Source organism: Ursus maritimus, unplaced genomic scaffold (assembly GCF_017311325.1).
Source record: "Ursus maritimus isolate PB19 unplaced genomic scaffold, ASM1731132v1 scaffold_32, whole genome shotgun sequence".
In the NCBI taxonomy this organism is placed as follows: domain Eukaryota; kingdom Metazoa; phylum Chordata; class Mammalia; order Carnivora; family Ursidae; genus Ursus; species Ursus maritimus.
The window spans coordinates 11,271,267-11,334,283 of NW_024425786.1; the positions used below are offsets into that span (position 1 = coordinate 11,271,267).

Below are 63,017 nucleotides of genomic sequence, written 5' to 3' on the forward strand. Positions count from 1 at the left end.
GGGGTCCCCTGGGAACCAGCAGTGAAGAGAACCCACCGAGCCCCTACCCCCTGGGGCTGGCGCTCTAGGAGAGAAGACCGTCAGCACACCACGACGGACTAGGTGTCTACCCAGCGGTCCCCCATGTCCCTTCATGGCCAGGATGCGTGTGTAATCCACGGCGTTGTTGTCATGCTTCCTGACCCTGTATCACATCGTTAGCCTCTGTCTGCCTGTATGGCATGGACCATGGGGCGGAAGCAGGGGTCCCCCCAGTGTCCTCAAAACCTAATATTTTGATTTGGACAATGACCTGATGACATTTTCCGTGGCAACAAAATGGCTGTAGGGTGAGGGGCGCCTTCGTGAGGTCATGTCGCAGGTCCAGCTGAGAGGAGGGGAAGTGAAAGCTGAATGCAGAACCAGTGAGGTTCCCAGGCGTTGAAAGACTGAAAGAGGCTTTGAAAAGCTCCCTTCTTCTTCCTGCCAGTGCCACACACGCCACTGAAGCGGAGCCCGGAGAAAACAGGGCCCGCCTCCATCCCAGGGGAGAAGCGTGGCGTGGAGTCCTGTGTGCTGCATGTTCTTTCAGGCCGTTGGTTGGCTTCTCGGCCTCTGGTGTTTGCCCAGCGACCTCCTAGCAGAGACTCCTGCTGTTTTCGTCCCCACTTGGAAAGGAGTGCTCTGCCCCCGTGAGAGGTCCGGCCCGTGCCGTGCTCCTTGGGGCTGGGACACTCCTCCTCCAGGAAGGAGAAACACGTAACTGCTCTTGGAAACCATATTCCATCAAATTACCCAGAAGATCTGTGCCCAACTAGGCCTGTCCCCTTCTGCTATCACTGTTCCAACACCCCAAAGAAAGCACAAAAAAATGAAATCCATGGATAATTCAAGTACCTGCTTTTTTTAGCTCTCCCCCCACCCCCCGCATATCTTTCTGCAGAGCTGCCAAAAAAGCAGAGAGCTTGCCGACTTTCCAGCAAAGGGGCTAATGAGTAGCGATTTGGGCGGTGGGAAAGAAAGCCATTATAATTGGGTGTATTCAGTAGCAAATAAATGGTTAAGAAGCATTGATTTCACTCATCTTGCTTGAGAAGCAATGCAGGCTCGTGGTGAACAAACAGCACACCCTGCACGGTGACGGTGCGGATGGGGCCAGCCAGCCCTAGGATGGCGCCCAGCCTGGGCACGCGCCTTTCCCGGGCAGGGGAACTGACAGATGGACGGTGTTTTTCATGCCTGCCAAGAAACCAGGCTGATCACTTCTGAGCTGCAGGGTCTCTGGTTCCTACCTAGCAGTGATCTCTGGTTCCGTAATCTACCGTAATTGTCATTGGGAATGCGGTATTTTTCAGGCTGAGGTGGGGTGGGATCTCAGGTTAGGGATTTTAAAATTAGGAGAGTTAAGTCATGGGGTGCCTGGGTGGCTCTGATCTGTTGGTTAAACATCTCCATCTCAGCTCAGGTCTTGATCTCAGGGTCATGAGTTCAAGCCCTTTAAAAATAATAATCATAAAATAAAATAAAATCAGGAGAGTAAGTCAGAAACGTTGCAGTTGCCTGGGATTGTGGGAGCAGTGGACACCTAGCGGGCCAAAGCTTGTGTCGACACGCTCCTGTTGTCTAGGAAGGAGGCAGCAAGGATGTGCCTGACGTTGTCCCCAAACTGTAGCTCCCCTTCTGCAGAGCCCTGGAAATGGCCCAAGGCCCTCCTCAGTAAGACGTGCGGCTGAGCACTTCCCAGATGGCTACAGTAGGTACCCCTGACTGTTGCTTTACCCTCAGGGGGGATGGAAGCAGAAGGGGCCCCAGGAACAGCCACTTCCATGGTGCCTGAGCACACCGGGCCACGACGGCGCGGTAAGGACCACCGCACAAAGCCAGGACGGGCAGGGAGTGTCTTCACGTCCCCGGCCCCGATCTCCCTGCCAGCAAAGTAAGGATCAGGTCGTTTTTCTGCTCTTCGGCACATTCAGTAGTCAGACTTTCTTCTTTCTTTTTTTAATTTTAATTTTTTAATTTTAATTTTGATTTTTTAAAAAGATTTTATTTATTTGACAGAGAGAGAGAGAGAGCGCGCGCAAGCGAGCGCAAGCAGGGGAAGTGGCAGGCAGAGGGGGAAGCAGGCTCCCCGCTGAGCCGGGCTCCATGCCAGGACCCTGGGATCATGACCTGATCCAAAGGCAGTTGCTTACCTGACTGAGCCCCCCAGGCGCCCCCCTTTCTTTCTCTTTTTTTTTTAGTCAAACTTGCATTCACTGATAGCCTCACTCTGACACCCCCACCATGGGGGAGACCCCAGGAAACTCTGCTTTGTAACCAGGTGATTTCTGGGGGTCCTTCTGCTCTTAGATTCTGAAACTCTTCCACCTGGTCGGTCCCAACCTTGTCTTAGATTCCAGTGGGGCTTCTCTGCAGAGATGCTGTTGGCCCGGGCCTTCTCTTCCTGGGATCGGACATTATTCTTCTTAAGAAGTTTTGCTAAGACTTAAAAGGCTCCAGCTGGCCTGCCTTGTGTGTGTGTTTACTTGTTTCTTTGGAGGGTCTGCATGATGAGCCCTGGCCTTCTCAAATCCAAGGGTCTGTGTCTGAAGCCAGTGCAGAATGTTCGTGCAAGATCTCAGCGGGGACCTGTTTGGGCGGCCTGCCTGAGGGGGTCTGGGTAGTTCTAACCACACCAGCTCTTCTCCAGTGGTCTCTGCTATGGATAAACTATCGTGGGGTCCCCCCTCCAGGGGAGTTCAGGCAACAAGGTTAAGGGACATCCCAGCCCCAAAGGTAGGTGATAAATGGTAGCACATGGCTTGACCTCTGCCTCTCCTCTGAGTTGCTGCCTTGGAAAGAAGAGCGAACGTCCGTGAGGCCCGCAGGGCCAGTTCGACCCTAAGGCCTCACACTGTAAATAGAATTCCAAAGGCCAGGCAGGCGCACACACACACACACACACACACACACACACACACACACACACCCGCGCCCCGGTCTTCCACAAGGCCCGTCCCTCCCTCCGAGCGCACCTGCAGCAGCAGCAGGCGGAGAGGCAGCTTAGGGAGTCAATGGCCCTGCGGGGTCCTGCAGCTCAGGGTGGCTCTGAGTTTGAGTGGAGCTCCTGCATCCAGGGCCAGCGTGGATTTCATTTCTAAGACAGGGGAGTTGAGGACAGGTGGCAGTCTACTCTTCGTTCCATGGGGTTTTCCTGCCTTTGGATTTCCACCTCCCGGACCTGGAATGCGAGGCTGTTCTGAACATTCTGTGGTCTAAATATACCTGGTCTCCATGGAGCCCATAGGGCGGCTGCTGTTGCCCGGGGAGCAGAGGAGAGCCAGTTCCTCCCGCTGATAGGTCTGCAGGCTCTGTGCGCTAAGCAGGGAGGGAGCCCAGCAGCGGTGAGGCAGCTCAGCGCCCCGGGCTGTGCCGCCCTGTGGACCCCCTTGCCAATTGTTGGCGCAGGCATTTAACACAGGGGTGGGGACCCTCCCCAGACCCTCCCGCTGCCCCGCCCAGGACAGCCTGTGAGCAGGTAGCAGTCAGAGTCCAGACCTCCCCTCTGCTGGGCCGCATCACGGCGCCCTTGGGGCCGACTGACCAGGGAGAGAGAAGGAAGGGTCCCTGCAACCGTCTTTATTTTCCTTTGGCCACATATCATCTTTCATAGCCACCTTGGAGTTGACCTATTAGGGACCAGTTCTGGAAGGATTTCTCAGTACCAACCACAGAACTAGAAATTGTCTCTTGGTTATGGGTCTATAAGGGAGAGGGAAGACAAAGAGGGCCGGCTGCAGCTTGGAGCAGAGAGTGGGACTGACCCTAATTAAAATGTCCCGAGTCAGGCATTTCTTGGCTTGCTGGAGTGTGCCACCCACATTTCCCGGCAACCACGGGGTCTGGCGCGGCCTCGTGACGGCCAGCCTTCCCAGGGTGCTTGGCCTGCCTGCCTGCCGTCCTCCTGGCTTGGAGAGGGTGGGTGTGGACTGAGCCCAGCACTCCCCTGCGCTGGTGCCTGAGTGCACCCCAAGAATCAGGAAAGGCGAGCAGCTTAGCCGACCCGGGGTGTGGTCTGGGAACGTGCCTGACTTAAAGTACTTTAGGGAGACCGTGGCTTAAAAAAAAATCTACTTTATGAAATAAGTCAAGCAGAGAAAGACAATTATCATATGGTTTCACTCATCTATGGAACGTAAGAAGTAGGAAGATCAGTAGGAGAAGGAAGGGAAGAAGGAAGGGGGGGTAAACAGAACGGGGAATGAACCATGAGAGACTGTGGACTCTGGGAAACAAACTGAGGGCTTCGGGGGGAGGGGGAATGGGATAGGCCGGTGATGGGTAGTAAGGAGGGCACGTATTGCATGGTGCCCTGGGTGTTATACGCAACTAATGAATCATGGAACTCTACATCAAAAACTAGGGATGTACTTACTGTATGGTGACTAACATGACATAATAAAAAATTATTATTAAAAAATTACTTTAAATCTTAATCCCTCTCTTCATTCTTAGCTGACCTTGCTTATTTTTGTTTTGTTTTTTTCTTTAATTTGAATTTTAGTTAATTTTCACTTTAGTTAACATACAGTGCAATATTGGTTTCAGGAGTGGAATCAGGATTCACGACTTAATACAACGCACAGGGCTCGTCACGGCCAGTGGCCTCCTTAATGCCCTTCAACCGTCTAGCTCCTCCCCCACCCTCCTCCCTCCAGCCACCCTCAGTTTGTTCTCTATCGTTAGGACCTTGCTTATTTTGAAATGTCCTTCTGATGGGAACGGTTCATCCTACCGCCTTGGAGCACACCTGCCCACCTGCGTCTGGGCTCCCATCCCTGCCACCCTCCCCTGGGGCAGTGGCTGCCATCCTGTCTTTCCTGTTCGAGGGCTCAACTCCTTCACTCCACTCCCATTTTCTTGCCGCTCTTGACAAAACTGGCCAAAGGAGTTTTCTGTATTAATGTCTCCTCTCCTTCCCTCCCTTCTCGTCCCCTTCCTCTTCTTCTTTCTTCCAAATAGTAGTAGGCAGTAAGACGTACTGAAGTCCCACGCACAGCTCTTTATATCAGGGACTGCTTTGTGTCAACTGTACCCGTCTGTTATTTTTGAAGCAGGCCCCAGACATCCATAAAATTTTCAGTAAACATTGCTCAAAGGTGAGGATTCTCTTCTCACGTAACCTAATGCCACTATCACACCTTAAAATTTGTTTTAGTTTATTTATTTTAGAGAGAGTGTACACGTGCAAGCAGTGGAAGGAGCAGAGAGGGAAGGAGGAAGGGGGCACGAATCCCAAGCACAATGCGCCCTGAGCGCAGGGCTCCATCTCACGACCCTGAGGTCATGACCCTAGCCGAAACCAAGAGTCAGACGCTCAACCTACGGAGCCGCCAGGTGCCCCACTCACACTTCCTTTACCGGGGTTCCCAGCACCGTCCTTTTCATGGGACTATGACCCCGATGAAGGGATCATTCCTGGGGCACCTGGCTGGATCAGTTGGAGGAGGACGTGCTCTTGATCTCGGGGTTATGAGTTCGAGCCCCACATTGGGTGTGGAGATTACCTAAGAATTAAGAAAAAAAGGAAGGGATCATTCCCTCCCTTTGGAAACTTTCTTCACTTGGCTTTTGGAGCGCACACAGCCCAGATTTTCTACCCGCCTCTTTGGCTGTACCTTCTCAGTCTGAAGGAGTAATCCTCAGCCCAGGCTGGGCATTGGAATCACCTGGAGAGCGTTTTTTAAAATGCTGGTCCATGGGCTCCATGTCCAGCGTTTCTGCTTTAACTGATCTGGGAAGGCACCGGGGCCTGATTATTTTCCTCCCGTTCCCATGTGGTTCTGTTGTGCAGACGCGGTGAGGACCCCCGGTCTCGCATTGGCGTGCCCCGGCTCAGTACTCAGCAGGACTCAGGCGCCGTGCCTCCTGCTCCTGGGTGACCTCGGCCAGTTCCACAGCTTTAAATACCTCTCCCTGAGCTCCAGACCCATTTATACAACCGTCTCCATGACATCTCCACTTAGACGTCTGAGAAGTGTTTTGAACTTACTGTGTCCAGAGCAGAATTCCACCTGACCTGGAAATGGCAACCCATGCAGTTGCTCAGACCGAAAACCTTAGAATCACCTGGCACCTTCCTTGCTCTCATACCCCACATCTAATCCATAAATAAATCCCTGGGGCACCACCTTCACATGAGATCTTGAACCTGACCCTTTCCCACTTCCACTACTACAGCCAGCTCCAAGCCTCCAGCATCCATCCGCACCGGTGATAGCCTCCCAGCCAGTCTCCCTGCCTCTACCGTGGCTTCTCACAGTCTGTGTATACACGACACAGAAGCTAGAGCAGCCTCATAACGTATATATTGAACTGTGGTAAGTCCCTGTTCTCAACCTCCCAATAGCTTCCCATCAAACTGGTAATGAAGTATGAAGTCCTTCTTATGGCTTGCATGACACACACGATGTGGCCCTTGGCTGCCCTCTGACCTCATCTCATACCACTCACATCATCGCTTCCTGAGCTCCAGTCACACCTGTCTCCTTACTGCTGCCCCTGCCTCAGGACCTTTGCACCTACTGTCCCTCTAATGAGAATAACTCTTCCCCCAGATACCTCAACAGTCATTTCCCCAGCGAGATCTTCTCAGACCCCATATTTATAACAGATTCCCTGTACCCTGCGTCTCCTTTTTTTATAACATTTTTACTCCTGAACGTGATATTATGTATATGTACACAGTTATCTCCATCTGCCACCAGAACGTAAGTTTTACAAGGGCAAGAACTTCTGTATAAGATTAGTATCTGATATACACAGAGCAGGTACTCAGTAGATATTTGTTGAAATATATGAATCTACAAGACTTGAGCCTCCCCTCTGGCCACTGCTGACCTGAGCTTTGGGCAAGAGACACCTCTCAACCCAACCTGGCACAGGTGTGTGCTCCATCTCTACTGAAGGCTCTAGACCAAAGGTCAACAAACTTTTTTCGTAAAGGGCCAGATAATATTTTAGGTTCCATGGGCCGTACATTCTCTCTTGCATCTACTCGGGGCTGCCATCGTAGCACAAAAGCAGCTGTAAGTGTGCCGGGCTGGCTCAGTTGGAAGACCATGTGACTCTTAATCTCTCAGGGACGCGAGTTCAAGCCCTACGTTGGGTGTGGAGATTACTTAAAAAAAAAAAAAGGTGGTTGTAGATAATACAGAAACACATGATGTGGCTGTGTTCCAATAAAACTTTATTTACAAAAATAGGAGGCAGACCCACTGGCTATAGTTTGCTGGCCCCTCGTCTGACATTTTCCACCTTTTCCCCAAATCTACATAGACAGAAAGGGAATAGCCAAAACTACTTGGGAATCTGGTCAGCAGGGTGAGTTTCTTCCCAGAAGTGGGAAAAATCTCCTGGAGCAACTGCAGCTTGTGTTAGCCAGACAGTACACTTCCTCACCACCGGGAGGATGCCAGTGTGGAGCAAAAGGAGGGCGAGAGTCAGAGGCAAGCTTTCTTCTTAAAAAAAAGTGGCACTGGCGTTTCTCCTTGGTCCATCTTCCAAGCAGAAGAGTTACCGCAGAAGGTGCTGAGCTCATTTCCACCCCATGGTGAAAAAAGTTTAGTTCTGTGGCTTGTAAAAGAGAGACCGTACTTCTGAGTCCTCGTGCAGCGCATTAGATCAGAGCGTAACATTTTATATACATTATTCATCCAGGGATCTTGAGCCCCGATGGAAAGACGTGGATTGAGAGTCTGGCTCTGCCACTTACTAGCTCTGTGACCTACTTTATGCAATCGCCGTGGTGATTAAATTAAACAGTGCTTGTAAAGTGTATCATCGTCACGTTGATAAAAACAGTGTAAATAGTAGCTGAACCCTTACAGCATCCCACAGGGAGGATACCGTGACCAAGCCCATTTCACAGATGCGAATGCTGAGTGTAGAGAGGTGAAATCACTTGCCAGCGTCACACGGTGAATGAGGAGCAGAGGCCACGTTCAAATCCAAGTTGTCTGACCCCAGAATCCGTACTCGTATCCACTGGGTGCTTCCTGGTGCCTGTAATAAGCACTCTGTAAGTGTGCTCAACACAGCTGGCGTTAGCCCCGCAGCAGGTGTCGCGGTAACTGAAGAGTCGTCCGCAATACAGGCTGGTAACTGTGCTTCCAGGCTCACGCATGTTCGTTACCCTCATTCCCTGCATTCTGTTGCCCCAGAGCCCTTGTTTATGTGATGGTTGCTTCCTTCCCATCCCCAGTCCTTTCGGAGCCTGCTGATCTTACTGGCGGTGAGTTGCTACTGGCCGTGGCCTCTCCACAGTGAAGGGAGAATACCTCTGCTGTTTACCTTTATGTCACGCTTTGCTGACCCAGCTCCCCAAGTACGAGCTCAAGCCGTGGACGCAAGTCCTAAAGTCCTTCCATCATTGGTTCATAGACATTCCCTTTCTTCTTCCTCCTCCCCTCAGGAGTCATGCGGGGCTGCAGCACTGATTCAAGAACACCTTGTCCCCTGAGATAATAGAAAATCTTTATCAGCCTGCTGTAAAAAGTTGTTTCAAGAGTAGGCTTTGGAACCCCCACTAGCGAACCAGTGGACAGAATGGTAGTTCTCGAGAGCAGAGTACTTTGTTCTGTCTCATTTGCACCTGTTGTTAGGGTTAGCCAAGTGCTGTGTTATTGGTTTGACTAAGAATATGGGTTCGGGGCGCCTGGGTGACTCAGTCGGTTAAGCATCAGACTCTTGATTTTGGCTTAGGTCATGATCTCGGGGTCGTGGGATCGAGCCCTGATTCAGGCTCTGTGCTCAGCGGGGAGTCTGCTTGGGATTCTCTCTCCCTCCTTTCCTCTCCCCATTCATGGTCTCTCTCACTCACTCTCTCTCAAATAAATAAATAAATAAATAAATAAATAAATAAATAAATCTTTGTGTTTTTTTTTTAAGATTTTTATTTATTTATTTAAGAGACAGCAGGAGCCAGGCAGGGGGCACCGGGAGAGGGAGAAGCAGGCTCCCCACTGAGCAGGGAGCCTAATGTGGGATTCGATCCCTGGAACCTGAGATTATTCTTAAGAAGCTTGGCTACTGTTTATTGAGTGCTTGCTGCCTACCAGGATGTATGGTAAGCCTCTTGCACGCTTTATATCATTCCCTCCCCCAAACTAGCACCATCCAATAGGACTCTCACGGGGAGGGCAGTGTTCTATATCTGCACTGTCCAGTGCAGTAGCCACTCACCACATGGGGCTACTGAACGTCTGAAGGGTGGCTGGTGCCACGGAAGAACTGAACTGTTATTTGTGTCTAATTTTAATCAGTTTAAATGTAACTAGCCCCATGAAGCTGGTGGCTGCTATACCGGACAGCTCAGCTCTCTCCCATTTTATAGATGAGAAAAAATGAAAGTTCAGATGGTTGAGCAGTTTGCCAAAGGTACTCCGCTCCACCGTGGCAGAGCCGCGCTTTGGACCCCTTCTTTCTGCCCACAGCAGAGTGGGCTCTCCACCACCATGTTGCACTCTCTTTCTGTTGTACTTTCTGCAGCAGCGGTTTCCTGGTTGGCAGACTGTTCCCTAAATCATAATATACGTGCATTATGCAACCCACCTTGCAGTCCCTGTGCGAGACCTACCTATAGAAAGCTGTGAAACGTGCCAAACGATAGAAAAGAAGACCTGCATAAATGGGGAAAATTCCACGTCCCTGAATGGGAACACTTAGTGTTGCAAAGATACTGTTTCTCACCGCCAGATCATCTTTGGACTCAGTACAATTCTACTCCAAACTCGATTCTAAAAAGATTGTGCCAGAATAGTCAAAACAAGAATAGTTGGGGGATGGGGTGGATTTGTTCTGCCCCTATCAAAATGATGAATAAAGTGAAAATAAGTAAAAATCAGAGACTGGCCCAGGAGTGGGCAATGGGCTGGTTAAAATAATCTAGAAAGATGGCATATGAAATCACAAATCAGTATGGGATGGGGGCGCCTGGGTGGCTCAGTCGTTAAGTGTCTACCTTCGGCTCAGGGCGTTATCCCGGCATTATGGGATCGAGCCCCACGTCAGGCTTCTCCACTAGGAGCCTGCTTCTTCCTCTCCCACTCCCCCTGCTTGTGCTCCCTCTCTTGCTGGCTGTCTCTATCTCTGTCGAATAAATAAATAAAATCTTTTTTAAAAAATCAGTATGGGACTGTTAATAAAGGTGGAAATGAGTTCTCCATCCAGAAAGTAATAAGGCTCAATCCTTACCTCATGCCACATATAAAGTAAAGGTCTAAACGCAAAAAAGGAAACCAAAAAACCTGAGAAGCCGTAGAGGGATAGAAGTACTTTTATAATATTAGACTGGGGAAAACGGGAAACCGTGAAGAGCAAGGTTGACAGCTTTGACTACCTAAAAGATAGAAGTTTCTCAATAGGATAAAAAACACCATAAGCAAAATTTAAAGGTCAGTTGACACAGGGCAAGAATAGTAATTCAAAGCAGCGCACAGGATTAAATCCTCCACCAACAAAGAGCTATGCCAGACCATCAGCAAGAAGGCGAGCAGACGGAAGATGGAGCAGGTTGAAGAGACAGTTCACAGGAAAAGAAATAGAAATGGTAGGAATGGCTAATATGAATGTTCAGCTGGGGGCGCCTGGGTGGCTCCGTCGGTTAAGCATCTGCCTTCGGCTCAGGTCATGATCCCAGGGTCCTGGGATCAAGACCCGTATTGGCCTCCCGGCTCAGCAGAGAATCTGCTTCTCCCTCTACCCCTCCCCCTGATCTCTATCTCTTTCTCTCTCTAATAAATAAAATATTTAAAAAAAAGAATGTTCAGCTGCACTAATGGTGAGAGAAATCCAATTTAGAACCATCAGGTACCGGGGTGCCTGGCTGGCTGTGTCGGAGGAGCACGCGACTCTTGGTCTCGGGGTTGTAAGTTCCCAGCCCCACGTTAAGCATAGAGAGTACTTAAAATAAAATCTTTAAAAAAACAACCAAAAAACCCCAAACAATTAGGTCCTGTTTTTTCACCAGTTGGACTGCCAAGAATTAGACTAATTATATCCAGGGTTCACCGGCACCGTGAGAGTGCAAATCGATCCAGCATTTTAAAAGGTCTGCAGGTCCGTTGTAAGCACTCACTGCGCAGAAATACCCACACAGGGATCCACAGACGTTCGCTGCAGGATAGTGTGGCATCAGAGAAGTGGAGACAGCAGCCATTAGCTAACAATGTCCTATTTTAGCATGCAGTGCGGCCCCGAAAAAATGCAGCCGCTCTGTATGTAATGGTACGGAAATAGCTGCTGCGTATGTTGTTAAGAAAAAGCACGTTTGGGAACCATGAGTATAGCATGACCCGGTTTCACTTTAAAAAAATTTTTTTTTAAGTCTGCGTATGCAGGAAGTGTGTTGGGAGGACACACATGCAGGAAGCGTGTTGGGAGGACACACACGAGCAGTTGACAGTGGGAAACGGGGCCAGGAGGTCTTTGTACTTTATACACACTTCATCTTGCTTGAGTTTTTATGGCGAGCAAATGTTGTGAAGGTCTCTTGACCCGAGAAAGGAGTCCGAGTCCCACTCTGGCTCCCCCGCACTGAGCTGACCCTCCAGTGAAGAACCAGCCTGCACTGGCTTTAGCCTCCTGCTCTGTGTAAACGAAACAAACACAATCGGAAAGCTTTTCCGTGTCTCTCCAGTGTTGTGGTAGGTGCGGCTCCTCTTATAATCAAGAAAATGAGTAAACGTCCGTTTTGCTTTCTTACGTAAGGGAGTTCACCAGATCTCGAGAGATCCTGCCAGCTCTATCATCTAAGACTGTCTGATCTCAGAAGAAGAAGAGGCCGGACTCCCGTGTGGTGGTTCTCAGTCCTGAAGCGAGCAGGACAACCTCCAGCCATCGCGGGGAGGGAGCTGGGCGGTTCGCATAGGCTCGTTGCTTTCTCCCGGGCCTGTTTTGCCCGCCTCTCCTCTCGGGAGGGCAACCCCGAGGGACTGGGGTCTATCCCCGGCCAGCAGGGCTGCTGGGCTTACCCTGGGCCACAGGGAAGAGAGGCTATTTTTGTTGTGGGCGCTGAATGGTTGGCCTCTGGCCAGGAGCGCGTGCTCGTTGGTATGGTTGATGTAGCTTGCTGCTGTCGTCTCTACCACTGCGGCCAGAAAACACTGGAGAACACGTTTGGCCCGTGCCAAGAGCTTAAACCTGAGATGAGTGTTCTTGTGTGTCCGTCCCCCGTCTGGCTGTTCGAAGGGCAACAGCAGACCGGAGTATGGCTAAAACGAAGTTGGAAAGACTTGTCTCCTAGGGCTTTACTTGGAAAGGGCCCCTGCTTTCTTAGCCTTAACGAATCAGAGAGAGCCACCCTCACCTTCTTCAGCCTTTGCTCAGTGCTGTGGTTCATCTTGCCTGCTGCCCCCTTCCTTTTATCCGTCCAGCCTGGAAATAAGCGTCCTTCTTGGTGTAGGGCTGGACATGAGCCTGGCGTGGACCCTGACCCATACCCAACCTTGTCCGTTACCCCCGGGCAAATCCAGGGTCCCACATCAGTCTCTGGGGCCAGCGCCCCAGTCCCTCAGCCCTTAGTTTGTGCAGAGGGGCCGCTCCGAGTAGGGCGTGCTGGACAACGCCGGAGTAAGGGGCGTTTATACAGATAATGCCTCATGTAGTGCCCCTGGTAGGGCTAGCGCCACAGCCCTGGCTCGAAGCCCAGTACCACCTGAGACCTACACACGGACGGTTGGTCCCTCCCAGCATCAGGATGTCATTGTGCAGAGCACGGGCTGGGTGCTCTCGGGGCCTGGGCTCTGAGCATGCAGCTTTGCCCTCTGGAGCGTTCAGGGTAAGCCGCTGGTGGTCACCATGGATAGATCATTTGACTGGTCTTTCTCTTATTTATTTATTTATTTTTAATAATCTCTACATCCAGCGTGGGGCTCGAGATCAAGCGTCGCACGCTGCACGGATGGAGCCAGCCAGGCGCCCCTTGACTGGTTGTCTCAGCTCTCTGCTCTCGCCCTCCTCTTTATCTGTTTCTCATTTCAGGCGCATTTCTTTTCCTTTCAGTTGCAGAGCTACTTTGCTGCGTGTGAAGACGAGACCCCCGCCATCCGGAACCATGACAAGGTCCTGCAACGTCTGTGTGAGCACCTGGACCACGCCCTGCTGTACGGGTAAGCCGAGGTGGTCCCTGGAGAAGACCCTAGGCTGCCACCCGGCACGGCCTGGGCCGCGAGGAGCCTGCTGAGAGCAGTCCCTCCCCTTGTCTGCCTGTTCTTTCTGCTTTCTCTTGGCAGAGAGAGATTTGCCTCCCTCGGGTAGACCGCAGGCTGTCCGCAGCCGTCCCCGTGAATCGCCTCTGAGCAGGCGTGAACGGCTGGGGAAAGCATCAGCCGGCAGTGAGCCGCTGGCGTGAAGGTGCAGTGGTTGCCTGTGGGCCCCGCAGGGAGCCCATCGCCTTCTGCCCGGAGCTCATTACCAACATGCAGACCGCTGGGCCGGCTGACTGCAGCTTCCCAGGGTGGCCCCGTTGAGGTCACGGCAGCTCCTGTCCTATTTTCTCAGACTGCAAGACCTCTCATCTGGCTACTGGGTGCTGGTGGTGCATTTCACCCGGAGAGAGGCCATCAAACAGATCGAGGTGCTGCAGCACGTGGCCACCAACCTGGGGCGCAGTGAGTAGCACCAGGACGATGCTGCGGGGAGCCCGGGGCCCGGTGCGGCCTCAGGGTTAGCCCCGGGCGGCTGATCCCCTTGTGCTGTCCCCCGGCAGAGGGGCGTTCAGGTGCTGGTGCCCTGCGCCTGAGTTAGCTGGAGCATCGAGGGCGGCGGGCAGGAGAGTGAGGTGCCGAGGAGAGCCCGACTCCTCTCGAATCCCAGCCCGAGCCCCGAATGGGGAGCCCGGCTTCTCTCCCTGAGCTAGGATCCGTGTTAGCCGGCAGGATCGGTGCCCATCTGGAGTTTGGTCCGAGTTCCCTGGCCTGCCAGCAGCTAGGGTCTGACCAGAAGACCACAGATTTCAGGGGTTCCAGCCCTGCCCACAAGAGAGGAGGCTATCAGGGCGCCTATCAGTGCCCTCAGCTACTCTTGCTGTCCTTCCTGCCCTCACTTGGCCCAAAGAGCCAGCACCCTGACAGACCTTCCTTCCGGTTACTCCTGCCCTCCGTTTGCAGGCAGGGCCTGGCTGTACCTGGCGCTCAACGAGAACTCCCTGGAGAGCTACCTGCGGCTGTTCCAGGAGAACCTGGGTCTGCTGCATAAATACTACGTCAAGTGAGTGTCCGGAACAGTCTGTCTCACGCAGCCCCGGAGCTCCCCTTGAACCTCGTCCCAGAGACTCTTGTCACATGCAGACACCACGGTGTGCCATGTCAGAGGCCTAGCCCGGCCTGGCATGCTGAGGACACGTCAGTGATGGCTGAAGAGCCCTCAGCGCCTTGCCTCTGATGGCCCTGCCAGGAAGATGGGCACTCCCACTGCTCCGCCTCTGCCCGATCCTCTCCCCAGGCCTCAGACCTTACGCTCGGACCCCTTGGCTGGGCTCCTGCAGGAGCAAAGTATTTGTGGCAGCTGCTAAGAGCTAGAGGAGCCTTATGCTGCAGGCCCCGTGTCTGAAGACAGTGGCCGGAAGGTGCTTTGCGGCTCCCAAGCCAGGAGAATGGTGCCAAGGGGTGGGTGAAGGCGGCCCAAGCTGGGTGCCCTCCAGGCAGTGGGGATGTCACATGTCAAACGTCAACACAGCCAGCTTGCCAGTGAGGTCGGGGCCAAGCTGGTAACCACCGTCCCTCCTCGTGTCTCGCAGGAATGCCCTGGTCTGCAGCCACGATCACCTGACTCTCTTCCTGACCTTGGTGTCTGGGCTGGAGTTCATTCGATTCGACCTGGATCTGGTGAGACACCCTGGCTCTCGCCGCCTCTGGGGGCAGCAGGGTGGGCGGGCCGGACGTGCGGTCTTACTCTTCTGGTGCCTCTCAGGGAGCCCGTTGGGGTTCTGAACAAACAACACCTTGTTTGTTCAGGGTCAGAACAGTGGAACTGGGTGGAAGGGGGCGAGCCTCTCTTGGCTTATCAAAGCCAGAATGCCTAGTTCAGGTGACTCCTTCCTTGCCCCTCTGTCCAAACTGGGAGAAAAGCCATGTTGCCTGGAGCATTTAGTGCTAATGTACCCTCCTGTGTGTTTAGGATGTGAGTGTTTGAGAAAGACAAGGCACAGGCATCCCTGTGCCTCTTGGGATCCTAGAAGCATCCTCAGCTCCTTGCTCCCTGGCCTCCCTCACTGTCATGCACTAGAGAAACAGGACGCGGACCAGGAAGGGCTGAGGAGGGTCCAGAGCATCTCTTGGACTTGGGCTCATCAGCATGCAGCTGCCCCGTCCTAATCCAGTCACCTTCCCAGGTCCCTACGCCAGCGGCACAGACTGTCTACTGAAAAGTAGTTGGAACTGGAGAAAATGAGCGACTCTTATGGTCGAAGAGGTCAAGGAGGGGTTGGCAGGCAGAGCTGGGATCTGTCGTCTCTGTCTGCCTCCAGTCCAGAGCTTTAAGAGTCACAGCCATTCACATGACTCCTTTTAGCGGCTTATTTCTGAATTCCGGGCCTTTAGCTGATTCCCCAAAGGAGAGCCAGCCAGGAGGACTGACGGAGGCAGGTCTGCGCGGGGCCGCCCAAGGCCTCCCGCAGCCGAGCCCCTTCTTTGTGCTCTTATCTCAGGACGCCCCGTACTTAGACTTGGCCCCCTACATGCCCGACTACTACAAACCGCAGTACCTGCTGGACTTTGAAGACCGCCTCCCCAGCTCCGTGCAAGGCTCGGACAGCCTGTCCCTCAACTCCTTCAACTCCGTCACCTCCACCAACCTGGAGTGGGATGACAGCGCCATTGCCCCATCCAGTGAGGGTAAGTGCCCCTGGTGGCAGGGAGCCACGCCCCTGCGGTGGCACCGTGGTGAGGCCGCTCCCGCCTGGCTGGATGACGTCTCTCTGGGCTCGTTGTGGTCTGATGGGGGAGATTGGCAGTTCAACAGGGCTGACCATTTCCCAAGTCTTCATTCATTTCCTCAGCATCTCCGTGGTGGGTAAAACACTGATTCTGGGGACAAAAAGCCAACATGAGATCATACCTTTTCCAGAAGGCTAGAGCCCTATGCCTGGGGTGGGGGTGGGCGGGACAGTTTTCTAAGTGAGGAGGGATTGGCTGCGTGACCTGGAAACTCTTGCTGCCACTGCAGGGGTGAGTGCTGCCTGCTCGGGGAGGTCGTCCTACTCTGATTCTAGGCAGAAAGAGGCTGAGCAGTCCCTGGAAGGAGGAGAGAGAGCCAGATGGGTCCGAAGGGGAGGGGAGACTTGCCCCCGTTTCTCACAAGCCCATCCGGCTTCTGAGTCCCTCCTACGCTCGCTGGCGTGTTAGTGCTGATTGCACCCGCTGCTTCCAAGACGGAAATAGGTGGTCATCGTGTCTGTAGGGCATCTTGTCATCTGGATCCGACAACTGAGTGGAACAGCCTGGTTTCTTTCGAACCTTAGGCTTCTGTGTTCATTTATAAAACTGGCGTTTCTCCACCTTCATTCATCCCATGCGGGAAAGGAGAGCTCTTCATTTACTGTACCCCGCCTCACCTCCAGGGAAGGGGACCCCAAGCACAAGTTCAGCCCCCGGGGCTCCCTGGAAGTGCATTAGCATTGAGACCTTTGCCTTCCTCATTCTTCGCGTCTGCTTGTGCCGTGGGCCAAGGGCCCATGAGGGCAGTTACTTCCAGCCTTGTTAGCAAGACTTGCATTGCTCCTTGTCCAAGCGGAAGGCGGTGGCTCAGTCTCCTAGGATTGGGCTCGCGGGCTGCCTCCGAGAAGTCCGGGGCTGGGCCCTGAAGGGGCAGCCAGGCCGCCGGCAGGCGGAGGTACCCCCTTGAGCCACCTCACCTCCGATGCTGGGTTCAGAGGCAAGGAAGGCAAGGGATGGAAGAGGTTAGGTACAGGGGAGCCCACATTCTTCTCAGCCAGAACCAGGTCCTGGGGTTGGAAAGGATTGCCCCTGAGGGTCTTTCCAGCTGATCAGAGGGTCCTGGGCCAGCGCCTGAGCTGAGAAGCATCGTAAGTTCCCTGAGGCTGTTAGAGAAAATGCAGAAAGTTTAACTTTTTCCTCTCTTGTTTTCTCCCCGTGTCTCCCACCCCATGCCCCCACCCTCCCTGTCCTTCCACTCCCTGTTTCTAATCTTCAGTTTTGTCCCTCATTTTTATAGATTATGATTTTGGAGATGTGTTTCCAGCAGTGCCGTCTGTACCCAGCACAGACTGGGAAGGTGGGACAGAGTCTGCTGTTACCCTCTTTTCCTGTTTTGCTATGTTTCCATGCCAAGCTTGCTGCATGATTCGAAATCAGCTCATTATTTATAATAATGTCAATGATCATAATAAAGCCAAGCTGGTCTTCTAAGAGATGGAATTCTGCAGGAGGAGAACTCGACCTGCAGCTCAAGGCAAACCCCTTCTAGTGCAGGACTCCTGCCTTTACGCAGTGGCCTCGCGGAGTCACCAAGTGACCGCATTTCAGGGACACGTGGTTCCCCCTCCCTGATTCCGATGCCAGTGAAAGCACCAGATGTGCGTAGGGACCTGCCAGCTCGTGGGGTGTTGGTGGCCTGACCCGGCTAGCGGAGACTTGTTCTGGAAAGCATGGGGTGAATCTGTGGATCGTAAGCTCCTTTAGGTCAGATGTGCCCTTGTGTCAGAAGCATCAAGAAGTGAAGGTGGAGGGCTCGATTCCTCCAGTCCAGTCTTGGTGGTTTCCTCTCCGGTGGAAAGAGCCTGAGGGCCGGATGGGCAAAATTGCCCAGGCAGAGCCAAAACTTCCTACAGGGAGAGTCTCTCTGAGGTTTTAAGGCCGATTGAAATAAAATCTGGCCGCTCTCCCACCTGTCCACTAGGCGGCAGCCGTGTGCGGGCCGTCTCCGGCCCATGACTCCACTTCTGGGCTTCTGGAAACCCCTGGGGCTCTTCCCGTTCCCAGGATTACTCAAAACCCAGGGCATGTTTCTGAGAGGGTTAATGCTTCCTCCTTAGATCTGGGGCTGTAACCCCTCAGCCCCTTATTAAAGAGCCTCCTGCCCTGTGGGCCGCTTCTGCCCAGGGCTGGGCCAGGCAGGGGCGGGGGCCAGCCCTGGAGGGAGAAGGTGCTGACTCTAACCCTGGCAGGAGGCATAGGTGCCCTTTCCACTGCTCCAGAGCTGGCCTCTTTGTTATTAGCGCCGTGATCTCTGAGTAATGGATGACAGGTGATCTTCTCCCAAGTACTGTATGAGATAGCTTAGTTTGAGGGAAATAAGATAGGGCATTGGGGAAGGTTAATTATGTCATCTGGCCAAGAAAGTAGCACTCAAGAGTGCCACAGATTAGTTAAGATGAGCTCGAAATCCAGAATTCCATCGTAACCTCGTTGATCCTCTCAACCTCTCTTCTTACAATGCACATGCTGGGCATTGATTTCTTCCCCGCCCATTCTAACCACTAACCCCCTCCTGACCCAGCTCCTCGCTGCCCTTTGCAGTCACTTGACAAGCAGGGCCCGACCTTTCCTCTGCAGCCCTTCAGAGCTCCCGGTGGCCCGGGAACTAACGACCCGGGTCGCACTGCTTGCTCAGGCTGGGCCGGGCAGGGCTCCCGGGTGTGGTGAGCTTTGTCCCATCGTGATCTCCTGCTTTCCTCAGTTCCCAAGCCTGCTCTGGCCGCTCACCTGGGGAGGCTTTGTCTTCTCCATCCACCCGGAGGGAAGCAGGATTTGGGGGCAGCTCCAAACTCGGGGCCCTGGGGTGGGGGTTGGGGTGGCCTTCCATGGTCCTTGGCTCATCATGGAGCACGTCCCGTGGCCTGCTCACTCCCTTCTCAGCACTCCTCCCACAAGCAACTGCAGATCTCTAGGGGCTGGAACGAGAGTGGTTGGCCTCACAGGACCCTTCTTTGAGACGGAAGGGCAAGGTTTTCTGCCTCTGAGAACTAAGGCTCTGGGGACCCAGGACATCTGAAGGAAGTCTCGAATGCTGCTGGTGTTTTCCTGGCAGGGCGGGCAGTTGCCTTTGGCCCCTACCTTTATCCTTATATTAAAAGACACTGTACTTTAAAAAAAAAAAAAAAAAAACGGATGGTGTGTGGCATCGGCAGACAGCTGCCCGGTGGTTTCCAAGATCACTAGGAAGCGAAGCAGGTTGGGCCCTTCCAGATGAGGCTGAGGGCAGGAAACATGTTTGCCATGTCTCCTCTGTCACATAATGGCCCACAAGATGTGTGTAAGCTGGCAAATGGGGCGTGAACATCCCGCGTCCCGTGCCATTAACTCTCACCCGACCTCTTCCGACAGCTGGGCCTCAGCTCCCTGCTGGGCCAGCTCCCATCTGCCAGCAGATAAGTGCCCTGTGTGCTTCTCATGCTCCTGTTCCAGTAACCTGGGCTGGATGGTTGGGGGCAGGGGGAGCAGTGAAACCAGCCCCTCTCTGGAGAGGCAGCACCCCCCCACCCGACCCTGCCTTCTCCCCAGGGTGGAGCCAAGGGTGAGGGGCACCCAGAAATGACCGGTAGGCCGGCGAAGGCTTGCGTGAAATGGAGTTCCCAACTCTCGCCTTAAAGGGGTGCCTGGTCCTGCCCACCCCCACCCCGGCTCCGGGAGTGTGCTGATGTCAGGGAGAGAAGCAGCCGCCGAAGGGCCTGTGAGGCCGCTTTTGGGGGGCGGCCACTTGGCACACCTTTCTTCTCCCCTTTGCACCTTGTTGCCCTGGTCTGTCATTCTCCCTACTGTGCTCTGGGCCCTTGTTCTGCCTTTTCCCCCCATGCTCCTCACCCTCTGGACTCCCTATCCAGTCTCTCAGCCCCTGCCCCCACTCTGCACCCTTCAGTTTCCCTGATCCCCGTTGTCTCTCTCTAGTCTCTCTTCCTTTGTTGCTTTTTATCTGCCTCTGGCACAGGGTGGAGGGGGGACCCTTCAGAGGACTTTGGGTATCTCAGCCCTGCCGGTGGTGTGTGGCGCTGCAAGTAAACGCCCCCCCCCCCCATAGCTCCCTCAGACGGAAGGCTCTAAGGTTAACCTGAGAGGTCTGCGGTCCATTTCCTCTCGAGGCATCAAGGTCACCGTCCCTGAGGGGCTTCAGCCTGAAGGCTGCTTAACCTTGGGGCTCTTAACTCGAACTTGGCCAAATTGCTATGAGCTCTTGGGGGTTCCCAGTGGAGTGGTGATGGTGTCCCTCCAAGTCACTTGTAAAGCACAAATCCCCTCTCCTGTTGGTCTGGGCTTCTGCTCTTAAAACAGGGCCACCCTGATCAGATTTCCCCAGGAGGTACTCACCTGCCTCCCTCATGAGTTAAGGCATGCTTTGGGGGCCCCAGACGGTGTCTGATGGGCTGTCTCCTGTTTCCTGTTCTCCCAGATGGAGACCTCACAGACACCGTCAGCGGCCCCCGCTCCACCACTTCGGACCCAACCAGTAGCAAAGCTTCCACCAAGAGTCCTACCCAACGCCACAACCCCTTCAGTGAGGACGCGGCCGAGACCGTGTCCTCCTCCGACACCACCCCGGTGCACACCACCTCCCAGGAGAAGGGCGAATCCCACACTCTCGACCTGCCGGACCCCTGCCCGGAGCTCGAAGTCATCAGGTCAGTGGGGAGGGGCCCGCAGAGAAGGTGGGGGAGCATCCGGGGGTCCATCCCGTCCTCTCTGAGCATCCCGTTTTAGTCCTCGCACATGGGGACCATACCCCCCCCCCGATGGGGGGACCAGGAACTTCCTGGAGACTAAGGGGTTCTCCAGTGGTTCTTTGAGCAAGAAGAAACAGGCGGCCCAAGCCCAGAAGGCGGTGTGGCACTGATGACCGCCGTGGCTGGTGGCGAGGGCCACGCCCGGGCTGCTGGGGCATTTGTCAGGTTTATTCAGAGCCAGAAAGCCCCTTCTGGCTGGAATTCTTCCAGTTCTTGACTGTCACTGTACAGTTCCTGAGATGTGTACTCGTTCAGCATGGCTCCTCGGAAGAAGAGTGTCTCTGTCGTGTGGGTAGGGGCCTTACAGAAGGGGAGGGAGGACAGGTGGGGGAGCTCTTGGTGCAGAGACTCCTGGATTCCCTGCCCTGCCCCGGCTCCTGCCCCTGAGGGTCTCAGCGCTAGAGGGGAAGGAAGATATGTATGTCAAATCCTCCGAGGCTTGCTGGCCCGAGGCAGGGGTCAGGGGTCCCGCCCTGCAGGCTGGTTCAAGGCCTCAGCCTCTTAAATGGCTCAGACCTGGGGTCGCCTTGCCAGGCCCATCCCAGCCAACTTGCCACGAAGGAAGCTTGAGCCCAGAAGACTTTGAGTGCACTTCTGGTTACGTGATGGGGAGTGAGGTCAGCTCAGGGGCCGCTGGCCACATCCCAAGGAGATGGCTCCGTTAGAGACGCCATCGCCCTGTGTGTGCTCCCCAGAGCACAGCTAGTGCAGCTGTGTCGTCAGCTAGAATTCGTAGGACCTGCTCAGGGGTTCCTCGGGTCCCCGCCTCTGCCAGCAGCGGGGTCCCTCAGGGCCTGAGCTGCTCTTGCCCCCAGTACTGCCCAGGACCACCGAAACTCCGCCCTCAGAGGTCACGCGCGCAGGATCGCCCCTTTTGGCCCAGCCCGCCTAATTCTCCAGTACCGCAGCGCTCAGGTGGTAAATCTGTGCCCGTCACTACTGTCCCAGGGTCACCAAGAAGAAGAAAACTGGCAAGAAGAAGAAGACGAGGTCGGATGAGGAAGCTAGTCCACTTCACCCCTCCTTGACCCAGGACACCTGTGCCCGGCGGGGGGATGGTGACAGCCTGGTCAGCAGCCCAGGCCTGGGGCGGGCCTCCCCGGACGCGACCTTTACTTCCCCCCAGGAGGAGGGAGAGGGGCCCAGCAGCACAGCGGAGAGCAGCGAGCTCTCGGAGCCCGGCCAGATGGGCCTGCTTATTCCCGAGATGAAGGACACCTCCATGGAGCGCTTGGGGCAGCCCCTGAGTAAGGTCATTGACCAGCTCAACGGGCAGCTGGATCCCAGCACCTGGTGCTCCCACGTCCAGTCCCCAGACCAGTCCTTTCGGACCGGCTCTCCCGGGGAAGCCCCGGAGAAGCCGCCATTTTGCGACTTTAGTGAGGGGCTTCCAGCCCCAATGGACTTCTACCGCTTTACCGTCGAGAGTCCAAGCACTCTTACATCAGGTGGCGGCAACCATGACCCTGCAGGGCCTGGCCAACCGCTGCATGTTCCTGGTAGCCCTGCGACTGCTGGCCAAGAAGAGGGAGGAGGAGGAAGAGAGGGACAGACGCCTGGGGCCCTAAAGGACGCCCCCAGGAAGGCCCAGGAGCCGGGGACCCAGGAGCCGGACACTGAGTTGCCCCCGGTTGGGGAGGGGCCTGTGCCCGAACCAGAGCCCGGGACCCACGAGACTCTTTGCCAGCTCAAGCGAGACCCGCCCAGCCCGTGTCTGAGCAGCGCGGAGGACTCTGGGGTGGATGAGGGGCAGGGGAGCCCGTCCGAGATGACCCACTCGGCAGAGTTCAGGTGAGCCGGGCCCCCCGTGCGGCTGGCCTCAGAGCCGCTCCGGCCCTCCAAAGCTGGGGACAGTCTGTCCTCCAAATGAAGGAAGTGCGGCTCCTGAAAGGACTGGCCTGGGCTGGGAGGCGGGAGGGGGTGTAAGTCTCCCCCCCCCACCCCGTCACCTCACTTTGGCTCCCCATCGGGGAGCCAGGGCGGCTGGGCTCCCTCTGGGTGCCTGCTTGGCCGCTGTGAGCCTGTGTCCCCTCCGCCCCTGCCCTCGCCCGACACCCCCCACGCTTGTCCCTCTCACAGAGTAGACAACAATCACTTACTCCTGCTGATGATCCATGTGTTTCGAGAAAACGAAGAGCAGCTGTTCAAGGTCAGTCCCAGGAACTCCAGGGCGAGCAGGAAAGCGTGCGGCCGGCCGGGGCGGGTGGGGCCGGGGTGCCTGACCCTCCTCCGTGCGGCCCCTCAGATGATCCGGATGAGTACCGGGCACATGGAGGGCAACCTGCAGCTGCTGTACGTGCTGCTCACCGACTGCTACGTCTACCTGCTCCGGAAAGGTGCCTGCCGCCCCCAGCACGGGCTCGCCGCCCTCCCTTTCCCCGCGCCCCCACCCCCGGCTCTCGGCCGCCGGGCGTGCGGCGACCAAAACGCTGCCCGGCTGTGCCACCGGCCGTCCCAGCACCCCAGGAGCCACGAGCCCCCCGTGTCATTCCCCTCCACCGTGTCCGATCGCGGGGCAAGGACGGGGCCTCCCTCAGAGAGAGGCCGGGTCTTAGAAAATGGGGCAGGGGGAGGGAAGAGAGGCCCCTATGAGTCATAGGCATTGGGGTCTCCTCTCTCAGGGGCCGCGGAGAAGCCATACCTGGTGGAAGAGGCCGTTTCTTACAACGAACTTGACTATGTGTCGGTGAGTGCAGGCTCAGCAGGTGGCATACACCGTAGGACAGGGCTCCGTGGGCCGCCAGAGCTGCCGAGCGAGGCTGCAGAGCGATGCGTGTCCCTGCCTCCCCCCCCCCGTTGCCCCCCACCCCGGGGTTGGGCATCAGCTTCTCTCTCAGAGCACCTTCCACACGTGATGCTGGGGACAAGAACCAAGTTTCTGACGTCTCTTCGTCCACCACATTTCTGACCATCCCTCCCGAACTCATGCCAGGGTCCCCAGCCTCTGGGGCTTTACCTTGTGGCGACTCCGGGGCGTGCTTCTTCCTGCCCCAGCCAGCCCTCAGTCTGGCCACGGCCACGGCCACGGCTGCCTCTTCCTCCAGGCAGCCGCCAAGCCCCGTGCGCATGTGAAGGTGTTGTTTCTGGCAGGTGGGCCTGGACCAGCAGACGGTGAAGCTGGTGTGCACCAACCGCAGGAAGCAGTTCCTGCTGGACACGGCCGACGTGGCCCTGGCTGAGTGAGTGACACGCCCCTGACACCTCCCCGTTTGCATAGGACTGGAGAGCGGTCCTGGACTCCCCAGCCTTGGGGGAGGACGGGGAACAGTAGGATTCGAAGAAGTGGCGAACAGATGTGTTCCCTCTGGAACCTGTGGGGGGTGTACAAGCACACTGTCGGACTCCGTCGTCAGCTGGGTGAGGGGGGGGGGGGGGGGACCTGAGACCCCAGGTGGCCGCCAGAGAGGAAGGGGGCTGGCATGAGTTACTAACAGGGAAGAAACACACGCCCCGCCACCAGGCCACGGGGCCACAGAGTGCATGCAGAAATGACTCGGAATAGGATGGTGTCAGTATGCTGACTCGGGTCCCCTCTGCACCGCCGTATCTGGTCTGCCCTCCCCGGCAGACCCCAGGCCCCGGGTCACCGGGAATGGCTCGGCCTTCCCCAGGTCACCGTGCGATGCCAGGGGACTGGTGCGCGTCATGCCCCACCTGCCGCCCTGAGCTCTGGTTCCGGCTGGCTCCCTCCCCGAAGTGCCGGTGACCCCCTCCGGGCCAGGGTCCCGTCCAGTGGAGAGGTGCCCCCACCCCGGCCTCTGACGGCACACCCCACGCCCTGTGCAGGTTCTTCTTGGCCTCTTTGAAGTCCGCCATGATCAAAGGCTGCCGGGAACCACCTTACCCCAGCGTCCTGACTGACGCCACCATGGAGAAGCTGGCGCTGGCCAAGTTTGTGGCTCAGGAGTCTAAGTGCGAGGTCAGTGCTGGCGGGGGGAGTCATCCCTGAGAGGCCAGCTGTGGCGTCAGGGTGAGGTCAGGCGGTGCAAATAGAGGTCTGTAGCACTTCGGTGTCCCCCATCCCGAAAGGGCTCTCTTGCCCCTGGGTCCGGTCCCCCCGGCCCCCTGGGATATGTCCTTGCTTCTCTGTGGCCGTTCCTGGTGCCGGGCCGTCGGTGAGCCGGCCCGGACCTCACTGCTCTGTCTGCTGCCCCTCCCAGGCCACTGCTGTCGTTGTGCGCTTCTACGGGCTTGTCCACTGGGAGGACCCCATGGATGAGTCCCTGGGTCCCATGCCCTGCCACTGCTCACCCCCCGAGGGCGCCATCACCAAAGAAGGCGTGCTGCATTACAAGGCGGGCACCTCCTACTTGGGCAAAGAGCACTGGAAGACCTGCTTCGTGGTACTCAGGTGGGAGCTCCCGCAGCTCCGGCCTCAGGCCCGGCCTGGAGCTCTTTGGGCCAGCCACAGAGAGAGAAGCCCGAGGGGGCCCCCTTCCACCCCCACAAGGGTTTTAGAGTCCATCTATCTCGGGATATTAGAGCTTCTGTGTAAAGCCATCTTCGGGGCCCAAGGAATCCTGGGGCATCAGGTGTCGATCTGGGCTGGGCTGCTGCCAAGTGTCTCAGTGTCCCAGGTCTGCTGAGGGGGTAGTGTGCCCTCCTGTGCCTCTGGTTCCTTCTTCACCCTCCGTTTCACAGAAGATAGGCCCCTTGGCCTCTGGGGCTTCAGGCCCCAGCTTGCGGGGGGTCCCTGGGATCTGGGCTCCTCCTGGCCCCCAGTGTCCGGGACAGGCCTCACCCCTGTGTTGTGCCCCTGCAGCAACGGGATCCTCTACCAGTATCCCGACCGCACTGATGTCACTCCCCTGCTGTCGGTGAACATGGGGTGAGTGCCCTGGCAATGGGGGGCTGGGCAGGTATGGGGCCTGGCCCCAGCACCGGAAGGTGGGGACTGTGGCTGAGCCTGCGGCCCAGGGCTCCTGCCCTCCCTGGCTTGAGCTGGCATGCCCTCTTGTCCGTCAGTTCAGCCCACCCCTCTTAGCCCCATCCGGTCCAGCAGCCCTGACTGAAACCTGGGGGTCTGTGAAGCCCCAAGCAAGGGGAGGAGGGGCGGCTTCCTGTCAGGGAAGCAAGAGAAACTCCTTGTCAGGAAAGGATCTGGTCAGGCAGGGGAAGGGGCCGCTCCCCTGGGAAGCTCCTGACCTGATGGAAGATGGACACGCACATGCTTGGAGACCACCTCGGGCCCAGAGAGAGAGAGTGAATGACTGTATCCTGGTTCTGAGAGGGCCAGAGCCAAGAGCCCATTCTCACCCCTTGCCTGGCCAGACAAAGATCTCTAGAAGGATCTTCACAGAAAGGGGTGCGCTTGGCCAGCAGCTTTAAGCCTCTTCCGAGAGCCCAAGGGGTCCACACCACCTTCTGTCCTCCCGCCCCCGGGGACCGCGGGTGTAGGCAGGCCCATGTCCACGTGCCTCGAGCCACCCCTGCCTCCTTGCTGCCCTTTCACCCCTCCTCCTCTGGCCCAGGGGGGAGCAGTGCGGTGGCTGTCGGAGAGCCAACACCACGGATCGGCCCCACGCCTTCCAGGTCATCCTCTCCGACCGGCCCTGCCTAGAGCTGGGCGCCGACAGTGAGGCCGACATGGCCGACTGGATGCAGCATCTCTGCCAGGCTGTGTCCAAGGGGGTGAGCGCTCCCCGCCTCCCGACCCAGCCAGGATCCCTGCTCCCTTCCCCGGACCCACACACTCAGGGAGCAAGCAGCCCCTGAAGACCAAGACAGGGACATCCAGGGGACAGCCCAGGAGCAGACCGAGAGCTCTGTGGCCTGACACTCCCACCTTCACCCCTGTCCCCCACCTCCACTTTCGAGGTGGCCGGAGCCTTTCCGGTCTCTGGAGGGAGGGGCCGAGGGGCTTGGCCGTGGGAGTGAGGAGTTCTGGAGTGGGGAGCTCTGTGGCTGGCCAGCCCGGACAGCTCCAGCTTGCCTCCCCCCACCCCTCTGCCAACGCTCTTCAGGTCATCCCCCAGGGGGTGACTCCCAGCCCCTGCATCCCCTGCTGCCTGGTGATCACCGACGACCGCCTCTTCACGTGCCACGAGGACTGCCAGACCAGCTTCTTCCGCTCCCTGGGCACAGTCAAGCTGGCCGACATCAATGCTGTCTCCACTGAACCGGGCAAGGAGTACTGTGTCCTGGTGAGCTGGCCCGGGGAGGGGGTGGGCGGCAGAGAGGCTATGGAGGCAGGCCCTGCAGAAGGAGCACTGCGTCGGCTCACCCGGGGACCCGCTCTCCCCAGGAGTTTTCCCAGGACGGCCAGCAGCCCCTCCCACCCTGGGTCGTCTACCTGAGCTGCACATCTGAACTGGACCGATTCCTGTCTGCACTGAGCTCCGGGTGGAAAACCATTTACCAGGTACCCAGCCGCCCAGGGCCTGAGGAATGAGTGCAGCCACTGAGGCGGGAGTCGGGGGACAGCCCCGTTCCAGTAGCTCTGGGGCGGACTCTGGCCCCCGTGCACCTGAGGCTACAGCTGGTAGTCGAATCTAGGAGATGCAGCTCCTGACCTTAGTCCCACGGTTCAGGGGGACTCCGGGGTGCCCACGGCTCCCGGAAGAGCGGGGTCCCGGCCGCAGCCCTCACAGCTGCCCTCCGTACCCCCACCCAGGTGGACCTACCCCGCAAGGCCATCCAGGAAGCCTCCAACAAGAAGTTCGAGGACGCCCTCAGCCTCATCCACAGCGCCTGGCAGCGGAGTGACAGCCTCTGCCGTGGCAGAGCCTCCCGGGACCCCTGGTGCTGAGGCGGAGCCGGCTGGCAGCCGGGGGGGCCGAGAGAGGCCTGCCGAGCAGCACCCGGTGTCCTCGCTCCATCATCGTGCCACTCGGGGCCGGGCTTCCACCCGTGTTCCATAGCCCACTCCCGCCTGGGGGACAGAAGCACCGACCGGGGCTCGAGACAGGGTCTCTCCCCTCCCAGGGATCCAGAACGGGTGCTCCGCGCTCTCGGGCAGCACGCCCGGCCAGTGATGACTGGAGAGCGCTGGGCGGAGGGTCTGAGCCCTATGGGCTCTGCGTAGGCACACATGCGTGGCATTGGCAGATGCATATGCATCTTTTCAGGAGGGCGATGAGAGTAATACCAGCTCTGAGGGGAGCAGAAGGACGGAGAGGGCAGGAGTCCCCTCTTCCCCTCCCGGGTCAGGGGTCCGGGCCTTGGCCCGCCATCCTTGTTCACTTTTGAGCACTCAGCGGGCGGTGCGGGGAAGCTGGGCACTAGGGCCTCGTGCATGTTCCCTCCTCACTAACTCCATCCCCAGGCACACTGCTGTCTGCCTTGCGAGGGCCCACAGCTGCGGGCCGGGGTCGGGGCCCGGGGCTGGGCGGCCCCTCCCTGGCTGCCCGGAGGCCCTGCATGTCCACGGCCCCTGCCTGTCCCCAAACCACAGTGCCCGGTGCCTGGTGGACCCAGGAGGACGCAGGAGGCAGGCCGCCTCCTTCTGCCAGGAGCAAAGGGGAGGGAGGAGGGCTTGGAGAGGAGCAGAGCCCCGCCAGCCTGGCATCTTGGAGCGTGCCTCCTGACCGTCCCTTGCTTGGCTGGAGCCGGGCCCTCTGGGGGAAGGGGTCAGATGGTCTGGGTTTTGTTTTTTTAAATAAAATAGACATGTTATATTGCCAAGTCTTCGTCACTGGCCCTTTGTGACCAGGTTGGAGGTGGGGGATCACCAGCCCCCCCTAAAGCCCCTTGGCCATTCATTCCCTGGTTCTCTTCCATCAGCTGCCGTGTGCTGACACGGGGCACCCGATCACCCACTGCCCCCTTGCTGCTCTCTGGAGCTCAGGCCCTGAGGGTTTCTTGGCCTGACCTTTGCTCTCCCTCCTACTTCCTACAGGGGCCAGGGGAGGGGAAGCCACCCCTCTAGTCCCAGGGCCTGTCTCCACAGCCAGGGCAGGGCACTCCACGGCCAGCCTCCCCAGCTGTGGGGGCGAGGGCCAGCCATTTGGGATAAACCCAAAAGAGTCCAAGCTGTCCCTAGACCTCGTGTTGAGCTGCTGCCCTGGGGGCTGGCCAGAGGGTGCTGCCAAGCTTACCAGGCTCTGGAGGGGGAGGGGAGGGTGCTCTGAGGTGCTCCAGCACCCCACACCTCCAGGCCCTCACACCTGGGAGGAAACGGGTGGGCGCTGGGAAGGGTGGGCGTGGACGCGATAGAGGTGGGTTCCAGGCAGGGTGGCTCTGCCTCTGGTTCTGACTAGGACTTGGGTGGCAGGAGAGAGATGCCCTGGGGACAGAGGCCAAGGTGGGCAGGGTGGTGCTGTGAGGTCCCTTCTGACAAAGGGCCATTTCCACACTTGGGCCTCTCCTCCAGAAACCTACAGCCCAGAAGGGGCTCCCATCAGAAGGGGGCAGGACAGGGGCAAGTCCACACGGGGTGAGTGACCGAAGCCACAGGCCACTCCTTGAGACACATGGCTCAAAGGCCCTGAAGTCATGGGAGGCAGGGACGGGGAGAAAGGAGCCAGAAGTGGGGGGTGGGGGTAGGGACGTGGGCCATCTTGTCCTGGGTGAAGCCCTGCGTTAGGAATGTTCTTCACACATCTCTAGTCCTCCGAAAAACCTCTGAGGGAGGTCCTGATATCCCCATTTCACAAATAGACTGAAGCTAGGAGAGAGGAAGTGATTGCCCACGGTCACACAGGACAGACAGCAGAGCCTGGGATTCAAAATCAGTTCCACGGGACCCGAGAAGCCCCTTGCCACCTCTGCTCTCCCTGACAGTGGGACTGTAGACCCTGGGAGCCAGACTGGAAGACTGAGCCCAGGAAAGGGGAGCAGCAAAGACAATACAGGGTGGTTGTGGACAGTTGCTGCGTAGCCTGGGCACACGGTTTCAGGAGCCTCCCCAGGCAGTTGCCCCTGTGCCCAGGGCTCTGAGCTGCAGCAGGACTGGCTAGACCAGAGGTGGGGCCAGGGCCACCAAGCCCTTTGCCCCAGGGCCACCAGCCCTTTGCCCCAGGACCAGAGGGAGGGCAGGAAGACAAGCAGGAGGAGGTGTCTCAGCTGACTGGCACCTTCTCCCCGCCCCCAATCTCCGTCTTGCTCCAGGTGACCTTTTCCCCAGATCCCAGGGTCCAGGCACACCCCGCTGGGAGGTGTGGAGATCAGAGACAGCTGGGATTGGCCCGAGCCAGCGGGGGCGTGTCCCAGGCTCCTCCGGCCCCAGTAGCCAAGCGGAGCAGGTGGACTCCCGAGATAGACCAGGGTCCACCCGCCTACCCGACTGGGACCTCTGCCCTCCAGACATGGGCCCAGACCCCCTTGATCCCCAGCCCTGTGGCCGTGCAGGGGTGCAGACAGCCTAAGCGCCACCATCCCGGGGCCTGTGCCCATGTCTCTGACCCGGGCACTGCCGGCCTCAGGAACAGAGGCCATGGAGACGGTTGCCCCAGCTGTGGACCTGGTGCTGGGCGCCTCGGCCTGTTGCCTGGCCTGCGTCTTCACCAACCCCCTAGAGGTGGTGAAGACGAGGCTGCAGCTGCAAGGGGAGCTGCAGGCCCGCGGCACCTACCGACGGCCCTACAGGGGCTTTTTGGCCTCGGTAGCAGCCGTGGTCCGTGCAGACGGGCTGTATGGCCTGCAGAAGGGGCTGGCTGCCGGCCTCCTTTACCAGGGCCTCATGAATGGCGTCCGCTTCTACTGCTACAGCCTGGCGGGCCAGGCTGGCCTCACCCAGCTGCCTGGTGGCACCCTGGTTGCGGGCGCCGTGGCTGGGGCACTGGGAGCCTTCGTGGGGAGCCCCGCTTACTTGGTGAGTGCCTTGTCTCCATCCTTCTCCACCCCGTGACCCAGCTCCCTCAGGGGCTCCGGAGCCTCCCAGGGTGGCTCTGGTACCGGGTGGGGTGGGGCGGGCTGGGTGGGGCCGTGCCCGGGACATCCCCGCCCCGGACTGAAATCTGCCCCTGGGCCCACAGCACCAGAGTCTTGCTCCTAGAGTCCCTTCTCCCCTCGGCCAGAGCCAGAGGAGGGGGCAGAGGGTGGCAGGACAGGTGCTGGCTCAAACCCAGCATGGTCACTCGTCTTCCTGTGTGGCCCAGCAAGTTAAGAATAAGCAAAGCCCCCGCGTCCTAGGCTGGACGCTGAATAGCCGTGATCCCACTGAGTCCTCAGAACAGCTTGTCCAGCGGGAGCAGACAGGCCAGGAGAAGGTCAAGTGACTTGCCCCAGGTCACACTGAGATGCAGACCCAGGCCGACTTCAGAGCCTCCCCCCCAACGCTATTCCCCTCGCCCCCTAAGCTGTGGGTGTGGGCCCTTGGGGTCTGGATGTCGGGGCACAGCTCGTCCAGTCCCTCTGTCACATCTGCTCTCACAGGTCAAAACACAACTGCAGGCCCAGACGGTGGCCGCAATGGCCGTGGGGCACCAGCACCATCACCAGGTAGGAACCATCACTCCCCAGAGCCGCCTGGACTGGGTGGGCTGGATGGGCTCCTGGGCTGGCAGGGGCTGCGCAGTGACCCAGTGCCTTCTCCCCACAGAATGTTCTGGGTGCCTTGGAGACCATCTGGCGGCAGCAGGGCCTGGCGGGGCTATGGCGGGGCGTGGGCGGGGCTGTGCCCAGAGTCATGGTCGGCTCAGCCGCGCAGCTGGCCACCTTTGCCTCTGCCAAGGCCTGGGTGCAGGAGCAACAGGTGAGGAGCCAGGGACGCCTGTGCCCACCCGCAGACACGACAAAGTCGCGTCATCTGCCTCCTTTCTCCCTGTCCGGGCCCTCATCACACCCTGACATCTCCAGCTGGACCCCCACCTCGAGAAGCCCAGGGGGAAGGGACGGACAGGGCCCCTGAAGAAAGCTGAGGACCCCGGCTCTGCCCTCGCGCCCGGCAGGGGTGGGGGCCGGCAGTGAGCCCTGACGCTGTGAAGGAGCCGGGCTGGGGGAATGGCTGGAGGGGCCTGGTCTGCTCACTTTCCCCCAGCTCTTCCAGCCCCAAGCGCTGGGAGGGTAGGGTGGGCACTGTGTGAGTAGGGGGAGGACAGCTGCAGGGGTCAGAGCCTGTACCATCCCCACAGTGGCTCCCGGAAGACAGCTGGCTGGTCGCTTTGGCTGGAGGCATGATCAGCAGCGTGGCCGTGGCTGCAGTCATGACCCCCTTCGACGTGGTCAGCACGCGGCTCTACAATCAGCCCGTGGACGGAACTGGCAGAGTGAGCAGGGGACGGCGCAGGGGGATGCGGGGAGCTGGAGCGCGCGCGCGCGCACACACACACACACACACACACACACACACCAGAGACGGGCAGACCTGCAAACACATTGCAAGCACGTTGATTCGGCTTGTTCGCTGAGCACCCATGTCCCGGGCATAGGCGAAGCATGCTCACATCTGGATTTCAGTCTATCCTCACAACCACCTTCATTTTCCTGATGGGGAAACGGAAGGTCGGGGAGATCTAGGGACGCACCTGACGTCACCCAGCTGCTAAGTGCAGGAGCCTGACCCACAGCCTGGCAGACACGCACAGCCATCACATACACTGGTGCAGGGTGTGCTCAACAAAGGTGCCCTCTAAAGACCGAGCTGGGGACGAAATCCACTCCTGTGCCACTAGCCAGAGCTCGGCCCCCGGGCATGGGGCTGTGGCTGCCTGGAGGAAGAGGTCTCTTCTTAAATTTCACAGCCTCAAGGGCCACCCTTCTGTAAGTTGCCAGCCTGGGGAGAGCCTCTGTACTGATGGCCACAGAAGCCCCTACACACAGACATCCCCCCCCCCCCCGGCTGTGCCAGCCAGGGCCCCATGACCCCTGCAGTGACATCCGCCCTGTGTCTGTCCCCAGGGCCTGATGTATGGTGGCCTTGCCGACTGCCTGGTGAAGATCTGGCGGCAGGAGGGCCCCCTGGCGCTCTACAAGGGGCTGGGCCCGGCCTACCTGCGCTTGGGCCCCCACACCATCCTCAGCATGCTCTTCTGGGATGAGCTCCGGAAACTGGCCACGCGGGGCCAGCACCAGGGCACCTAGGCGGCATCCCTCAGCCGGGTATCCTGACGCAGCCCGGGACCTGGCAGGAAGCAATAGCCCGCTCCGGCGGCGAATGGCCATCTCAGAGCAGGCCACAGGCCCAGACCCTGCCACACGTCCGAGGAGAGTGTGGACAGCTCTGGTCAACCCAGACGCATGGCCCACTCAGGGCCCCGGCCTCCGCTCTGGATCACCAGCCACTCTGTTCCCCCGGCAAGTTCTCTTCCCTCTCTGCCTGGGTTACCTCATCCCAGAGCCTTACCCGTGACTATAATAACCGCTCCGGGGTCACCACACGCTGGGTCACTCACGTGCATCAGCCTGCTGAGTCCGCGGACAGGACGACACAGGGAAATCCTCTCTTACCAAGAGGAAGCCCAGGCTGAGCAAGGCGATGCTCTTTGACCAAAGCCGTACTGCTCTGAGGGGGCGGAGCCGGGACTGGAACTTAGCTCCGCCCAGCGCAGACTGGTGCCCCTGCCGAGAGCCAGGACCACGGGGGCTGGAGGGCCCCTGAGTGTCGCTGCACACAGGCCCCAGGACGCACCGGGAGGCCGTCCTGTCACATCAGTGAGCTCAGGCTGCCGTAAGAAGCACCCAGACCGGGGGTTCAAGCAGCAGAGGCTGGAAGTCCAAGCTCAAGGTGTCAGCACGGTCGGTTTCTCCGAGGCCTTTCTCCTTGGCAGCCCTGGGTCCTCACACAGTCTTCCTTCTGTGTCTGTGTTCGAATCTCTTCTTACAGGGACACTAGTCATGTTGGATTAGCGCCCACCCTAATGTCCTCGTTGTAACTTAATTACCTCTTTAGAGACCTTGCCTCCAAGTACGGTCACAGGCTGGGGGTTAGAGCTTCAGTATATGAATGTGGGGGAGGGGGAGACATAATTCGGCCCACGACATCCACTGAGAGCTTTTCCCGAGGGCCTCCTAGATGCCTGGCACTGTGGGCATTTGCACAAATCCTCATGACAATTCTGAAAGGGAGCTCTTGCGATGCCCATTCTTCAGATAAGGAGGCTGAGGCCCACTTGCTTAGGTGAGTCGCAGAGCCAGGTGTCCTCACCCCAGGCCCTTTGCCCAAGCTGCCGCCACACTCCCCCCAGTGAGTATGTTCCTAAGGCCCGCGCTGACCTTTGTGCTTCAGAGACGGACACCGAGTCCCTGGAAGGGACAGGACTGGCCCAGGTCAAACAGCCTGAACCCTGCCACACACCATGTCCGCTGTTCCACGGGTCCCCCTAGCACACACTCCAAACCAATAAAGTTTTCTATTTTGTTTACTTCAACGACTCCCTTCTGCTAGCAGCTTCAGTCTCCCCCAGCCCTGCACCCCCACCCTTGGCTCTCTCTCCTTAGTCCTGGGAAAGGAGGATCCAAAAGTTTTGGGACAGGCCAGTCACACCCCACTGTTTCCAGCCCTACTGAGGCCTGCCACCTAGTGGACACAGGGAGGACCGTCAAGGAGGGCTGCCCTGTGGCTGAGGGAGAGGAGGGCCCAGAACTTTCTCTCAACCTCAGGCTGTGGGAGGATAGATGCCCTGCCTCCAGACCTCAGGCTGTGGGGGGACAGACCACCTTCCAGACCTCAGGCTGAGGAGGCTGAGCCTCAGGCTGTGGGGACATATACGTCCCCTTCCAGCCCTGGGGCTGAGGGGGCAGAGCCCACATGGAAGGCTGGGGGCAGGGGCAACAGAGAGGCTTGGGGCTTCAGGAAGGCCTTGTGGGGCAAGCCCTGGAGGAAGGTGAAAAAGTGGGCACACCACTTGAGCGGGGACAGAGGGCAGAGACCAGTGCTGGAGATGCCCCCCGTGTCATGCTGGCCAGATGTGGAGCCCCTGAGCAGCGGTTGGCTCCCAAGGCCCCATAACCCTGTGGCCCTAAAAGTGCAAGGCCCCTGCCTCCCCTTCCTGCCCCTCCCCTCTCTTCCTCCCCTCCTTCCCTCCCCCCCACTTCTGACCCCCTCCCCTCCCGGACTTCTGACCCCTCCCCGCCCCACCCCCCAGCCCCGCTTCTGACCCCTCCCCTCCCCCAACACCCCCCCCACCCGGCTTCTGACCCCTCCCTGCCCCTCCCCTCCCTCCCCTCCCTCCACGGACACCTTTGCCCCGTGACGTTGGTCTCTGTGGTGCAGACCTGGCCGGAGGCTGGGGCCGATCTCGGCGGCCATGTTCTCCCTGCCATCCCTTCCCTCCTGGCTCTCCAGCCTCCCCTACCTCCAGTGGGGCTCCGGCCTCCTCGACTCTGTCCTTCAAGGTGAGCCCCGCCCCTCGGGCAGCTCGGGGGTGGACCCCCCACGTGCTCTCCCACCACCTCCCACCCTGCCCAACTGGCTTGCCCTCCCCCCTGCCCCTCAGGCCTCATCGGGGCCAGTGGCGTCTCGGTCCTGAGCAGCCTCCTGAAGGCCTACTTCTTTGTGAACTGTGCCAAGTGAGTGCCCGCCCGGCCCCTCCCGGCCCGGGCCCTGAGCCCACTCCAGCTGGCGTGGGGAGGACTGCAGGGAAGAGACCCCCTCCCCAGAGCGCGGTTGGGGGCACGGCCGCTGCCTGGGCCTGCCCACGCCCGCTCTGCCCCACAGCAGCCCCGAGCGGCGGCTGGAGAAGCAGCGGCTGCAGGCCCAGTGGGCCCCGCTGGAGACGGTGCACCTGGCCGGGCTGACCCTGATCCTGACCGTCCTGGGGGCGCGCGTGGCCGCCCTGGTGGTGCTGGAGTTCTCCCTCCGGGCCGTCTCCACCCTGCTCTCCCTGGGCAAGGTAAGGCTGCCAGAGGTGGTGAGTCACTGCCCAGTCCCGGCCCTGGTTTTCACCCTGGAACACGGGGAGCTGGGCCCCCCTGGAGCACCCTGTCTCCTCACTGCCCCTTTCCGTGAGTCTGAGACTGGAAAGTGTAGCTTGCCTCCTGGGATTGGGAGCACAGTCCTGCTCGCTCGCTCGCAGTGGCCTGCAGTGGCCTGCAGTGGCCTGAGCCGCAGGCCACGAAGAGAGCGGTGGCAGCTCCTGGCTACGGAGCTCCCCACGTGCCAGGCGCCGCGCCACATATCACAGGGGGTGAAGCTCTGCTGTGCTCTCCGTTTCCCACGTGGGGAGACTCAGGCTCAGGGAGGGCGAGCGGCTTGTCCCAGGTCAACCAGCAAGACATAGAGTCAGGCTTTGAAGCCAGGTCTGCAAGGCTCCGAGCCACCAACCTTCAGCCACAGTAACAATCGTGATGGAAATAAGTGAAAAGACGTGGTCCCGGTAGGGCTTGACCTGGAGGCAGCAGTCCTTCTTCGGGAATGGTTCCCGAGGGTCCTTCCGGCTCCAGCCTCCTACAGAGTGGTCTGCGCGCCTTCACAGCCCCCCGGCCCGTGCCGAGCCCCCACCACCACCACGGCCCCTCTTCTGCGCCCTCCCCGCGCAGGGCTCGGACAGGGAGAGGCTGCGGCTGTACCTGCTGAGCCAGTACTCGCTGGGCTGCGGACTGACCTGCGGCCTGAGCTTCCTGCAGGAGGGCGCCCCTCACCGCACCCTGAACCTGCTGCTGGGCGTCTGGCTGGCCACCCTGCTGCGCGCGGGGGCCAGGCGCGTCTGCCGCCACGTCTGCCAGCTCTACGAGCTGCACAGCAGCCAGCACTACTGCGGGCTCTGCCTGGGCCTGCTGGCCGGCGCGCACCGCCTCCCCCGGCTGCTGGCCCGCGCCCTGGCCGTGGCCTTCGCTGTGGGGGACCTGGCCGCCGTGGTGCTCGTCAACCGGGACTTCCCGACCGCCTCGGACGCCGTGCGCTTCTGGACGCCGCTCGTCATCTGCTACGCCCTGCTGGTCATCTACATGCAGGGTGAGGGCCACCGCGGGGGTCCTGGGCAGCAGCGGCCTCACTCGGCACTCATCCCGCTGTCTGACCCGGGCACGGCGTCACGCCAGGCCCTGGGGAGGCCGACCGCGATCAGACCCCTCCCCTGCCATCCCGGGGCGCCCAGTCTAGCGACAGAAGCCATATGGAGCAGCTCAGGGAAGGGTGTGGTGTGCAGCGGGAGCCCTGAGGAGACGGGGCTCGAATGGGGTTTTGAAGGATAAGTAGGAGCCCTCTGGGGGAGGTGGGGGAGGGGAGAAGGAGGTCCTGGCAGGGGGAACCACACATACCAAAGCCCAGAGGTGAGAGAAGGCATGGCACCGTCAAACAACTGGAAAAAGTTGAGTATGGCTATCTCCCCAAGGGAATGGGGAGGGCATGAAGCTGGCCAGTTTCATGGGGGCCTGACGGGGAGCCGTCATCAGCCTGGCCGGCCATCTGCTGAGGAGCCACTGCAGGGTTTCGGCGGGGGGAGTGACCTGGTCAGATGCGGGCCATAGGAAGAGCCAGCTGGCTGAAGGGGAGAGATGGGGTAGCAGGGGCAAGACAGGGAAGGGCAGTCAGGCAGAGAGCAGCAGGTGCAAAGGCCCTGAGGTGGAAGTGAGCTTGGTGTGCTTGATGAACAGCAAGAAAACCTGGATGGCTCCGGGGTAGTAGGGAGGGGAGCAAGTCCGAGATGAGGTGAGGTTGGAGAGCGGGCATGGTTCCTATCAGGCAGGCCTCACAGGCAAGGTAAGGAGTTTGGAGTTTACCCCACATGCAATGGAAGATCCTGGGAAGAATGTAAGCAAAGGAAAGATTTCATCTCGGTGATGTGCTTAGAAGGTCACTAGCTGCTGAACAGACATGGAGTAGACGCTTGACCCACAAGGTCAAGAACAGAAGCCAGGAGCTGGGACTGGGCGGGGCAGCGGGAGTGGGGAGGTGGGCTCAGGTGGGTGATATACTTAGCAGAAAGAGTCCCCAGGGTTTACTGATGGATCAGATGTGGGGTGCAGTCGGGATGACTCCTGCCACTTGGAGCTGGCCCCCCTCCCCCGCCCACTGCAGGCAGAGCTCAAACATCTGGGAGGCTTGGGGTGAGCATTGAGGCCTGGGAGGCCGGTGCTTAGAGAGTGGGGGTGGGGAGGAGGGAGGCAAGGAAGGGGGCTGCAAGGGGAGGGGAAGGTGGGGAGGGAGATGGGAGGTCCGGGCCCTGCCCCAGCCTGGACCTGAGGTTGGGGCAGTAGGTGTGGTGGCAGGCGGTGACAAGCGCCCACCCCCCACAGAGGAGCAACGGCAGCACCCCGACCTGCAGAGCCATGTCCAGACGCTGCTGGTGCGCATGGGTGGCCTCTTTGTGCTGCTGCTGACCGTGGGCAGCTGGCTGGACCTCCTGGGAGTCGTCCTGTCCCTGCTGGGCGAGCTCTGGTGCCTGGCAGGCACCCGCACTCTGCTGGGCCTTTGCCAGATACAGGTGGGCAGTCCCCCGCCCCCCCCCACCGAGACACCCCAGACACTGAGCCCTGCTCCAGACAGCCCGAGGAGCTTCAGCGTGCCCCAAGTTTAAGAAGAGCTGGGGTGACCTCTCGGGGTGGGGGCAGAAGGAGCTGAAATCCCCTCTCCCTCCTGGTGTTAACCTTTGACCCCTCAGAAGTCCCAGGTGGGAGGAAGGGCCTGGGTAATCGGAGGGTAATCTGAAGTCCCCCACCAGGGGATGGGGGAACTGAGGGATGTCCTCAATCTTTTCCTCCCCACCTTCCCTCAGGATTTTCCATCCCAGAGGCCTTCGGTGTCCGCTCCAGGGCAGGCCCAGCCCCAGCCCTCAGCACCTGCCGAGCCCCAGGACACAGCCCCCTCCTGACCTGCCTTAGCAAGGACTGGAGTCTGTCTGAGGCCCACCCAGGCTCATGTGGAGGCCTTGACCACCAGGACACTGCTCCGAGGCAGACAGAGGCGCAGGCCGGCCCCCACCTGGAGCTTGAGGTGGGCGCTGGGGGCTGCTGGCAGGAAGGGTTTGGGGTCCTCAGAAGGGGGCCAGTGGGTGAAGCCCTGTTTTTCTCAGGATGGACAATGGATACAGCCCCCTCAGACCCTGCCTTCCCCAGGGGGCTTGCGGAATGGGGGAGAATTGCATCCTCAGGGTGGCCCCCCTTTACTGGCCTCCCTCACCTCCTCCATGAACAACAATAAAGATGATTTTTCTCAACCTGTGTGTAGAATCATGAACACACAGAGAGGGAAAGAGGCTTTTCTGGGGCCACACAGCCCTTCTTTTTTTTTTTTTTTTTTTTAAGATTTTATTTATTTATTCGACAGAAATAGAGACAGCCAGTGAGAGAGGGAACACAAGCAGGGGGAGTGGGAGAGGAAGAAGCAGGCCCACAGCGGAGGAGCCCGATGTGGGGCTTGATCCCATAACGCCGGGATCACACCCTGAGCCGAAGGCAGACGCCCAACCGCTATGCCACCCAGGCGCCCCTCACACAGCCCTTCTGGTGGGGGCAGGCTTCAGGAATACATGCGGGCTGGGTCCCCTGGGGTTCAGGAGTTACTACTGATGTGGCTGAGGAAGTGATGGGGATTCAGTGGCACGGACTCAGGGTCTAGCCCCCACCTGCAGTTGTGGGTGGACGGTGTCCGTGCCCCTTCCCATCCTAGGCTAAGACCATGCGGGTCCTTACCATCTCAGGCTCGTTCAGCCCTGTCTTCCCTGCAGGGCCCAGCCCAGGGAGGCCACAGAGTATCTGGGAGAAGATTGGATACCATCTCCTCTGCTTACTTGCTGTGTGGTCTTGGGTGGGTCGCTGCCAGTCTCTGAGCCAGTCAGAAGAAAACTTGCCATGTGTAGGGTGCTTACCACATGCCAAGCATTTTCATGATCTCATTTTGTTCTGACATCAGCCCCAAGAGACAGCTACTGTTATCCCTTTTTAACAGATTCAGAAATAAGCTCAGAGAGGTTATGTAACTTGCTCAGGGTCACAGAGCTAGTTAGTGGCAAAGCCAGGAAGGGAGCCTAGGTGGCCTGACTCCCAAAGTTCAAGTGCTTTGCATGATTCTTGCTACCCTCTTCTCGTTGAAAAACTTGGGCCGGGGAAACCAACAAAGGTGCACATAAAAAATATGGCATGTCCATTCCTGGAAGATTCTGGAATGTGGTTCCAGCCACCTTGTGAGCAGAGTTGCCTAAGGCTCCATCACAGCCATGTTTTCCTGGCCCACAGGGATTGAGGGGGATTCGTAGGAGGGGCCCCACAGGACAAAGAAGACTCCTAGCTAGGGGGCGTCCAGGAGGCTACGAGGCTCAGTTGTCTGGGATTGGCAGAGGACACACCAGGAAGGAGGTGAGGGGAAAAGGTTCTTGGAGGATTCCAGGTTTTGGCGAGCCCTGCTTCTCAGCAAAGGCCACCATGATCACCCAAAGGCTACTGCTTTGGGAAGCAGAGTCTGGTGTAGGGTTCTCTGCTCCCCACCCGGGGGCACACCTGGGACATGGGCAGGCTGGCCTCAAGGCTGGTCTGGGTGGTTTCAGCTCCTTCCTCCAGAAATGGACACCTACTGACAGCTCAAGCCCAGTCTCTGATCCCTTGCTGTCCATGCTCTACCCCCAGGAGGGCCTCTCAGCTCCAAAGCAGCTGAGGTGGGGGAAATGCCTGTGGTTGCCCCTTCCCCCAATCCAGGACCCAGCCCCCCTCTGCCTGGGAGTGTGTTCAGTTCCCTCCGGGCAGGAAACTTGCCCCAGTCTGGGAGGAAATGGCTCAGTTAGCTGGGCACACGGCCAGCCCTTGCCAGACCCAGACTGGGCACTGGGTTCCGACTCAGGCCCGATGTTTTTGCTGGAAGGTTCCCTGGCCTCCTGGCCCCCAACACAGCCTGGGATCCGGTGGGGACAGGGCTGGGAGGGGATTAGATTTGGCGGTCCTTTCCTTTTTATGGACACAGGGACCATTTCCAAACAAAAATTGGGCCACATGTGTTGGAATAGGATTCTTTTCTTATCTATTAAATTATTTTTGTGGGGGCGCCTGGGTGGCGCAGTCGTTAAGCGTCTGCCTTCGGCTCAGGGCGTGATCCCGGCGTTCTGGGATCGAGCCCCACATCAGGCTCCTCCGCTGGTAGCCTGTTTCTTCCTCTCCCACTCCCCCTGCTTGTGTTCCCTCTCTCGCTGGCTGTCTCTCTCTGTGTCAAATAAATAAATAAAATCTTTAAAAAAATTATTTTTGTGAAAAGTCTAACAAGGGTATAAAAATTAGATCCCTCTAAGTGAGGCATTTAGCAAATCTCCATCCAAAGAAAGAAAAACAGGACTGAAGTCCAGAAAGCAGAGGAAATCCAGAAGGCATGGTCTGGAATGGGGTATGCAGCTGGGACTCATTCTCCTACAAAAACCATGAGAGCCCAAATCCTGGGCCCAGACCAGCATCCTTCTGAAGAGGTGGGAGACCAGGATCCCCAGTCTCTGCTAAGAAAGGGTGGTAACCTCCATGGCAGCTGGGATTGGAGTGAGCCAGCCTCCTCCCTCATGAGCCCCTTACTTCTGGCTCTTCTGAGCTATGGCATTGTCCCTTTGGGCATCCTGCATGCCTTCCCCTGTCTGCCCATTCACAAGTAATTACTGGACATCTGCCTGGGGCCAGACTCTGGGCCAGAAAAGATGCAGAAGTCACAACCATGCTGCAAAGAAACATGAAGCTGGGTAAGGGGATAGCGTGGCAGCAGGTTGGGGCAAGTGGGCTAGGAGAGTGTATTTGTTAGTCACAGCTGTGTAATAAGCGGTCCCAAAACTTAGTAGCTTAAAACAACAGACATTTATTGTCTCCCTCTTTTTTTGAGAGAGAGAGAGAGAGAGGGTATGCTTGAGTGGGGTGGGAGGGAGTGTGGAGAGGGAGAGGGAGAGAATCTCAAGCAGGCTCCATACCCAGCGCAGAGCCCAACACGGTGCTTCATCTCACGACCCTGAGATCATGACCTGAGCCAAAATCAAAAGTCAGCCGCTTAACCAACTGAGGCCCCCAGGCGCCCGCATGGTCTTTTTCTGTGGGTTGGGTCCCACAGCCTGGAAGGGTCGTCTGGCTCAAGTTCTCCTCACAGACCAGGTCAAGGGGGTGGGCAAGGCTCTGGTGTCATCTCGGCCTGACGGGGGTAGGATCCACTTCCAAGCTCACTCACATGGTTGTTGGCAGGGTTCGGTTTCTTGTGGGCTACTGGACCGAGAGTCTCAGTTCCTCTCTGGCTGTTGGCTGGGGGTATCCTTAGTTCCTTGCCACGTGGGCCTCTCCATAGACAGCTCACAACATGGAAGCTGGCTTCCCTCAGAGCAAGCCAGGGAGGGAGAGAGAAAGAAGACAGCAGGAGAGAAGTCACAGTCCTTTTGTAGCCCAACGTGAAAAAGCAACACCCATTGTTTTTGCTGTGTTCTACTGGTTAGAAGCAAGTCTCTGAGTCTCGCCCACCAAGAAGAGGGGATTACACAAGGGTAGGGCAGAAGCATGGAACCTTGAGGGCCATCTCTGAAGCTGTCTTCCACGGAGGGCTTCTTCAAATGGACTGAGGGAACAAGCCAAGCAAGATGCTGAGGGAAGGACATCCTGGCTGAGGGAACAGCATGGGCAAAGGCCCTGAGGTGGCAACAAGCTGAGAGTTCTGTAGGAACAGAGGCAATTTCGTGTGGCTGGAGCGTCAGAAAGGATGGAGTGGCAGGAATGAGGTCGCGGAGGTGGGCAGGGACCAGATCACTCAGGGCCACGGTGAGGGTCGTGACAGATAGCCAGCAGAGAGTTTGCACAAGGGAGTGACATAACGTGACTTACATTTTTAAAGAATTCCCCTCCTTGCTGTTTGTAGAATAGTGCAGAAGCAGAAACCCAGTTCAGGGGCATTTGGAATTACCCACGTGAGATGATAATAACCCTGGGACTAACCCAGGGCTTGGACCAAGATGGTCGCCATGGAGGTAGCCAGAAGTGGGTGGGCTGGATCGGACGGATGGGCACGGATGGATGGGTATGGATGTGTTGTGAAGAGCTCATAGGACTTCCTGACCAATTAGATGTGGGTTTGAGAGAATGAGAAGAACCCAGGGCTCTTAGCTTTCTGGCCTGAGGAACCCGGTGAAGGAGACGGGAGGCATCTGGGGCAGAGCAGTACCACCTGCGGGTGCGGTCAGGTTGGCGGGAAGGCTGGGTGTTATGAAGTGTGTGATGGGGTCTAGGGCTCAGGGAGGCTTCACTGACAAAGAGCTGTTGACATGGAATCCTGAACATTCGAGGGGAGTTCCAGACCAAGGGAATAGTGGGGAAGCCCAGGCGCTGAGCCGCCTGAGGGGCCCAAGAAAGGGTCGTGTGGCCGAGCAGAGCGGGCGAGAGTCACAGCAGTGGGAGACGCTGTCGCGGAGGCTGGCTGCGGCCAGATCACCCAGGGTCACAGGAGGGCTTGGCATTTTGCCCCTGAAAGCAGCAGGAGCCCCAGAGGGGCTGTGTGGGGGCCCGTGAAGATCACAGGCTGCTCTAGCGAGATAGTCTGGCCATCAGAGTGGAGATGTGTTGTGAAGGGGTGAGAGCAGGGCCAGTCCAATTTTAAGGGCCCCCTTTAGGAAAAAGAATACAAAATCTGTATTAAAGTGAATAGTGATAGAATGATAAAGAAAAGCATAACAAATTGCTGGACGCCTAGAGACTTGGGTTCCTTCTTCTGACATCTCCCTGGGCAGCGTGCCAGGAGCACTTAATGGAAAATTCTTCCTGAGTGTGATCTGGCTGCCTCCCCTCCCAGAACATTCTGTAACTCCCAGCAACCCTCACAGGGGCCCCTACAAGTAAGAGGCCTACACAGTCACCATAAACCCACCTTGGCTAAGAGAGAAGTAGGGAGGCCAGCTGGGGGTAAGGAAGGGTCTCAGGGACTGCGGGTGCTGAGACAGATGAAGCCAAGGGGAGGGGGCTCCGGTGGGGATGGCGCCTCAAGCTGGGGGATGGGATCAGTGAGGTGTTTGAACAGGGGCTCAGCCTTGGCAAACGGCCGAGGGCTTGGGACAGTCTCAGGGACCTCAGTGACCTGACTGACACCAGGATTTCCCCTTCTCTGTCCGAGAAGGAGCTCTGACCTTCAAGGCTGGGGGCAAGGAGCCTCTAGTCCCCTCCATGGCCCACCTCTCACCCTGGAGCCCGTGCCAGTTTGCTAAGCAATGGCAAATCGTGGGAACCAACCAGCCCAGTGTCAGCTCAGGCCCCTGGACCAGGAGGGGATTAAGACCCAGACGATGTTGTCACAGCCAGGTCTGGGAGGCTGAGCCCTGTGCGGCCCAAGTGGACACAGGCTTGGGGCCTGAGAGGAGGGGAATTTATGTGGCTCTAATGTGACCCGGTCTGCTCCCCCTTGGTTTTTAAACATTTCCCTTGCCTGGAGCCAGGCCACCTGTCTGAATAAAGCTCATTTACTAACCTTGTGGCCTTGAGCAAGTTACCGTCTGTGCTCAGTTTCCCCATTTGCTGAGTGCACTGAACACATGGTAGGGGCAGGGCACATAGCCCTGAGGCTGACTGTGGGCTCCAGTTCCCCAGCCCCCCACCCCAGGCCTGCCAAGGGACCGTAACTGAGTCTCAGCCATGCCCCTGAGTCAGGGGATGGGGAAGGAGGGACTCATTCAGGCAGCGGAAGCAGGAACCCATCTCAGGGGAGGAATGGAATGAAGAGCCCTCACTTCCCCCATCCTGTCCACCACACTGTTCCTGGGGTATAGAAAGAGGAGCACGTTTGCATTTCACTTTCAAAGAGCTGTGACTATGGCAACTCTCTCTACTGACAAATTACAGCCCTGTGTTATGGATTTTTCTTGCATTACCTGCCCCCAGCCTTCAGAGCAACCTGGGAGGAGTTGACCATTTTCTCTGTCTCCTGAGGAGAAGACCCAAGATACAGAGAGATCACATGACTTGCTCAAGGTCACAGAGCTAATACGTGGGAGAGCCAAGATCCAAATTCAAGTAGGTCTGACTCCAAAGCCCAGGCCCTTTAGAGCTCACTACCAATCACCACTTCAATGTGGTCTGCATAGGCAGCTACGTAAGACCTCCAACGCCAGCTTGCACACTTTGCAGAAATTACTGAGTCCCTACTATGCGCCAAGCATCATGCTGGGTGCTGGAGACCCAGAAAGGAATGAGACACAGCCCTGCTCCATATGCACAGAAAGCATATGGTACAACCCAGCAGCCTTGGGATGTATCCAGGGGATGGACATGACTCCTAAACCTGCCTGCAGGAATCAGGACAGGCTTCTCAAAAGTGGTGACAGGGGTGCAGAGCTTGCCAGGAAGAGGAGGTGATCCAGACCCATGGGGTCTCACCAGTCTTCACCATGACTCTGCTTTAAGCAATAGAAACACAATTTTAACCTGTTGAAGACAAGGCAAGAAAAAAAGAGAATGCAGAGGTCCAGAGGGAAGACTTCAGGCATGGCTGAATCCAGCAGCCTAAGTGATGAGATCAGCTATCTCTCCTTCTTTATCATCTTTGCTCCCCTGTCCTCTGTGTTGGTCCAAGTGCTCGTAGCTTGCATTCTGGCAGCCTGGAGAAATGCTGCCTCTTTTTAAGTAGTTCCAGCCAGGCACTGACAGTGGGGGTGGGTTTCCTCAAACCGAAATCGATTGCTGTGACCAGAGTCCGGGGAAGTGAGGCTGGCTGAAAGGAGCCATGATGTCCGTTGGATTCTCCAGTGGAACCAAGTCTCTGCCTTACCTTCAGGACTTCGTTCATCTCACTGTCATCTCCCTAGACCTCGTCCTCTGCCTGCCAGGGAGAGGAAGGGAACTCGTCTCTGAACACCTGAGAAGCACCAGGCATATTTATCCACAATCATCCGTCAGATCCTCACGGTGAAGCCCAGGTGACAAGAGGAAACTGATTTGCCCAAGGTAAGCGACTGACAAGCGGCAGAGCTGGACTCACTCACAGATCCTGATTTTACTCCTGTCTGTGCTTGGCCCGCCACCTTCCCCGCTGCAGTGTGGGGGAGCTCCCGCTTCTTGGAACTGCTCCCCCTCCTGCCCCCGACCCTACACACAGTGGGTGCTCAGGGAGTAAGTGTTGAGCTGATCTAACTCCCAGCAGGCAGAGCAGAGGATGGAGGAAGGAGCAGGGGCAGAGGCAGGACTGGGAGGCCCAGGGAGGCTTCTGGGGCTGTTTGCCAAGTGGAACCCCCGCCCCGCCCCGGACTTACAACTTCATGCAGCTGTAAGTCGGCGCCCTGCTCCCCGCCCCACCCAAGGCTGGGGCTGCCGGCTCTGCTCTGATCTGGCCCACACGGAGCCGGTCAAGGGGAAGGGCCACTGAGCAGGCAGGTGCTTCCCTTCCTCAAGGTCTCTGGGCCAGTGGGGGCTGTGGCTCCGGGAAACTTGTCCCTGTTCCCAGGTCTAGTTGCACGGCGTATGCACTGTGTGAACAGAGGGCTCTGGAGGCCAGGCGAGGGTGACATGAGAACAGCCAGCACTACCGCTGGTGGGCACTGATCATGGGCCAGGCCCTGGGGTGCCCTCTCAGTGCCTTTGTCCCCAACAGTTCTGCAAAGGGAGGCATTCATGTTCCCAGGGGAGGGTATCTGATCCAGCTCCCCTATTTTTTTTTTTTTTTGAAATTTTATATTTTTAAGTAATCCCTACACCCAATGTGGGGCTCGAACCCATGACCCCGAGGTCAAGCACGGCATGCTCCAGCCACTGAGCCAGCTGGGCGCCCCTCCCTTATGTTACAGGTGAGGAAACAGAGCCTCAGAGAGGGAAAGAGCTTGTCCAAGGTCATAGCCAGCACCAGAATGCCGGGAGTTAAGCCGAAATCCGAGCTCAAAGCCCATGTATTCCTTACGGCCTCCCTGGTCCTGGATGTCCTCGCCTGTTCTTCTCATGGCTGGCTCCTCATCGTCTCAGCTTAAGTGACACCGGCCCCCCAGGGAGGCCATCCCTACTCTCACCAGCACCCCTTATTCTGTGTCAGCCCCTTATTCATTCCTTCATGGCACACATTATATTACGGTCATCGTCATATCGCGGTAACTATTGTGGTAGTTCATGCTACGTGTTGATCTCCCCCAGCTCTCCGTAAGTTCTGCGGGGACAAGGAGGGATTGTGTCTGACCTGATTCCCTTAGGCTCCTTGACTCGTTTTAGCACGCAGTAGGTGCCCAACCAATGTTTGCTGGATCCAAGCCCTCTTCTGTGGGCAGCAGGCGTCATGCTCCCCGCAGACTGGGCAGCAGCAAACGTCCGCACTGCTTGGTTCTGTCCCCCAAACCTCTCTCCCACCCATTCCCTGCCACCCGGGGTCTCAGCCCTAATAAAAGATTGTTCAACTGCTTGGAAGAGAGCTGGTCCAAGGCTCACAGGACAGGGGGAGGGAGCAGGGGCTCTCTGAGCTGCAAACAAAGGGCATGTGTTCCCGTCCAGTATACTTCCTGGGTTTCCGTTACAGGAAGCTTGGCACCTGCCAAGGTGACACGGACACCACCCACTGGGGCAGCTGCGGGACCGCCTTCGCCAGGACGCTCCTCTCCACCCAGGAGCAGCCACACAGGTGGAACAGGCGGCCAGGGGTGCTGGACAGCAGGTAAGTGGTGGCAGCTGGACCCCCACATATCCCTTCGACCTTCCCCCTTCCGCAGCCAGTCTTAGCCCCAAGCAGATGTGTGGAGGCCTGGGCCCTCGATGGAGTCCGTGTGACTTTGGACGAGGCCGCAGATCAACCCTTTGGTATCTCATTGTCCCATCTGCGGGTGCAGTGAGGCGGCTCAGGGGACGTCGTGAAGGTGAGGGAGGGCAGCTCCATGTTTATCTGTTTTAAATAAGCTTCTGGGTCACAAAGCACTTGAAAAGGGGGTTCTAGGGCCCAGAGTATCTGCAAACCCCTGGATCGCGCCTTCTCCTTAAATTCCTTCCCACCCCTGGCAGTCAGCAGCCCCCTCCTTCCTCCTGGGAGAAGCTCCGGAGCTGGGGGCGGGGGCAGTCCCCTCCAGGCAGCGCTGCCGGCTGGGGATGAGCCTGGTCAAGGGCCCCAGCAGCCTGGAGTCTGAGTCTGCTCAGCCACGGGTGCTCTACAAGCCTCAGCTCCCACATCCCTGTGGGTGGCAGGTACGGGGCGGGGGGGGGTCGGGAACAGGAGCCGCAGAGCAGTGTGTGCACCCAGGGGGCACCCGCTGGTCTGGGTTTGAATCCGGCTCCACCCCCTTGCCCCTCGTGTGGCCTTGCACCTCTCTGGGCCTCAGTTTCCTCAACTGTGAAGCAGAAATGACCAGCCCTGCCATACGGGGCTGTCCCGGAGATTCGGTAGAGAGGTCTGTAGGTCAGGCACCTGCCACGGGAGCCTCTACCCTGGGGGCTACTGTTATCATGTTGTTTGTGGAGTGGCGAGAGGCTCACAAGTGGGTGAAGAATTGAGAGAGGCTGGGATGAGAAGGAGGAGGAGGAGTGGGGGAATGCTACAGGGTACCCAGCTGCCGCCCTCACGACCCCCATGAGTGGGAGCCCCTCAGGAGCAGCCCCAGAGCCATCCTGGCCAGGGTGACTGGAGCTTGGGCCCCAGGGGAGAGCTAGACCCCGCCTGGCCTCCCCACAGATGGCGCTGGGTCCAGCACTCCTCTGGCCTCAGCCACTGTGGCTTTAATCAAAAGAACAATCTGTTTGCCTCTGAATCAGACCCAGATTCCTTTTCCCAGCAATGTTCCCGAAGCCTCCAGGGACTCAGGCGGCCCATCCCTGCTCGGCTCAGTCTCCTGTCCCAGGGCCCAGGCTCTGCTTCCTCCTCCCCCTCTACCCCGGCTTGGGTCCGGGGAGTGCAGGAGGCGGGAGGGAGTCGGAGACTGGAACCAGGGTGGCAAACCAGGTGACCTGACTGTCTGCTGGGCCCTTCGGACAAGGCTTCCTGGAGGGGCCTGTGCCCTCCGCAGCCCCCCCCCCCCAGACACTGGGACCCCACTGCAGAGGGTTTAAGGGTCCACACAGGCAGTGATGGCCGCTCAGAAAGGAAAACTGAGATGACCTACTCCGCTGAGCATCTGAGACCTCCCCCCGGGGTCACCCCCTAAGAAAGTCCCAAGCCCAGCATGTGTTGACTTCTGACAGCCAGCGCCCTTCTCACTGTCAATACCACCTTTTATCCTCAGACTGACCCCCAGCGGTAAGCAGCCTTTACCCCCATTTTACAGATAAGACACTGAGACTCCAGGAGGCAGAGTGACTGCCCAGGGTCACTGGGTTAGTGAACGGCCATGGAACCCAGATCCACCTGACTCCTAGGACGCTGGGAGATCTCAGGCCAAACTCAGGTGTAAGGGGGCCGCCCCCCAACACACACCCGACAGGGCAGGTGGGGCCACCAACCCAGGTGACCCAGGGAAGGAGGAGAGGAAGCACCAGGCAGGGCGCACAAAGGCCTCGGGGGTGGGCAGCGGGGGAGGCCTCCCACCCCAGGCCCAGGCCCAGGGGAAGGGAGGAGTGGTCGAGGGAACAAAGGGCGGGCGGCGGGGGCGGCGCGGGGCGCGGCCGGGCAGGTGGGGGGGGGAGTAGGGGCCGCTTCCGCCGGCGGGAATCCCGGGCCCCCTCCCCCTAAGCTTCACCTTTTATGGTAAGGCGGCCGGGGCGGCGGGGCGGAGGGAGCCGAGGGGGCGGGGAGGGCGGAGGGCGGGAGGCGCCGCGCAGCTCCCGGCTCTGCTCGCTCGGGCGTCGGACCGGAGCCGCTGGGGGCGCGGGCGACGCAGGTAAGCGGGGTGCTGGGCGCGGGGCTGGGGGGGGGGCAGGGGGCGGCCGTCCTTCCGCCCCTGCCCCGGCCGCACACAGGTGACAGCAAGGGCAGCCCCGGGCCGGAGCCCACCCCGCCCCCCCGGCCGGGACCCCAGCCCCCGGCTCTCCTGCAGGGGGCCCGCGGGGGGCGGGGGTGCCGCCTAGGCTCCCGGCCCCAGGTCTCTGTCCCCGGAGCGGGGGGAGGGCTGGTGTCCCTGCCCCGGAGCGGGGCGCCGGGGGAAGAGGTGGGCAGGGCGGAAGCTCCCGCACAAAGAGGACAGCGTCCCGCACATGGATCGAATTAAAGTCCCCGGCGGCGCCCCACAGTGACCCGGCCAGCCGCCCGGCTGGGCTGCTTGCGGGAGGGCGCCGGGTTTCCGGAGCTCCGGGAAGCTCCGGGCCCCTTCACCCAGCCCGGGTCAGGCGAGGGGAAGGGGGGGGGGCCCAGGGCCGCCCCTCTCTGGGCCTCAAATCCCCGTCGGGGCTGGGAAGGGGTGTGCCGTGGGGCATCTTGGCGTGGATCCTCCCCCAGCCCTGCTCTGGGTACCCCGGGAAGCGCCCGGGCAGCGCCCAGATTCCTGCTCTTGATGACGGAAGCCAAGTCGGGTCCTCCCAGGCCCCCCAAACCAGCTGGGCCCCTGGGGGCTCCTCCCCATCAGGGGCTGGATAACCAGCTGGCCTTCTCTTTGCACCCACCAAGTACCAAGATCTGGAGCTCTCTCTCCTTGTATTCTCTCAGCCAACCGCCTTTCAGGACAGACTTTTTAATTCTCACTTTAGGAAAAAACAGGCCCAGAGAGGGTCAGTAACCTGCTCCTGGTCACCCAGCAGGAAAGAGGTGGGGCCGGGCGTGAATCCAGCTCTCTGTGCTTCCTTGGCTTCCCTGAGGTGGGGCAGAGGAAAAGGGCACCCCTACCCAAGGCTGCAGGGCCCTCTGCAGGGGGTGGGCACAGTCTCATTCCCACCTCCGGCAAAGTGTCATTCTGAACCAAGCAGAGATTGCTTTGTCCAAGTGTCAAAGAACAAAGATTACAGGTGGTTCCAGAAGTTTTTGGAGGGTGTTAGGAGGAGTAAGGAAGGAAGGGAAAGAGGGGGGTACTACCAGGAGGCCCGCCAGCCTGTCCCCTGCCCTGGGCTGCAGCCTAAAGCCAGGCTGGGTGGGTGGCTGCCTGGATCTCAGCCTCCTTCCTTCCTCTTGACAGGAAATGACTTTCTTTCCCTTTGTTCCCACTTTCTCCGCTTACCCAACTGGGTCTCAGATTCCCCCTCTACGGGAGGAAGGATGGGGGCGGAGGGTCCCCTGGGTGCGGCTGGCCAGTAGCCCCACAGGGACGTTTCTCACACATACCCTGGTCTGGGGTGACCTGGGGGCAGTGGGAGCTGAGGGAGGCCAAGGCTCCCTCTCCTAGCAGCCTGGGGCCTGACTGACAGGCTTTGAAAATCCCCAGCGGGGGCCCCTTCCCCTGGGGCCAGAAGTCCCTGCGGGAACCACAGGGAGGGATGGTGGGGGGTGGAGCTGCCCAGCTGTGCACATCTGGCCTCAGAGCTAGGACGTTTGCCTTGGGTGTTTTCCGAGAAACCCACAGATCTGACTTCCCGGAGGGGTGGGCTGGGGTGGAGTGGGGGTCAGAGCAGGGTCGAAGGGGGGCGGAGGAGGCATCCACAGCAGTCTCTGGGGATGAGCCCAGAATGCACTGACCACAAGAAAATCTATCCCGATCGGGCCATTCTGGGGGGGTGAGAACAGGCCTGAGGATTTGGAGGTCCCGTACCATCCAGGGAGGGAAACGTGTGTCGTCTCAGGTCCAAGGACACCCCCCACCCCCGCACCCCCCGCACCCCCCGCACCAGGACTCAGGTCAAAATGGTGCTCAGTTAGAATTCTGAGTCTGCTAAGTCTGCTAAGGTCACCTGGAAAAGTCACTTACCCTCTCGGGGCCTCGCTTGGAGCCACCTGTAAAGTGGGGGCATAAGGGGCTGTGTCGCAAACGAGGTGCGTTTTGGGGCTCAGAGAGCACATGACACGGTGCCGGGCACACAGCCCACACTTGGTCACTAAGTGCCATTGCTGTCGTTTCTTGCACGGGCATCTCAGAAAACTGCTTACAAAATTAGGCTCTTAAACTTGTAACCAAATCCAAAGCCCGGAAGTGTCAAAGCATATGGTGCTGCATGACCCGTGGCTGTGGCCGCCAGTGTCAGGAAGCATATGTACCGCCAGACATCGCGTAGAGAGCAAGAAACAGCAGGAAAGCACTTTGAAAGGACTTTTTAAGCTTCATAGGTTGTTTCCTGTTCAGAGCAGGTATTTTGTTAATCAGACTGACCTATACGTTTTAACCAAACATATAAACCAATGCGAGAGGGATTGAGGCACATTGGTTGTGTTCGTTACTGTTATTCCCTTAGTCACCATGAGAGTCCGAAGTGGCCTCTCAGTGGACTTTGAGATACAGAGGGGGCCCTATGAGTGGCCGCTAGGGCTCCAAGTCTGCCACTGGGGTCCCTCAGGGCCCTCAGCCCCTACCCACCCAGCCCCATTTCTTGAGATTCACTCACTGGGTCCCTATTTATTCTTCTCCCCGCATACCTGTGGGCTGGCCTTTGGAGCCAGAGCGGGGTGGCTTAGCTGGAGAGTGAGTTAGAAAGGGGAGAGACCCAGCTTAGACCCAGCTCAAAGTGGGCATAAGCCCTTGGAGCCCAGTGAGGACCCCCGGCTGAATGTGGTTGACTTGCTGTCCCCCCACCTGAGCGCCCCCCCCCACCCCCGCTCAGCCTTGGCCTTGGAGGCTACTCTTTGCAGGCACCACCTGGGGGATGGAAAATGGGCTCCTTGACATCAGGAATGCTGCCCTGCTCCCAGATCCGTGTCCGGATGCCGACACGGCTTGGGTCACAGAGATTACGGGCACCGCTGAAGTCACGTGTAGTCACTTGGGGAGGTAGGGGCAGACGTGGTGACAGGGAGCCAACATGTCCTGTGATGGGCTGTCATCACCCTGTGGAAGCAGACAGCTGCCTCCAGGAGGGGGTCAGGAATCAGGGGAGGCTTCGTGGAAAAGCTGGGCCTCTAAGAAAAAACTGACATTCGCCCTGTGAGGGGTAGGGGTGGAAACACTCCAAGGCGGGTAAGAGAAAAAGCTGAGAAAGGGTGAACGGTCCACGGTGGTCAAAAAAAGAAGTTGAGGGCCGCCTGGCTGGCTGAGTCGGAAGAGCCTGCAACTCTTGATCTCAGGGCTGTGGGTTCAAGCCCCATGTTGGGTGTAGAGATTATTTCAAAATAAAATCTTTTTTGTTCCTTATTTGTTTAGAGAGTGAGGGAAAGAGCTTGGGGAAGGGGGAGAGGGGGAGAGAGAGAGAGAGAATCTTAAGCAGGCTCCATGCCTAGCACAGAACCCAACTCAAGGCTTGAGATCATGACCTGAGCCGAGATCAAGAGTCAGACGATGAACTGACTGAGCCACCTGGTGCCCCTAAAAATAAAATCTTTTAAAAAAAGGAAAAATAATAAGTTGAAGCCAGAGGAATTTGGACTTCATTTTGAAGGTAGTAGGGAGCCATGGAAGGTTTTTGAGTAGAGGAGAGACAAATTTATGCTCTAGAAAGGGCAGGATTGGAGATCACTGGGGCTCCCACCCCTACCTCACCCCGGTGCCTGAGCCAGAGCCTGGTTTTGGAGATGGGACAGAGTGAGAGATTCTGACAATAGAATCAAGACTTGATTGGATATGGAGGCGGATACAGAGAAAGGGATGCCGTCGGTGGGCTGGGCTGGGAGAGGGTGGCAGAGCCAAGTGGTCAAGAGCATGGCCGCTGGATTCAAATCCCGTCTCTGCTGCTGTGTGACCTTGAACAAGTGATTTCACCTCTCTGAGCCTTGGTTTCCCCATCTGTCAGGATAGTCATAGTGCCTCTCCCCCAGCGGCCAGGAGGACTCAGGAGCCAGTGGGCAGAAAGTGCTTAGGACGGTGGGTGCAGAGAGAGATTGTTCTGTCCCCTCTGCCTCCTGGAACCCAACCCTAAGGCTCTGACGGGTCACGCTGTTTCCCTCCCACAGCACAGCCAGTTTGGACCCCCCGGGGACTTCGGCCTTCCCAGGAGAAGTGGATCCCAGGTGAGGGAGGGACCTGGGGTGTGGCCCCGCGGCAGGCCGGGCCCTGGGCTGGGACCAGCAGTCAGCTGCCCTGGGGGGTGGGGACCTGGAGGAGCGGCTCCTTCCTCACACTTCTCAGATGAGCAAAATTAATCATTTGTGAGGTGAGCGGGGCAGGGCTGCCCTTTGCTTCCCCAGGTGTGCAGGTTGGGGGGCGGGCCGGTGGGACTGCTGGGTCACCTCCGTGTGGCCGAGTCACCTGGTGGACACCTGCCCTCCTCCGCAGGACATCCCCAGCCCCTTCTTTGTGTCCGCTGGGACCAGGCGGGGCACAGTGGGGTGGCCCCTCCTGTCGTGTTAGCAGGAGGGAGGCTCGGTGCCCTGGGGATGTCTGTCTGTCTAGAGCATGTCCCTGTGTCCTGAGCCCTGCCCCAGCTGGAGCCCCACTCTGTCCCCAGCCCCACCAGGAACCGAGACAATGGCCTCGAAGCCCGAGAAGAGGGTCGCCTCGTCTGTCTTTATTACGCTGGCCCCCCCGCGGCGAAACCTGGCTGTGGCCGAAGAGGTGAAGCCGGCAGCTTGTGAGGCCCGGCCTGGCCGCCCCTGGGAGGCCCCTGCCACCGTGAAGGCGCCCGGGGCTGGCTCGGCGGGGAGACCCAGCCTTTGGACACCCCCTGCCCGGGCGGCAGCCGCTGTGCCGGCTGTGCCACCCCAGCTCGCCAATGGCGGTAAGAAGCAGGGCACCGGGCACAAGGCTGGCTCAGAGGCAGCACGGAGGTGGGGAGGAAGGGACAGGCTCCGAGCGCATTCATGCGTCCGTTCCTTCATGAGCACCTGCTATGTGCCAGGCAGACTCAAGCCCACCTGCCTGGGTTTGAATCCTGGCTCTTCCGCTTGGCTGTGTGATGTTGGCAAGCATGCGCCCTCTCTGTTCCTCTGTTTCCTAATCTATAAAACAGGCGTCATGATAGTACCTTCCTCAGTGGATTAGTGGAATTAGTACATATGTTTGGGCCAGCGCCTGTCACGTGGAAGGTGTTAAATGTGTCACCTGCTGCTACTCTTCTGGGCCAGAGGCTGGGGACATGAAAAGAAAGACAAGGCTTTCAGCCTGCATGAAACTGAAATCTTAGTGGGGGAAACAGATGGCAAAAATATATAATGTTGGGGAGACACAAGTGCTGGACAGGAGCAAAGCACGGCGAAGTGGTGGGAGGTATAACTTTTTTTTTTTTAAGATTTTATTTATTTATATGAGAGAGAGAGCATGAGCAGGGGGAGGGGTAGAGGGAGAAGCAGACTCCCTCGCTGAGCAGGGAGCCCCAGGAGGTACCACTTTTTATGGAGCAGTCAGGATGGCTTCCCCAAAGAGGTGCCATTTCACCTCAGCTAAGACCTGAATGACAGGATAGAGCTGGCCAGTGGGAAAAGCAAGTGCAAAGGCCCTGAGGCAGGAATGAATGGGGCACGCTGGCATGTTGAAGGACCTCAAAGGTGGTTTTATTCTTTCTCGAGCTCTGCCATTCACTGGCTCTGTGGTCTTAGGCAAGATGTTTGTTTGCTTGGTTTCCTCCTCTGGAAAGTGGAAATTTGGTCATGTATGTGATGCATCCATCACAGAATGGACATACTTCACACATGGCTCTTCCTTTACCTTGTGCTTGGCTCTGCTGCCGTGGTGACAGTGAGCTTTGGAGACCTCTCTCCATGGCGTCTTAGCTGTTGGTTGGGTAGAAACAAGGAAGGAGGACAACCCAGGGGCCTGGGGCAGGGGGATGGCTCGCCTTACAGGACACCAGGTGGAATAAGGAGGCCCAGAGACATCAAGGATGAGCCCCCTGAGGTCCCCCCGGGTGCAGAGTCAGGTGTCCTGCTGTCCCCGAGCAGGGTTAGGGCAGCCCTGTGCATCCATCACCACAGAAACCACCTGAAGACCAATAGGAACTGCCAATTCCGAGGGGCCAGGAGAGGGCAGGAGAAGGGGCCACCCGTGTACACGCGTGGGAGTGCATGGACATGCATGTAACATGCCTCTTCATACGCCACGACCTTGTAAACAGATCTGTCCTTTCTAACCACACATCCCAAGAACACGGCCTCCTCCCGGTGCTTCCATGTAGAACCAGGACCACGATGAGCGGAATTCACACAGCAGGACGTGTGATCCGGTGGAAAAAAATGACGACCCTTCTGGGTAGGAGAGGGAGTCCAGGATATATGGTATAGATGCCCCAGTGCCAGAATTTCCAGGATGTTCTCATGGGCTGTTGGAGTTACAGTCAGAAGATCCCGGGAGTGTGGTAACAGAAGCGGCCTTCTCTGGGAGGGGGCGCCCAGCCGTGCTGGTCAGCTGGTCCGCCATTTTGTGGCCGATTTGGCACAGGGGCAGAGCCCGGGGCATCTTGGGGTTCAGCCTGGCTTGAGTGAGACAAGTTCTAGGCGAGCAGCGTGGTCATGAGTCTGGTCTGACCTCAGAGCACAGAGCGCGCCCCGGGGCCCTGCCACTTGCTTCGAGCCATCTCTGGGGCAGGCTGGCCTCTGACACCCCAGCTAGTGCTCGTCCCCGCGGGAGTCCACACACGTTTATTTGGCCCTTTCATCCTGACAGAGGTCCCCGCTCTCCCCCAGATGCTCACGTGCCCTGACTGCGGCCTCACCAACTCGCATTCAGAAGTCAGTTTTTCTCTTGGCTTCTCTTTAAAAGTCTGCTCTTCCTCCTGCTCCTGGCCACGTGACCCTGGTCCAGCTCAGGCCCCTCTGCACGGCGGCCTGCGGGCCTCCAGCCCCGGCTGTCTTGAATGCCTGTCCTGGCCAGGACCGAAGAAGGCAGGGTCCTGGGAGAGGCCTGAGCGCTCCTGCTGCCTCTCCGTGATCCGGTTCCTGACTCACTTCAGCTCTGCGGGAGCAAGGTTCTCACACTGGAGCAGCCTAGCATCAGCAGGGGGCTTGTTCCGACACAGCCGGCCCCACCCTGGGTGTTTCTGATTCAGCAGGTCCGCTGTGGGGCCGAAGAATTTGCATTTCTTACACATTTCCAGGTAATGCTGAGGCTCTGGTTTGCGGACCACGCTTGGGGAGCTGTGGTTCTAGCCCGAAGGCCTTAAGCAACTGAAGCTCCGGGAGCGGAAGACTAGTTTTCCAAGTGTGGTCTTCGAACCAGAACCAGCGGCAGCTTCACCTGGGAACTTTTCAAGAATGTAAATTCTCAGGCGCTTTCCCCCAAGTCTGCTGAGTCAGAAGCTCTGGGGGTGGGGCCCCCGTCTGCCTCTGAGCAAGCCCCCAGAGGATTCTGTGGCTTACTCACAGGTCTAGAACAATCCTCCCATCTGTACCGTCCCTCAGTCCTTGGGAGAACGGGCAGGGGGCTCATTATCTTTGTGGAATGGGTAAGAAACCGGAAGCCCAGAGAGGTGCCCCTGTGAATCCGCAGGGAATGGGACCAGAGCCTGGGGCTTCAGGGGGCAGGGCCTGGGGCACTTTCCGTCTGCTTTCCATGGGTGTCTAAGGCAGTCTGACCTTGTGAGGCCTGGCCTACCTTGTGCCCCAGAGATAGGAGGGGAGCGGAGGGCAGACTCCGACCAGACTCCCTGCCCTTTCTCCCTGGGGCACTATTAATAGCGCTCTCCCTGTATGTGGCAGCAGCCGACAGGATTTTCAGGGCCAGCTTCTCTCCTGACCCCCAGTCACCTCCTCCAGGGGAGCTGGGGAGCTGTTCCTGGAGAGAGCAGAGCCTGGGGCTAAGGCAGGAGCTGGGTGATCCTCAGCCCCCCTCCTCCCTCTGTCCTCCCCCGAGAGGGCCTCGGATCCAGGCCCCTCCCCTTCTGTGGACCTCAGCCTTCCCAGCAGGAGTTCAGCTCTCCTGGTTAACGTCTGGCTTCCGCTCAGGTCAGGATTCCAGGGTCCTGGGATCTAGCCCCAGGGAGTCTGCTTCTCCCTCTGCCCTCTTCCCATTCGTTCTGTCTCCCACTGTGTGTCTCTCTCAAATAAATAAAATCTTAAAAAAAAAAAAGAAAGGAGTTAAGCTCTCCTGCACTAACCAAGAAAATGGTGTCATGCCAGGGTGTTTTTCTTATGTATGTACGTGTGTTTGCTGTTGGGTGGTTCTTTTTTAAATTTTATTTATTATTATTTTATTTTTTCTAATGAGAGAGAGAGGGAGAACATGAGTAGGGGAAGGAGCAGAGGGAGAGAATCTTAAGCAGGCTTCACACTCAGGCTCAGCGTGCAGCCTGACTCTGGGACTCGATCCCAGGACCCTGAGATCATGACCTGAGCTGAAGGCAGACGCTTAACCGACTGAGCCACCCAGGTGCCCCAAGTGATATTAATTTTAATAATGTATATTGTGCCATCTGATACAGTAAAATGATCATTTCAGCAGTAATTATGGAAACTATCAATGAGATATTTTACACTGTGTTTTCAGTCCTGATTCTTCCCGCACATCTCGGTGTGGACCAGCCATGTGCCAAGTGCTTATTGGCCACATGGGACTGGTGGCTGCTTTATTGGACAAAACACACACACAATGAACCGTATGTGGTTGTTTTTCTCTAAAGTCTCTTAATGCCAGGGAAGTTTCTCCTTTCTTTTTCTCTCACATGCCATTGACTTTTTGCAAAAAGTAGGGTCAGTTTCTGTAGAATGTCCCTGATTTTTCCCCTGCTGTCTTGGGGCCCCATTCAACTCACCCCCTCTTCCAAGTTTATTGTTAGCAGAGTTAATTCTGGAGACCTGATTAGATTGGGTTTGGTTCTTGTTTATGTTTTGGGGTTTGCTTTGGTAAGAACATTTAAGGGTGTACCTGCCTGCAGTGTAACATGAGCCCGAAGCCCCCTGGTATCTGCTGGGGTTATTAACCAGTGGATTCAGGTGGTGACAGCCTGACCCCTCCTTCAGAAAGTTCTCCATCAACCTGTTGCCTGATGCTTTCAACACTTGATAGTCATTGCCTGGACCGGTTATTTAACCAGGGTGGTGGTTCCCACACTTAGGTGGCATAGTGTCACTGGGAGGGCTTCTGTGCTCTCTGTGGCTGGACCCCACCACACAAGTTCCGATTCTCCAGATCAGGGGCAGACCCAGAAGGCGCATTTCTGCGAGACTTCCGGTCACTGCTGTTGCTGAGCCAGGAGCCCCACTTTGCACAGCCTTAGCGGTTGAGTTCGCTTGTATTTCAACAAGGACCTTCTAGCAAGGATTTGGGGCCCTCGAGCGTCCCGGTAGGGGAGGGCTGTTATGGGGGGTTCTGACACCTTCTGTTTTCTGAGCCCATGCCACGTGCCATCTCCTGTACCATCTCCTCACAACAGCCCAGAAAGAATGATGCCCATGTTTCAACTGAGCACACAGACCCAGAGAGGTGAAGTCTCTTGCCTAAGGACACACAGCAAGTCAGTGGCAGAGCCAGAGATGGACCGCAGGTCTGGGGGACCCTGGACATGAGCTCTTGGCCCCCATGCCGCATGGCCTTCTGGGTAAGTGGACACCTTTTCTGTCCACCCGCAGAGACTCACACCAACCCTCTCTCCCCTTTTGGTTGCAGGATGTTCTCCCCCTCCTCCTACCTTGGATGGCGAGGACGCACTGCCCGATCTGGACCTCCTCCCACCTCCACCGCCCTCCCCTGATGAGGAGCCCCCTGCCTCGATGGGAGCGGCGCTCATTTCAGACTTAGAGCAGCTGCACCTGCCCCCGCCTCCACCCCCACCCCAGGTACTGCCAACCCCTTGGTTCCCCCACCCCCAGTGGAGCCCCAGGGGCCCCAGGGAGGGAGGGAGGGAGAGGGGGAGGGATTTAAGCCTGGAGATTGCTCCTGCTTGAGGGCTGTCCCTCTTCGAAACTTCCAAGCCGGTAAAAGTTGGTCCTGTTTTTCAAGGTCCCTGGATGAGGGATGCCGCAGCCTTTTCCCCCTCAGGTACCCCCTTCAGCTCTGAGAAGATATTTTTAATCCTCCGCCCTTAACAGACGCCATTGTAGAAACGGGCAGGATTCCAGGCCAGGGAAGAAGAATTCCAGGAGCTTCTTCAGAAGTAGGAGGAAGTAGCTTTGGGCCCCAGCCACTGCTGTCAACCTTCCTGCTGAGTGACACTAGGTCCCTTGCTTCTCTGTGCCTCGGTTTCCTCCTCTGCACAGTGGGGCTGATTGTGCTTGGTGCCGTCAGCGGAGGAGCAGAGCTGAGAGGGCTGTGCGGGGTCCCCACTGGCTGACACCTGTCCTGCCCTCCCCCTGTATCCCCACAGCCCCTGGCGGAGGGACCTCCGGTCCGGCCTCGGCCCATTCTCCCCAGGCCCACAGAGGAGGAGCTGCCGCCTCCCCCAGAAGAGCCTGTTGGCTTCCACGAGAGAGAGGCATCCACAGGTATGGGCTCAGGGCTGGAAACTTCTGGGGGGCCCCCAGGGGCCCTCACTGGACAAGCATGAGCTTCCACGTGGGAACTAGGAGAGCAGGGCCTGCCAGCATCTGTCCCTGCTGCTCACGGTTCAGTGATGGGCCTTATAATTATACATCAATTTTATGTTTATTGCCTTAATCTTTTTCCTTTAAACTGAAATCCATTTTTTTAACACTAGTTTTTTTTTGTTTTTTGTTTTTTTTAGATTTTATTTATTTGGGAGAGAGGGTGGGGGAGGGGCAGAGGGAGAGGGAGAGAGAGTCTTAAGCAGACTCCTCCCTGAGTGTGAAGCCTGAGGCAGGGCTCCGTCTCATGACCCTGAGATCATGACCTTGAGCCTAAATCACGAGTCCGACGCTCCACTGACCCCGCCACCCAGGAGCCCCGAACTGAAATCCATTTAAGTATTGATCAGCCAAATGTGCTGTGATAGCAAAATACCTTGAATTTTTTCACTATTTAATTTTTTGAGCACCTAATGTTCTCGCGTAGACAAAAGAAAAAGCACGGAAAGGTGTAGAGTGAAAAGTCTCCCCTTTGCACCATCCCGGTGGCCCCCGCTTTCCTGCCAGGTGGGCAGCCCCTGTGGTTAATGTCTTGCATATCCTTTCAGAGATGTTCAATGCCTATGCAAGTGAGTACGACCCTGTGTCTGCCCCCACCCCGGCCCGCGGTCCCACAAACTGTAGCAGACTCTCTGCTCTTCCGCGCTTTGCTTTCTTTCCTTCACACATCGAAGAGGTCGCGCCACATCCTTCTTTTGCACAGCTGCATAGCGTCCTCATCGGGGCCCTGCCATATGCGCGTAGCCAGTCGCCCGTGGACGGGCACATAGGTGGTTTCTTGCTACAACACTGAGGCTGAGACGAATCTCCTAGCATGTAGGTCATTTTGCCCGCGTGCAGGTTTGTGGGAGAAATTTCTAGAAGAGGAAATACTGTGGTCAAAGGGCGGGTGCATTTATAACTTTGATCTTTTTGGCGCGTTGGCCTCTGGGGTCCTCCCGAGCTGCATCCCCACCAGCGGCGTCTGAGGCATGACTGCCCGCCGCCTCCCCCGCTGTGTGTTCACTATTTACTTAGCAGCTACTAAGTGCCTGCCAGGCACCGAAAGCCTTCTCTGCTCCAAAGTCATAATATACTTCTCCGGTTTCTTCCAGTCTTATGGTTTCATTTTCTCACACTTAAGATATTTGATACATTTGGAATCATCTGGGTATAAAGGTGTCACTGTGGAGCCTCCTTCAAATTTTTACGGATGGCAACCCACTCGTCCCGATGCTGTGTCCTTTGATTTCGGCTTTTTTTTTTTTTTTTTAAGATTTTACTTTTAAGTAATCTCTACACTAAAGGTAGGGCTCAGACGCAACCCCGAGATCAAGAGTCGCACTGTCCGCTGTCGGAACCAGCCAGGCGTCCCTGACATAGGCTTTCAGAGGTGTTCACGTTCCTTTTCACCGCTCCTCCTAAAATGAGGCCACACTCGCACCCCCGGGGGCTGGAGGCAGAGACCCAGTGCTCTAGGCTTGTCCTGGGTGGTGCCTGGGTGCGGTAGGCCCAGGCCGGGCGGCTGACAAGCTGCGTCTCCTCCACCCCAGACGTCTGTGCCTTCTGCCACAAGACCGTGTCCCCCCGAGAGCTGGCCGTGGAAGCCATGAAGAGGCAGTACCACGCTCACTGCTTCACGTGCCGCACCTGCCGCCGCCAGCTGGCCGGGCAGACCTTCTACCAGAAGGACGGGCGGCCCCTCTGCGAACCCTGCTACCAGGTAACCCCCCTGCGGCTGGCCTCCCGGCACCAGGCACCGTGCTGGGCGCTTGGAAGGTGTCCTGTTATTTCACTGCCCACAGTTATCCTGGGAGGCAGGCCCAGCGACCCATTTCACAGATGAGGAAGTTGAGGCTCCGAGAGGGGAAGGAGCTCAGCCAAGGTGTGTGAGCTTTCTGTGGCTGCTGTAACGAATTACCACGAGTTTGGTGGCTTCACACAGCACACGTTTCCTCTCGTACAGTTTTGGAGGCCGGAAGTCCAAGTCTGCACCCCCTCCAGAGGCTCTAGGGGAGCATCTGTGTCCTTACCTTTTCCAGGTTTTTTTTTTTTTAAGATTTTATTTATTATTTGTTTGTCTGAGAGAGAGAGCACAAGCAGGGGGAGCGGCAGGCAGAGGGAGAAGCAGGCTCCCCACTGAGCAGGGAGCCTGATGTGGGACTCGATCCCAGGACCTTGGGATCATGGCCTGAGCCGAAGGCAGATGCTTAACCACCTGAGCCACCCAGCCGCCTCCCTTTTCCAGCTTCTGAAGCTGCGCCCCTTGCATCCTTTGCGTCCCTTGGTTCCTTCGTCCACCTTCCAAGTCAGCAGGGAGGCATCTTGCTTCCATGTCCTACTTCCTCCTTCTGTGTCAAATCTCCCTCTGCCTCCCTCTTATGGAGACACTTGGGGTGGCACTTAGGACCCACCCAGGATCATCTCCCCATGTCAAGACACTGAACTCATGGGGCGCCTGGGTGGCACAGTCGTTGGGCGTCTGCCTTCAGCTCAGGGCCTGATCTCGGAAGTCCTGGGATCGAGCCCCACATCGCCTGCTCTGCTGGAAGCTTGCTTCTTCCTCTCCCACTCCCCCTGCTTGTGTTTCCTCTCTTGCTGTCTGTCTCTCTCTCTGTCAAATAAATAAAAAAATCTTAAAAAAAAAAAAAAAAGACACTGAACTCAATCATATCTGCAGGCCCTTTTGCCACTAAAGGTAGTCACAGATCCCAGGGATGAGGACATGCATGTCTTGGGGACATGTACCCAGCCTGTCACACACGTCACACTCCAGAAGGTGGTGGAGCTGGGATTCTCCCCCAGCCCCATCTGCTTCTGGAGCCCTCCGGTGCTCTTGCCTCTCTCACCGACAGCCACAGGTTCCAGTGCCCAGTCTCGCAGGAATCTGTGTTGCCTGTGAGTTCCAGGTGCAGTCCGCGAGAGCTAGTCTGGATGCCACGATGTTAGAATTGCTCTCTGATGCCGCGTGGCATGCAGCCCATCACAGACGCGGCCCCTGGCTGTGCCCAGGCCTGGCCTTGTTCTCATGAGTTGGTAGCACCTGGCAGTTGCGTTTTTAACAAGTCTGTCTGTGATTCTGATACACACACTGCAGTTCGAAAAGTACCGATTCCAAGGGTTAGACTATTTGGAGGCCTATCTAGTAAAATCCAGACAATCTGATGACAGTCTCAAGACACTACCGCAGCCAGTGAGGCACCGTGGGAGCAGCAAGGACCCCACCCCATCCCTCTGATCCCATCAAATGACAGCGGG

The 63,017-nt window shown here is 58.0% G+C and overlaps 4 protein-coding genes across 4 annotated transcripts in view; all 4 read left to right on the forward strand.

Moving 5' to 3' along the window:
- The first annotated feature begins 12,074 nt into the window (after window positions 1-12,074).
- On the forward strand, window positions 12,075-28,318 carry PLEKHM2 (pleckstrin homology and RUN domain containing M2). The gene is made up of 20 exons (XM_040645545.1): window positions 12,075-12,141; window positions 12,887-13,130; window positions 13,522-13,631; window positions 14,130-14,229; window positions 14,759-14,846; window positions 15,668-15,854; window positions 17,194-17,253; window positions 20,365-20,593; window positions 21,644-22,486; window positions 22,775-22,844; window positions 22,941-23,031; window positions 23,317-23,381; window positions 23,786-23,874; window positions 24,482-24,614; window positions 24,856-25,046; window positions 25,458-25,523; window positions 26,167-26,326; window positions 26,659-26,838; window positions 26,940-27,056; window positions 27,309-28,318. Exons 1-20 carry the CDS (start codon window positions 12,075-12,077, stop codon window positions 27,441-27,443), a joined length of 3,225 nt encoding a protein of 1,074 aa, XP_040501479.1. The 3' UTR covers window positions 27,444-28,318.
- Window positions 28,319-29,888: 1,570 nt separating this feature from the next.
- Window positions 29,889-33,936, forward strand: SLC25A34 (solute carrier family 25 member 34). The gene is made up of 5 exons (XM_040645822.1): window positions 29,889-30,446; window positions 31,010-31,075; window positions 31,176-31,328; window positions 31,708-31,842; window positions 32,474-33,936. The coding sequence occupies exons 1-5, from the start codon at window positions 30,027-30,029 to the stop codon at window positions 32,654-32,656; spliced, it is 957 nt and encodes a 318-aa protein (XP_040501756.1). The 5' UTR covers window positions 29,889-30,026; the 3' UTR covers window positions 32,657-33,936.
- An 885-nt stretch (window positions 33,937-34,821) lies between these two features.
- On the forward strand, window positions 34,822-38,716 carry TMEM82 (transmembrane protein 82). The gene is made up of 6 exons (XM_040619362.1): window positions 34,822-34,909; window positions 35,011-35,083; window positions 35,232-35,406; window positions 36,053-36,467; window positions 37,751-37,938; window positions 38,230-38,716. The coding sequence occupies exons 1-6, from the start codon at window positions 34,822-34,824 to the stop codon at window positions 38,323-38,325; spliced, it is 1,035 nt and encodes a 344-aa protein (XP_040475296.1). The 3' UTR covers window positions 38,326-38,716.
- Window positions 38,717-49,142: 10,426 nt separating this feature from the next.
- Window positions 49,143-63,017, forward strand: part of FBLIM1 (filamin binding LIM protein 1) — a 20,093-nt gene continuing 6,218 nt past the window's right edge. The window contains exons 1-6 of the mRNA XM_040645823.1: window positions 49,143-49,206; window positions 53,286-53,342; window positions 53,780-54,049; window positions 58,867-59,036; window positions 59,564-59,681; window positions 61,313-61,482. Of these exons, the coding sequence (XP_040501757.1) occupies window positions 53,800-54,049; window positions 58,867-59,036; window positions 59,564-59,681; window positions 61,313-61,482 (708 nt within the window). The 5' untranslated portion in view covers window positions 49,143-49,206; window positions 53,286-53,342; window positions 53,780-53,799. The remainder of the gene's footprint in view (window positions 49,207-53,285; window positions 53,343-53,779; window positions 54,050-58,866; window positions 59,037-59,563; window positions 59,682-61,312; window positions 61,483-63,017) is intronic.

Coding starts and splice junctions, on each gene's coding strand:
- TMEM82 (XM_040619362.1), top strand. CDS start 34,822: ATGTTCTCCCTGCCATCCCTTCCCTCCTGGCTCTCCAGCCTCCCCTAC. Junction 35,084..35,231: donor TTCTTTGTGAACTGTGCCAA/GTGAGTGCCCGC, acceptor TCTGCCCCACAG/CAGCCCCGAGCGGCGGCTGG. Junction 35,407..36,052: donor CCCTGCTCTCCCTGGGCAAG/GTAAGGCTGCCA, acceptor CTCCCCGCGCAG/GGCTCGGACAGGGAGAGGCT.
- SLC25A34 (XM_040645822.1), top strand. CDS start 30,027: ATGTCTCTGACCCGGGCACTGCCGGCCTCAGGAACAGAGGCCATGGAG. Junction 30,447..31,009: donor TGGGGAGCCCCGCTTACTTG/GTGAGTGCCTTG, acceptor CTGCTCTCACAG/GTCAAAACACAACTGCAGGC. Junction 31,076..31,175: donor GGCACCAGCACCATCACCAG/GTAGGAACCATC, acceptor TTCTCCCCACAG/AATGTTCTGGGTGCCTTGGA.
- PLEKHM2 (XM_040645545.1), top strand. CDS start 12,075: ATGGTTGATGTAGCTTGCTGCTGTCGTCTCTACCACTGCGGCCAGAAA. Junction 17,254..20,364: donor ACCCAGCACAGACTGGGAAG/GTGGGACAGAGT, acceptor CTGTTCTCCCAG/ATGGAGACCTCACAGACACC. Junction 23,875..24,481: donor GCCGACGTGGCCCTGGCTGA/GTGAGTGACACG, acceptor CGCCCTGTGCAG/GTTCTTCTTGGCCTCTTTGA.